The sequence below is a fragment of the Nicotiana tomentosiformis genome, chromosome 9 (genome assembly GCF_000390325.3).
Source record: "Nicotiana tomentosiformis chromosome 9, ASM39032v3, whole genome shotgun sequence".
In the NCBI taxonomy this organism is placed as follows: Eukaryota; Viridiplantae; Streptophyta; class Magnoliopsida; order Solanales; family Solanaceae; genus Nicotiana; species Nicotiana tomentosiformis.
In genome coordinates, this window is record NC_090820.1 from 11,154,973 (window position 1) to 11,226,259 (window position 71,287).

At 36.2% G+C, this 71,287-nt stretch overlaps 7 protein-coding genes, 1 long non-coding RNA gene and 1 other non-coding gene across 10 annotated transcripts; 7 read left to right on the forward strand and 2 right to left on the reverse strand.

The window, feature by feature from the left end:
* Nucleotides 1-9,375: 9,375 nt before the first annotated feature.
* Nucleotides 9,376-12,904, forward strand: LOC104092505 (probable caffeine synthase MTL3). 2 transcript variants are annotated; one of them, XM_009598118.4, is made up of 5 exons: nt 9,568-9,640; nt 9,830-9,847; nt 9,939-10,231; nt 10,928-11,188; nt 12,218-12,904. In XM_009598118.4, exons 3-5 carry the CDS (start codon nt 9,968-9,970, stop codon nt 12,611-12,613), a joined length of 921 nt encoding a protein of 306 aa, XP_009596413.1. In that variant the 5' UTR covers nt 9,568-9,640; nt 9,830-9,847; nt 9,939-9,967; the 3' UTR covers nt 12,614-12,904. The 2 variants fall into 2 exon arrangements, with proteins under 2 accessions (XP_009596411.1, XP_009596413.1); XM_009598116.4 differs by having other exon boundaries at nt 9,376-9,640; nt 9,830-10,231; nt 12,218-12,903.
* A 2,770-nt stretch (nt 12,905-15,674) lies between these two features.
* LOC104092506 (large ribosomal subunit protein uL13w) lies at nt 15,675-18,117 on the forward strand. The gene is made up of 4 exons (XM_009598119.4): nt 15,675-16,042; nt 17,121-17,237; nt 17,334-17,421; nt 17,817-18,117. Exons 1-4 carry the CDS (start codon nt 15,771-15,773, stop codon nt 17,958-17,960), a joined length of 621 nt encoding a protein of 206 aa, XP_009596414.1. The 5' UTR covers nt 15,675-15,770; the 3' UTR covers nt 17,961-18,117.
* Nucleotides 18,118-20,804: 2,687 nt separating this feature from the next.
* On the forward strand, nt 20,805-24,996 carry LOC104092507 (probable pectinesterase 29). Its single transcript, XM_009598120.4, has 5 exons — nt 20,805-21,169; nt 21,771-21,930; nt 22,012-22,224; nt 23,453-23,700; nt 24,693-24,996. The coding sequence occupies exons 1-5, from the start codon at nt 20,937-20,939 to the stop codon at nt 24,862-24,864; spliced, it is 1,026 nt and encodes a 341-aa protein (XP_009596415.1). The 5' UTR covers nt 20,805-20,936; the 3' UTR covers nt 24,865-24,996.
* Nucleotides 24,997-25,158: 162 nt separating this feature from the next.
* On the forward strand, nt 25,159-25,259 carry LOC117275852 (U6 spliceosomal RNA). The gene has a single exon (XR_004506072.1). It is a non-coding gene; the product is annotated as a U6 spliceosomal RNA (small nuclear RNA).
* Nucleotides 25,260-29,257: 3,998 nt separating this feature from the next.
* On the reverse strand, nt 29,258-30,434 carry LOC138898380 (uncharacterized). The gene is made up of 3 exons (XM_070184440.1): nt 29,849-30,434; nt 29,643-29,761; nt 29,258-29,557 (listed from the first exon to the last, which is right to left on the reverse strand). The coding sequence occupies exons 1-3, from the start codon at nt 30,432-30,434 to the stop codon at nt 29,258-29,260; spliced, it is 1,005 nt and encodes a 334-aa protein (XP_070040541.1).
* Nucleotides 30,435-30,787: 353 nt separating this feature from the next.
* On the reverse strand, nt 30,788-31,689 carry LOC138898381 (uncharacterized). The gene is made up of 2 exons (XM_070184441.1): nt 30,912-31,689; nt 30,788-30,801 (listed from the first exon to the last, which is right to left on the reverse strand). Exons 1-2 carry the CDS (start codon nt 31,687-31,689, stop codon nt 30,788-30,790), a joined length of 792 nt encoding a protein of 263 aa, XP_070040542.1.
* A 10,923-nt stretch (nt 31,690-42,612) lies between these two features.
* LOC138899496 (uncharacterized) lies at nt 42,613-47,538 on the forward strand. Its single transcript, XR_011411180.1, has 4 exons — nt 42,613-42,738; nt 44,024-44,146; nt 44,500-46,969; nt 47,216-47,538. It is a non-coding gene; the product is annotated as an uncharacterized lncRNA (long non-coding RNA).
* Nucleotides 47,539-47,754: 216 nt separating this feature from the next.
* Nucleotides 47,755-48,357, forward strand: LOC138898382 (F-box protein CPR1-like). Its single transcript, XM_070184442.1, has one exon. The coding sequence runs from the start codon at nt 47,755-47,757 to the stop codon at nt 48,355-48,357; it is 603 nt and encodes a 200-aa protein (XP_070040543.1).
* Nucleotides 48,358-51,611: 3,254 nt separating this feature from the next.
* Nucleotides 51,612-54,041, forward strand: LOC104087733 (F-box/kelch-repeat protein At3g23880-like). The gene is made up of 3 exons (XM_070184443.1): nt 51,612-51,698; nt 53,135-53,382; nt 53,480-54,041. The coding sequence occupies exons 1-3, from the start codon at nt 51,612-51,614 to the stop codon at nt 54,039-54,041; spliced, it is 897 nt and encodes a 298-aa protein (XP_070040544.1).
* The last annotated feature ends 17,246 nt before the right edge of the window (nt 54,042-71,287 follow it).

Genomic DNA, 71,287 nt, shown 5'->3' on the forward strand with positions numbered 1-71,287 from the left:
TTGAGACGTAAGGCGGAGAGTTTGGGCAGCTTAGCATATTTACCGGTAGGAGAGAGGCCTTTAGCCTTGGATGTTCAGGCCTTGGCCAACCAGTTTTTCAGGTTGGATATTTCCGAGCCGAGCCGAGTTTTGGCTTGTGTGGTTTCTCAGTCTTCTCTTTATGATCGTTTCAGAGAGTGTCAGTACGATGACCCTCATATGTTTGTCCTTAAGGATACAGTTCAGTACGGTGATGCCAAGGAAGTCACTATTGGAGATGACAGTGTATTACGGATACAGGACATGCTATATGCGCCTAATGTAGATGGTTTGCGTGAGTTGATTCTCTAAGAGGCTCATAGTTCGCGGTACTCCATTCATCCGGGTGCTGCAAAGATGTATTAGGACCTGAGACAACACTATTGGTGGAGGCGGATGAAGAAAGACATAGTGGAGTATGTAGCTCGGTGTCTCAATTGTCAGCAGGTAAAATATGAGCATCGGCGGCCAGGTGGATTACTTCAAAAGCTAGAAATTCCGGAGTGGAAATGGAAGTGAATCACTATGGATTTCGTTGTTGGACTTCCACGGACTCAACGGAAGTTTGATGCAGTTTGGGTGATTGTGGATAGGTTGACCAGGTCAGCTCATTTTGTTCTTGTGATGACTACCTACTCTTCTGAGCAGTTGGCTCGAATCTATACTTGCGAGATTGTCAGACTTCACGGCGTACCAGTATCTATCATCTCTGACCGGGATACACAGTTTACATCACGGTTCTGGAGGGCAGTACAATGTGAGTTGGGTACTCCGGTAGAGTTGAGTACAATATTTCACCCTCAGACGGATGGGCAGTCTGAGCGCACTATTTAGATACTGGAGGATATGCTTCGTGCATGTGCGATAGATTTTGGGGCTGCTTAGGACCAGTTCTTACCACTTGCAGAGTTTGCTTACAGCAACAGTTACCAGTCGAGCATTCAGATGGCCCCGTATGAAGCCTTGTATGGTAGGCAATGCCGATCTCCAGTGAGTTGGTTCGAACCGGGAGAGGCTAGGCTATTGGGTACAGACTTAGTTTAGGATGCCTTGAAAAAGGTTAAATTGATTCAGGATCGACTTCGTACAGCCCAATCTAGATAGAAGCGTTATGCGGATCGGAAGGTTCGTGATGTTGCATTCATGGTTATGAGCGGGTCCTGCTCCGAGTTTCACCTATGAAGGGTGTGATGAGATTCGAAAAGAAGGGCAAGTTGAGCCTTAGGTATATTGGGCCTTTTAAGATTCTTGAGAGAGTTGGAGAGGTGGCTTACAGACTTGCACTACCACCTAGTCTCTCTGCAGTTCATCCGGTATTCCATGTTTCTATGCTTCGAAAAATATCACAGCGATCCGTCTCATGTGTTAGACTTCAGTTCAGTTCAGTTGGACAAGGATCTATCTTATGTTGAGGAACCAGTTGGACAAGGATCTATTCGGTCGAGGAGGTGACTTGGGAGACCGAGCATGATATACGCAATTGTTATCCTCATCTTTTCACCACTCTAGGTATAATTCTAAACTCGTTCGAGGACGAACGTTTGCTTAAGAGGTGGAGAATGTAATGACCCAACCGATCATTTTGACTTTTAGAACCACGTTCCCCTAAATAAAACTCTCCGTATGTGCTTTTATAAATTATTACTTGTGGGGATGGTTGGATCGGTATTTGAAAGTGTTTGGGTTGAAATCGAAACTCTTGGTTCCTTAAGTTGGCCTTAAAATGCTAAGTTTGACTTCGGTCAACATTTTAAGAAAACGACCTCGGAATAGAATTTTGATTATTCCAACAGCTCCGTATGGTGATTTTGGATTTAGGAGCGTGTTCGGAATTTTATTTGGAAGTTTATAGTTAAATTAGACTTGAAATGGCTAAAATAGGAATTTAAGTTTGACCGGGGAGTTAACTTTTTGATATCGAGGTCGGAATCCAGTTTCAAAAATTTTCATAGCTCCGTTATGTCATTTATGACTTTCATGTAAAATTTGAGATCAATCGGACTTGATTTGATATGTTCCGGTATCGTTTGTAGAAATTGAAAGTTTCAAAATTCATTAGACTTGAATCTATGTGTGATTCGTGTTTTTAGTGTTGTTAGATGTGATTTGAGGACTCGACTAAGTTCGTATAATGTATTAAGACTTGTTGGTATATTTGGTTGAGGTCCCAAGGGACTCGGGTAAGTTTCGGATGCTTAACGGATCATTTTTGGACTTGGCTTGATAGCTGAAGTTCTGGTTTCTGCAGGTTCTGGTTTCCTTCTACGCGATCGCGTGAGAAGGTATGCGATCGCGTAGGGTTAATTGGGCAGCTAAAATTTTGTGCTATGCGATCACCTGGGCGAGTCCGCGATCGCGTAGGTTTGGCAAGCTGTGCTATGAGAACGCGTGGCTAAGACCGCGTTCTCGAAGAGGAAACGAGGCAGAAGCTGGGCCACGTGATTAATGCTTCGCGATCGCGTGAGAAGGCTCGCGATCGCGTAGGCTTACAGAGACTGTGCTTCGCGATCGCGTGAGAAGGCTCGCGATCGCATAGAGTTATTTTTGGGCAATAAAAACTTATGCTTCGCGATCGCGTGAGTTGATCCGCGATTGCGTAAAAGAAAAGGCCTAGGTTTTAACGATTTGGAGCTCGAATTGAGGCGATTTTTGGGAGATTTTCGGAGAAAACATCGGGGTAAGTTTTCTTAACTCAATCTTGGTTAGATTACCCGAATCCATCACTGTTTATAACAATTAATTGGTGATTTAAGTTGAAAAATTTTTAAAACCCTCTTGGATAGATTTGAGGATTTGAGGGTCGAATTGTTATCGGAATTTAGTCATTTTGGTATGGTTAGACTCATGGTTGAATGGGCGTTCATATTTCGTAACTTTCGCCGGATTCCGAGACGTGGCAATTTTTGAGTTAATTTCGGATTTTTATTGAAAAATATAGTATTTTCTTATAGAATTTATTCTATAATTTTTATTGGCTATGTCGAATTAATTATGACTAGATTCGAGTCATTCGGAGTTGAAAAATCGAGAAAAAGGCATACTACTTGGTTAAATTGGAGCAAGTCGAGGTAAGTGACTTGTCTAACCTTGTGTGGGAAAAATTTTTCCTAGGATTGGTATTGAAGTGATAAATTAAAATATGTTGAAAGTCGTATACACGGGGTGACGAGTGTGTAAATGGGCTAAATGTGAAAGATTATGTCTTTAAATTATGTAGATCGTTGTTGCATATTAGTTAAATAATTTTACCTTGTTATATTCTTCATCATTGATTTAAATGTTTATACTTTAAATTTGTTTGACCTTTTCTTACTAATTATTTTACCTATTTAGTTGAAACTTGATTTCTTTTATTCTGTGCATTATTTGAAGGGTGATTTTTTAAAAATTAAATATTATTAATATGAATTATTTGACATTTTAAATTTGGTATTGAAGCAACGTATTAAAATTTTGAAATATTATTTTGTTGAGTTATTTTATTCCTGAATATTTTGTGAGATTTTCGTGCTCATTGTGATGGAGCCGTGAGCTCTTTATTATGGAAAAATATTATTGTTGGATTATTTTGGCATGAGCCTTGAGCTCTTTATTATGGAAAAAATATTATTGTTGGATTATTTTGGCATGAGCCGTGAGCTCTTTATTATGAAAAAATATTGTTATTGATTTATTGTGGCAAATTGAAATATTGGGCACTTGAGGTGTAAATTGTGATATATTGTGATATTGATACGCATGCGATGGTATAAGGTCTGGGTATTGAAACGCATGCGGTGAGATAAGGGTGGCTTGATACACGTGGCTAGTAGAGAAAACTACTAGAAGTCATGCGGTGTGATAAGGATGGCTAAAAATGCGGGAAGCTATTTCGGAAAAAATATTTTCTTTAAATAAATTGTGAAGGCTCCCGCGGTGATATAAGGAAATGAGATATTGTGAATTTATTTATGATTTGGGACTACGAGGCGATACCTCGGGAGTGCCCTTGTTGATATTAATTTATGGTCGCAGTTACCTTTGCTTATTGTTGTGATTTTTCTTAAAGTTGAAAAGAATTCTGTTTTGTTTCCGCGAGGTATTAATTGCCATTATTTGGTGTAATTAAATGGTGACATACTACTTGACTCATTTTCATTATCATTTTATCTTATTATATTGTTAAATATTTTACCATGCCATTATTTATTTTTCCAATAGGGCCTGACCTGACCTCGTCATTACTCTACCGAGGTTAGGCTTGGCACTTATTGGGTACCGCTATGGTGTACTCATACTACGCTTCCGCACATCATTTTGTGCAGATCCAGGTACATCTTACCAGCCCAGACACCAGTGAGTTACCGGTGTACGGAGACTTCGAGGTATATCTGTTAGCATCCGCAGATTCCGGAGTGCCCTTCTATTATTATCATGTTGCTTCCTTATTTTCTTTAGACCTTGATATATATAGAGACATTGAGGATAAATTCTTAGAAGCTTATGACTTATTTCTACCAGGTTTTGGGAATTATAATTATTTGATTTGTAGTTTATTTATTTCAGATATCTATTATTATTCCGCATTGATAGGTTTACCTAGTCTTAGAGACTAGGTGCCGTCACGACCTCCTACGGAGGGAATTTGGGGTCGTGACAGGGGTGTATAAAGAAAACCGATAAATCGCACCAAACCGATAATCCGAGTCAACCCGAAAAAATAAAATCGGATGTAGTTTGGTTTAATTTGATTTGGTATTGAAAAATAAAACCCGAACATAATTGGTTTGGTTTGGCTTTAACTAAAAAAAAGTCAAACTGAAACCAAACCAACCCGATAGTATATTTATATAATTTTTAAAAATATTTTATACATACAAATATTTATTATAATGTAATTTATACATATTTCTTAAACTTTTTCACAGTTCTATCTTTTAACGTATTATTTCAAGTTTAAACTTAATATTCTTGAATGGTAAATAAATTTTAAAGCCCATAAATGTAGTAACTCAAACAAAGTTCAAATCAATACTAATGCTAACAAAAATAAATTCAATTCAATACTAGGAATGACGATAGTATTAAATAATTATATTAGTTTTATATTGGTTTATAACGAAAATGCATAACTTAGCTTGTCTTTTTCTTTAGTGCTTAGTTATGTATTTAATATTAGTACTTATTAGCTATACTTATTTTAGCATGACCTATATAGTATTCTTAGATTATGTTAATTTTCATTATGGCTTATTAATTAGCAATATTTATTTTATGTAATTTTATTATTTTATTTTTGTTATTGAATATTTTAGTATAATGCTATGACTTATCTCATATTATTTTGTGTAAATAAATTTTAAAGCCCATAAATGTAGTAACTCAAACAAAGTTCAAATCAATACCAATGCTAACAAAAACAAATTCAATTCAATACTAGGAATGACGATAGTATTAAATAATTATTTTAGTTTTATATTGGTTTATAACGAAAATGCATAACTTAGCTTGTCTTTTTCTTTAGTGCTTAGTTATGTATTTAATATTAGTACTTATTAGCTATACTTATTTTAGCATGACCTATATAGTATTCTTAGATTATGATAATTTTCATTATGGCTTATTAATTAGCAATATTTATTTTATGTAATTTTATTTTTTTATTTTTGTTATTGAATATTTTAGTATAATGCTATGACTTATCTCATATTATTTTGTTAGTTTCTTGGAAAATACATTATATAGTTGTATTTTACTAGGACTTAAGAAATATTTGGAGCACAAGTTACATATTTTATGCTATGAAGACTTTACCAAAAAAAATCCGAAAACCTGAAAAAACCCGAAAAACTCGAAAAAAATCGAGATTGAAAAACCCGACTTTGTTGGTTTGGTTTGGTTTATAAATTTAAAAATTCGACAGCATTGATTTGGTTTGATAATTAAAAAAATCGAGTCAACCCGACTTATGTACACCCCTACTGATGGTAGTGATATAATTAAAAACTGGAAAAAAATCAAATGGGAGAAGGACATTTATAAACTAGACTTCCTCGTGAAAATTCTAAAGCGATAGATAAAGGGCAGATCCCCTAAATCTCTAAATTATGTATAAACTAGTAAACTTCTCGCGCTTTGCGCGAATTTTTAAAACGTAAAATTCATCAAACAATCATTCTCTATATTTGAGGAAGAATATTTAAACTTATACAAAGGAATATTTGAAAAAAAATGAATTGGTTAATAGCTTCAGTACAGATTACTTAGCCTTGGTGATATAGGAAATATGAGCATTTCAACAAAGGGTGAGATTAATATAAATGTTCCATTCACATTAGATTCTTAAAGCGATTAAATATACGTAAACGAATGATATATTTTCTTCTGCATTTACGCATCTTAAAATCTCCATAAATGCACCTCCTTTCGTGATACAACCCACCATACTATAAATCGAGGCCAAAAAATCATTCAGCCTTCTTCAACAATTTGTCCATCAAAGATTCACTATCACTTTTTAAGTTAAAAACAAATTGAGAAGTAACTTAAAATCAAATAAGTAGCTTACGTGTGGGAGTGACATTAGGTGTATAGTCGAGGATCCTCCTCGAAGTAGTTTGTATAAGCCCAACAATATACATCCCCTCTATAATGTATTTAGGCGCACATTTCATTTTCCAAAAGTCCCTAGAATGTTAGGCAGGGAACACTTAACATAAATATTGAGTGATGCCATTTAAAGCTTTTAAAGTCCATCATTCCATTAAGATACATTGCACATCTTTATCCTAAAAAGCAAAGCCAATTCAGGCTGAGAAGGGCTTCCTCACACTTTATGCAATTAAGTTGGACCAATAAAGTCAAGTTAATGTTAAAATGATGGTAGAGAAAACTCATGAGATCTTCACTTGCAAAGATTAGATTTGTCATTTACACTGAATCCTGCTTATTGATCTTTAGCTCCTCCATAATCGACGCTAAAGACTGGAAATTGAGAGAGATAAACGTAATCCAATAAATGAATTAAACTCATTCGAAGAGCAAAACTGAAATCCGAAGTTTAAAAGAGCTTCATGCCATCGTGACTAATTAAAGAGGCGAGTGAGTAAATGTACCATTTTGCCAAATAGTTGAACAAATTTAAAGAACAGTTGAAACCAAAAAGCAAAATAGAGAGATCTGTGTTGCTCGCCGTTATTGATAAAGAACCGAAACTTGATCGTAAAGAGCAATATAATTGGTAAAACTTGAAGAGAAGGAATCAATGCAAACATTTGACAGTAAATGATTCAATTAATTAAATGAACCAAAAGAAGTTTTAGTGGCTGCAATAGAGCTTAACGTTGTCAAACATGAAGATTTAAAATGTTTATCAACCGGTAAATTAATTAAAGTCAAATTGTACAAGTAATATATGCAATAGTTCAAGATAAACTACAAGCTAAGAATCTCTATAATCCTAGGCAAAACATATCTTAACACAATTTCCAACATGTTCGTTTTGATTCCACAAAAAAAAAATATTTCTCTTAAAACGCATGTTACAATTTTTAGGTAAGGTTCAAGTGTAAATTCCGGTACCAATGATATTATGTACTCTAACCATGTTTCTGTAGATTCCGTGGGTAGAAGTGGAGAGTCCAAACATATCTGGAAGCCCAAAGTCACCAAAAGAGTCACCCCTTACTCTTTTTCCTCTCCATTGCTACGATGCGTGAGGGAGTCGATCTATAGAGAAACATAACGCATGCATCCCTTACTCTTTATCCTCTCAATTTCAGTGTTAGTATCTCCTTACGATGAAAACATCTTCTCTGTTTTGCTGGATTTATATGATATCCAGGCCAAAACCATGCATCAAATCATTTTCCTGGATATATCCAATAATCTTATGTTTGTAACAGAGAAGAAATAAAGATATAAGTGTGTGACAGAGAGATAGAATTTGTAGCATAGACAAATCATAGAGTTAAGAAAGAAGAAAAGTAGAAATGAGTCACAGAAAATAAGAAAACTGAGGATTCTTCATTGTATTCTTACGAACACGGCAATTGACGAAACGGAAGATATTAATTGCTTAGAACTTACTTGCCTTTGGAATTATATGCGTACCGTAACTGCTATCTTAATTGTCACGGAGAGGTGGGAGAAAGAATAGGAAAAGAGGTGACTTTTGGTTGTTTTTACAGAAGTGACTTTTGGATTCTAAAAAGCAAATAAATAAGGGGGAAAAAAAAAGATAGTCCAAAAAATTGACAAAAAAGATAATTGAGTTTGTAGGGCAAATAGAGATGCCACATCATCTTGTATTGTCCCTCTTTTATATATTTATATAGATTATGAGAACACGCTAAACACAATCTGAAAAGTAAATTGTATACTAGCTGGCTTCCTTTGTCTCTCTCTTTTCTTTTTTTAAATTTTTTGTAAAGGAGCCAATATTTGCTAAATTATAATTGAATATAAATTACATATACGATGAATTAAACCATGATATTTGGGACATATTAATATGCAAACGTTTTTTTACTTGTTTTTTTCCATCATTAAACATATAGTCTTTCATTAATATAAATAATAGCAACTTGTCAGCCGGAATAATAAAATATTCTTGAGTTGGTATTATTTCATGAAATCTTGATTCACGAGGGAAGTGCAGATGATGTTACAGTTCTTTAATTGAGTATTTTGTTCACACTAAGCTGACAAAAGTGGTGCTATAAATTTGTAACGAAATCAAAATTAATGTAAAAATTATCTCTGAGGTGTTTTTCCTTTCTATATTTTTTTTAAAAAAATCTTAATAATTGCTAAACTTTCATGATTATAACAAAAAACCAACCAGTCAATTGTAAGTTGCTTATACTTCTGTTACAAATTTATAATCGTCGATCCATTCTGGTATTATTGACATTGACCTTGGGTTCGGAGTTTGTATGGAGTAATATATAGTAGTAGCAAATTATGAACTTTCTTTTCTTTAATTTTCTGAAATAATTTTAATTTCATCAAATAAGTATTCTACCAACTTGGCAAATTCTAATGTTGGTAATCGTGAACGAGGCATAGTTTGAGGAGAATTTTTTGGTTTACCCTTCAAACTAGTAATACTATAATGACCTTAAAGTACTAATAACATTTAACATATATATTAGTAATATTCAAATCTTAAATTCCCACCGTCCATAGTCAGCTTACTTCTCTTTTTTTTTAATATATTTTTTATAATCATGTGGTATTAGAATCCACCGGGAATTAAACTTCTAATCTAAGTTCAGGCCGCGTAGAGTCCATTAAAGGGGAAAGCATCTGTTCTCCTCACTGAAGATTTTTTTAATTAGCATGATTTAAAGTTTAAACACGAGATCTCTTGATAAATGTAAAAGAATCTTATTTATCCGTGATATCAACTTACACGTGACCATGATTACTTAATTGATTACACATTCAAAGTTATATATATATATAGAGAGAGAGAGTGTGATAGTCTCTTATGCCCTTACTATTCTAATTAACTTCTAGTTCCTAAATTCCAACAAAATTAGATCATTTGGCAGGGCTAGGAGAAATGGAAGTTGAGCAAGTTCTTCATATGAATAGAGGGGAAGATCAAACTAGCTATTCAAACAACTCCTTACTTCAAGTTAGTCTCTATCTCCCTCTTTCTCTCTCTAGCATTTTACTTTGTGTAATAAAATACTTTCCCCCCGCCTAAAATAATCACGGGAATCATAATTAATATGATCTTATTATATATATATATTATAATTTTTTTTTCATATGTCTACATTGCCAGTACTAATATTGATTTTCTTGGATTCTTGATTTTCAGAAGCTGGTTATTCTCAAGGTGAGAGCCATTCTTGAAAAAGTCATACAAAGAATTTGTCATTTAGGGTTTCCAGAATGTATAACTTTAGCTGAGTTGGGATGTTCTTCAGGGCCAAATGCAATATTACCAATAGCTGAAATGGCAGAGATTGTTGACAAATTAAGCCAAGAATTGAATATTCAAAAGCCTCTTAATATTCAAGTTTTTTTGAATGATCTTGTTGGCAATGATTTCAACACTGTTTTCAAACTCCTGCCTAGTTTTTATAAACAGATCCAAAGAAAGAGGGGATTAGCTTCATGTTTCATTGGAGCTATGCCTGGTTCATTTTATAGCAGGCTTTTCCCTCAACATTCTGTTCATTTGGTGCATTCTTCTTATAGTCTACATTGGCTATCTCAGGTTGGTCATTTCCCTTTTCTTGAATAATTGGTTAAAGGATATATTATGCACTGATAGAGTAAAGATTTTTTATGCCATCGGTGCAATTTAATCATAAAATTTAGTTGTCTTATCTTTCGGGGTTTATAACCTATTTGGTCAAGTTTTTTTGGGTTGTCAAAAGTCTTTTTTCCCAAAGTTAAGGTGTTAGCCAAGATTTTTAGAAAAAAAAAAAAGGTTTTGATTAGAAGGCGGAGCAGTTTTTGATAGCTTCTTCCTAAAAGTATTTTTTTGAACAACATTTTGAGAAAAATATATTTTGAAGCATTTTTTAAGAGCTTGTTCAAACACTAATTGTTGTACAAACGTGTTTTTCAAATTAATTAGCCAAACACAAATTGCTTCTCACCAAAAATACTTCTGAAAAAAGTACTTTTGAGAAAAAACACTTCTCAAAATAAGCTAATTTTAGAAGCTTGGGCAAAAAGTTATAAGTGAATTATAGATATTTCTTACACTATCACTGCAATTTAATCATAGAGATCTTTTATACTATATTGTAATTTAATCAATATATTTTAAGTACCTGTCTTATATTTCATATAATTACCAATTTTACTTTTTTATGGACGATTACATATCATTATCATCATTTAGGTAAGCCAATAGTATAAATTTTGATTATATAAAAGTTAAACTTCTAACTAATGTTTTTAGGTTCCAAAAGGGTTGGTGACTGAATCTGGTTTTCCACTGAACAAAGGCAACATTTACATAGCAAAAACCAGTCCTCCTAGTGTTCATGAAGCTTACTTGACTCAATTTCAAAAGGATTTTACTAATTTTCTTAGTATGCGCACTGAAGAGATGGTAAGTTGTGGGAGTTTAGTTCTTACTTTCATCTGTAAAAGTGATGAAAATGATGGTTGTGATTTCTGGGAATTGCTTGGAATCACTTTGAATGACATGGTCATTGAGGTATCACTTTCTAATTCTTCCTAAGTTACATTTTGATTCCATTTATATGTACTTTTTTCGGTCTATATTATCTGTCATTTAAGGTTTTGGTGCATTGTTTCAAAGTGCAGTTGTCTTGTTTATAAGAGCTTTTGTCCAATCTTCTCTTTACAAAAACAAACCCCCCGTTTGACCAAGCTTTTATTCGGCCAAAAGTGCTTTTTTTGCCCAAAAATTGCGGTGTTTGGGCCAAACTTTTAGAAGGAAAAAAATATTTTTGATGAGAAGCAAAAGCAGATTTTGAGAAAAATGTAGATTCTCTCCAAAAAGCACTTTTCTAAGAAGCACTTTTGAGAAAAATACACTTATAAATAATTTTCAAAAGTTTGGCCAAACACTAATTACTGCTCAAAAGTGCATTTCAAATTAATTAGCCAAACGCATACCGATTCTCACCAAAAGTACTTTTTTGAAAAGTATTTTTGAAAAAAACACTTCTCAAAATAAGCTAATTTTAGAATATTAACCAAACATGCTATTAATCTCATACGTGAGATCTGAGGAGGGTAGTGTGTACACAGTCTCACCCCTACCCTATAAAGGCAGAGAAGTTGTTTTCGATACGTTGTCGCTTTAAATCTTCTCTTTATCTATCATTAAATATCTCGTTTAGTTTATACTACTGTAATGGAGTAGTAAATGCAAACTTGATAAAAACGTAATAAATTAAAAGAGAAAATAGTATCTTTTAAGATTGATTTAAAAAAATATAGCATAATGAGGTATAAAATGGTGCTTATTTTGAACATAATTGGTTGCTCACAACTTGAATTTTATTATCGCAAACTAAAGACCAGCTTCCGTCTTACAATTCTTTACACTCAATTTTTTTTTCTTTCGCACTCACTCTAGAAAATAAAGTTAGTGATGATTTAGTTTAACATAAAAATGTGACTTATTTAATAAATTACGGACCGGCTGAAAGACTGTTCTCAACTTCTTGACATCGGATCATCTCAGATGTTCATGATTTTTTTTTTATTGACACAGGGGTTGGTTGAAGAAGCCAAGTTAGACAAGTTCAATCTTCCACTATATGCACCTTCTACAAAAGAACTAAAACAAATTATTGAGAAGGAAGGCTCTTTCAAACTATTGCACCTTGAGACATTTAAACTCAAGTGGGATTCAAACATGGCTAGTGATAGTGAGAAAGAAGCAATATTATTTGATGAGAAGAGTAAGGCCAAATATATAGCTGGAAATATGAGAGCAGTTCAAGAATCCATATTAGTAGAACATTTTGGAGAAGAAATTATGGATGATTTGTTTAAAAGATATGGCAAGAAAGCAATAGAGTACATGAAGAATGGGAAAGGCAATATTAACAATGTGGTTATGTCTCTCGTCAAACGAAATGAGAAAGAGAAAGTTGTTCCCGTGTGACCTATAAGTTATGGGTTCGAGTCGTAAAAGCATCCATTAATGTTTGTATTAGGGTATACTTTCTACATCACAACTTTTGAGGTGAGCCCCTTTTCCCGACGCTAACAAAACAAAAAATAGAGAACCTTTCAAAAAGGAGTGCTTTACCTCCTTAATAGATTTATCCGGCACGAATTAATTGGTTAATAATAATAGAGAAATTGAGAAATTGTTTAAATATTCACTTTTTATTTCCAGTAAAGCAGTTGTCGAGCTTGATGTATTATTTGTTATGAGTACACAATAAATTAAAGATTTGTGGAAATTGCATTTATAATTAGTTTCATGGTTCCTCTGCTCTGGAACCAACCCTCCCCCATTTCTCCATAATGCAGCCATTTTTTGCCACAATGTGGCTCCAATGCTCCCTCATTTATGCCCCAAAAATGGGGATGAATAGTGTTACTCCAAATTTAGAGTGACACTATTCATCTCCTCCATTACTATTCATCCTTATTTTATTATTATTTTTATTATTTAACTCTTTTAATTTATCTCTTTATATATACTAATTATGTTTATGTAATATCTTTATAATATTAATTTTTACATCTTAATTTTGGCGTATAATTTTGATAAATTAATTTTCGTGCATTTATTATTTTTATATAAAACTGTAAGTTAATTTTATTATAAGTTATAATTGTACAAAAAATATATAATAATCTCAAAAAATAAACGGTGCAAATATAAAATATTAGATGTTGCTTAAATTAAAAGGTGCGAATATAAAATAACTGCATGTATTATATACTGCACAACATGATAATCGAGGATGAGCGTGATCTTAATGCACCAATTCAAGATGATTGGGAATGTCCACCTCCAACGGTAGAAATGGTAGTAGATGAAAATCACCGATTTGAGCAATTTTTAGCTCGACACAAAAATATTAAGGATAAAGATGCTCATTTTGCACTTCGTAATGCATTAATAGATCACTTATGGGAGCATACTAGAGGTGAAAGTTGAATATTTATGTAATATTTAATCCGAAGTTTACCATAATGTAATATGTATTTAATTATCTTATATCTCAATGATTTCACTTTTATTTGAATTATCCATTAATATATATATAATCTATAATATTTGCTTACAAATTATATTATTTAAAAATTTATAGTATAAAATAATTTTATATTAAATTATATGGGATTAATATGTTAAAAATAAAAAAGATAGAATTTCTTTAATAGAAATAAGAAAATAAAATTTGAATAAAAAATAATAATATAATATTGAAGAGAGAGAAGAATATAAAATGGAATATTTTTTTTGGAATAAAAAAGATAGTAATGGTTAGAGTAACTTTACTCCATTTTGGAGGAGAAAATGGAGGCAAGGGTTGGAGATGGGCTAAGTATGTCTTTTCAAACATTTGCTACATGGAGAAAGACTTGGGTTTGGGGCCTACAAAACTAGATTCAGCTAACCACAACTGGGTTAGTTTGACCACATGGGTTGCAATTTGCGAGGGGTATTATCACTTTTAGTATGCGCCAGAAACTATTTACATATGGTAGCCAAAAAAATGTATAACATTTGTATAATTTTTGTATATAACATATAAAATGTATATATATACAACAAATATACAAATTGTATACAATTTTTTCGGCTATTATTTTTACAGCGGCTATACAATGTCATTTTTTCATTTGCCAATGAACAAAACAGCCCATTAATATTTGGGCCTCCTGTTAATCATGCAGACGAGATGGCAATATTTGTTTAGAAATGACACTATTTAGTCACTTTAAAGGGCTGCTATTTAAGAATTAACTACTGTGTCATGAATTTCAATTTTCTAGTTCAATTTTCAGGATACAAGTGTCCTAAATTATCTTGAAATTAAGGTTTTTAGTGCAAATTTTCAGGACAAAATAAATAATGGCTAATCCGTAAATAGCCCTAAGAATGGCTGTTTGTGTACTTCTTCACATACCCATATATCAACAAACACCACGATTTCGAGAATTAAAGAACCTTTCTCAGTTAGGAACTTCACAAGTACTTAATATATTATTTGAAAAATGTCCTACAATACTTTTGACATTTCTAAATATGTAAAATTCGTTTTGATAAAAAATATTTAATGAATCAATGTTCGATTATTCAGAAAATCATATGATTTGATCATACTACTCCAAAGACTTAATTCGCAGATTGATCGCTCCACTTTATATCCATGACCTTTCAAGTTTCAATCAATAGGTAAGAGTTAATGGTAAATATTTACTTCGATTTAGTGTTTACATCAAAATAAACAAATTCATTTTAGTGCTTATAATTTAAAGTGAATGAATGTATGAAAAGTATATATATTTTGCATTCTTTAACTTGATGTATTGCATGCAGATAAATCTTTTGGCAAGAATTAGGCCCCACAATACATATTTTTTAAACCATAAACCTGCTCCTAGACACTAAAAAGAAGTAGTAATAGCGTGGGCTAGCTACTTTTTAACTTCTATAATTAAAAAATATTCACTGTTATGGAATTTCAAATTTTACCGGTGAAATCCCATGATAATGTCCTGAAATGTTATTTCTAGAATTTGAAACTCCATAACAGTGGCTATTTTTTAATTATAAGAGTTAAAAAAGTAGCTACAACAATAATAATAAAATTCAGTGTGATTCCACAAGTGTGGTCTGGAGAGGGTAAAGTGTACGTATACCTTACCCTTACCTTGTGTGAATTAGAAATGTTGTTTCTGATAGATTCTCGGCTCAAATAAAATATTTTTAAAATAGGTTTAAGAAATACAAGAGTAAAATACTATGATAAAAATATACAAGAAGAGAAAAGTATTGGTAGCAAAAATAGTAAGATAACCAAATCAAAAGAAATAACGGTGGTAATAAAAAACGTGGCTATTATTTGAATTCTTATCCCTACCGTTTAAGTCCAAAATAGGACATCTACTGGGCCAAGGTCAGAAAGCCCACACTCACCCAAAGCCCATTTACGTCCGCTTTTACCATCATATAAATAAAACTAAATGACAGTCTCTTCAAACCCTAGCAGCAGCACTGTGTAGCAGACGTTAAGAGCTCTAGAGAGAGAAAGTGTGTGTGTGAGAGAGAGAGAGAGAGAGAGAGAGGGGAAAAAATGGTGTCAGGATCTGGGATTTCAGCGAGGAGGATAGTGGTGGACGCGCGCCACCACATGCTCGGAAGGCTATCCTCAATTTTAGCCAAAGAATTGCTCAATGGACAAAAAGTAGTAGTTGTTAGGTGTGAAGAAATTTGCTTAAGCGGTGGACTCGTTAGGCAGAAAATGAAGTACCTTAGGTTCTTACGTAAGAGGATGAACACTAAACCTTCTCATGGTCCTATTCACTTTCGTGCTCCTTCTAAAATCCTCTGGCGTACTATTCGTGGGTATGTTTTTATTTATTGCAAATGTTGTCCTTTTTAATTATTTTTGTATTAAAATTGTATTGGTAATTTGTTTGGAGCTGGATTTAAGAGGTAGATCTCCTATTTTTAGTTAGTGGGTATAATGTATCTTATGTATATATATTATGTATATATGGCTCTCGCTGTAGAGATAATTATGCTATTGTAATGGGAGATTTCATTTTATGATGAAGGCGTAGGTGAAATACTGAAGTGTTTAATTTTGGTTTTAGATATATTTTTTATGAATGGGTTAGTATTTGATTGCTCTTATTGCGGTAGGCTTGACAGCGAACGTAAAAGTTGCTGATACGTGATGAATTCTCATAATGAAATGAGCTGAACTTAAAGAAATTAGGACTCATATTGTCGACCCCAACTTGTTTGGGACTTGGGCATAGTTGATGTTGTTGTGTTAGTATTTGATCATGTGGTGTTTAAATGAAAATTAAGTATGTGTGATCTAGTTTTGAAGTTGTATATGTTCCATGGACAGATGTAGACCAGCTCATACATTGTAGTGAAAATTTAGTGGATATTTATCCTGTATGCAAAATGTCTGCCTTAATGCTCTTTGATTTTAGTTAGTGTTGCAATAATTGGAAAGAAAGATGTTAAAACTGGTACTCTAATAAATGATCTTCCATCTTCAAGGATTTTATCAGCATCCTTGTCTAAAGCATAGTGTTTATTAGGAGTATTTTTAGTTTGGTTAATGACTTGTGTTTAGATAAACTTAGTTTTAAAGAACACATTTTTTCCCTTGAGAGGATAGATTATTTTGTATTCAGAAGAAATTGACTATAATAGGGATTTGATACAGAGGATTCAGAATGATGACCCCTATAGGTTTGTGATTAGGTTATAGTTGATTAATTGATGTTCTGCATATGCAACCCGCTCACTCAATCGAAAATACCTTTCTTTCTATCTCCTTTTGTTTGATGAATAGCACAGCTGCTATTAGTGCCTTTAGAACTGCTAGTTGTTTAGGCAAGTATTGCTAACTCCTGCTACTTTTACAGTTGTCAATGTTAATGTCTTGTTTATTTTACATTAGGATGATTCCCCACAAAACTAAGCGTGGAGCCGCTGCACTTGCCCGTTTGAAGGTTTACGAGGGTGTTCCACCTCCGTATGACAAGATCAAGAGGATGGTCATTCCTGATGCTCTCAAGTGAGTGGCAGGACAACACACATAATTTATTTTGTTCTAGTAATTGTATTCTTTTTAATTTTTTTATCTGAAGCTTTTACTCTTCTTCTTGACTAGGGTATTGAGGCTCCAGGCTGGACATAAATACTGCCTCTTGGGAAAGCTTTCGTCCGAGGTTGGATGGAACCATTACGACACTATCAAGGTATATTTCTTGTCATTGACCATAATTTGATTTCTCTGTTGCTGTGGTGTTACTTTACATTTGGAATCAATGGAGCAACATTAGCAGTTGCTTGCTGTTTCTTGTTAAATAATGTTCTTGACTTCATTTTTATGTTCTTTAGACCAATATGAAATGTAATTCTCAGCTCCAAGCAGCAGCTAGCGTTTCTTTTATTTCTGCTTAGCGCTTGTTTCATGTAACTATGAGCCCCGGCTCCTCTTTCTTCACTTTTTTTTGGTTGAAAATCTTTCATATCTGGTAGTTTGTAAATAGAATTGAAGTCTAAGTTCTCTGTTTTGATATCGAACTCTCTTTCTGGTGCGATTACCATATTATTCACATTGATCATTATACCTTTTCCTTGTTTACTGTAGGAACTTGAGAACAAGAGGAAGGAAAGAGCTCAAGTAGCATATGAGAGGAGAAAGCAGTTAGCAAAACTAAGGGTTAAGGCCGAGAAAGCTGCTGAGGAGAAACTCGGTCCTCAACTCGCCATTATTGCTCCAATCAAGTACTGAAGTCTAAATATAGTTGTTTGAAGTACAATTTTGCTGGAGATTGATGTTTTGGCTTAATTTGTTCCTTCTTAGGATACTGTTTTCAGTTTTAACAATATTTTTCATTGAGCAGACTTGTGTGTTACGTTTATTATCATATATTTTGCTACTTAAGATACGGCAAGTCTTTCTGAAAGAACGCGAACACATTTGAATCGATATAATTAGTGAAATGATAGTTAAATAAAGATAACTAATACTGAGAATGCATTGGTATCTTTCACCCTGACAAGTTTAATAAAATTAATCTCAGAATATATTTTATCTATTTTGTCTTATACGTAGTTTGTGAGTGAACTGTTACAGTATTATTAATATTTACAAGAAAGTACTCTTAGTATTTTTTTCAATAAATAGTTCATCATCAATACTGCTGAAACACATTTGAGAAATATGAAAATAGCTACTATGTGAAACAAAAAAAAAAGGAAAAAGAAAAACAAACAGGTAGAAGTGTGAACTCCTACAACTAAACTTCAGAGTTACGATTTTTTCAACGGTGAAATTATTTGAGAAGTATCATATGAAAGTTTAGAGTTTGGTTTCTTTCTATTTATTTATTTTATTTATTATTTTCAATTGTCATTTTGCTTTATGGACTCTTACCTTTTCTTTAGAGATGTATATTTGAGAATTGAATTGATGTTTACTGTTAAACTGTTCCCAGTAAAATTGCAATTATGAAAATTCTAAAACAAATTGCGTAAATTTATTATTATTTTTTTCATATCTTCGCATATGTTTTTGGACTAATTGTTACAACATTCTGAAAATTATTTTGACAAAAACTTTAAGAGAAGCTGAAATTTTAGTTAATACTTAGCTCCCGTTTGACCATAGATTTTGGCTTCATTTTTTAAAAAGAAGATTTAAAACATTGTTTGTTTATGAAATATGATCATGTTTTAGAAAATAAAATTTTAATTTTCACTCACAAAACTTAACTTTTCCTCAAATAAAATGAATGTCCAATTATAACTTCAACTTTAAAAAATTATTTTTTAACAACTTCAAAAATTATTTTTTCAAGTTTTAATCAAATATATGTCCAAAGCTTAATGTTGCAATCATTAAGCTCTCAAAGGAAGCTTTTGCATTTTTTTTTATGTTTGTACTCTCTCTGTCTCATATTATCAATCGTGATTACTAAAAATAGTTGTCTCAAATTATTTGTCATTTTAGAAGTTCAAGACAAAATTAATAATTTTTTTTCTTTTTTACCCTCAGTAATAACTATTCTTGAAGACTACAAACACCTCAATTAACTTTGTTCAAATACCAATATAAGTCAATCTTGTTTTCTTAAACGCTTTATCAAGTTTTACACAAATGCAATCAATAATAATGGAGATGACACATAAATTGAGAAAAAAATTAATGAAAAAAGATTAAATATTAAGACATGAATAAAGGTAAAGTAGTCAAAATTGTATTCTAACTAATTTTTCTTAAGGGGCGTGTACAAAAGAATCATGACAAGAAGGAGGGAGTGCCAATTAGTAGCCATATTTAGGCAAATTATTTGCCAAAAATATAACTTGCCGTAAAGTTCACCAGCCGTCACCCTCATTTAAGCTAGAAAATAGTGGTTATTGGTTAATAATCAATGTACTAACCTCGCCCTTCTTTTTGCTTAAAATTATTATTAAATGCATTTATTAACATTTACTACTATTCAATAGTGAAACCAACCAACAATTACCTGCCGTCCTGCCCTTTGCTTTTCCCAAGCCATCTGGTAAGATTTTTTTCCCTTTTTGACCATATAATTTATTTCTAAAATAAAAAGAGAACATTAATGGCTGGAGGGACGGACAATTCTAAGCTAAAACTCTTTATTTTATGTTGAGAAAGGTATATTTTTAGCCACTCTCAAAGAAAAACTCAATAATATGTGTATTATATACAAAAAATATATACATAATTTATATATTTTTCTGCTAGCAAATACAATTAGCTTCGGCCGACTGATTATTTATATGTTTTGCCCTTTTATGTTCTCGTCGGAAGAGAATGACTTTTGGCTAATTCTGATTTCTGTATTTAAAAAAAATGAACAAATTTCCAACTGTGAGGGCGACATATTAAAATCTTGATCGAAAACCTTTGAGCCTATATAAAAATTTTTGGGAAATATTGTTTGGAAAATGCAGTGATATCAAACGAACTTTCAATCTAAAGAGGAATATGGGTAGTAAAGAATATTAACTTTCGTACGCATTCGTATTGTACCATATATAGGATGAAGATTTCTCTGAGACAATAAATTTAATGTGAGAATATATTTTTACTTGTTTTATTATCTTCTACTATTTACCACAAAAAACTTATAATAGATTCTTTTTTTTTGGGGGGGGGGGGGGGAGTGACTTTAGAGAAATACTTTTTCTCTATTATTTAATAAAATATATTTTTCTTCTCGTTTTCTTTTATCTTGTTCTCGCTTGTTGCTATTATTTTTTATTATTATCTTTTCTCGTGCTATGAGTCTATTAAAAACAAACTCTTTACATATCCATTGTAAGGATAAGATTTGGGTACTTAATACCCTTCCCTAACCACGAGGGAATTATACTGAGTTTGTTGTTGTTGTAAATTATTTAACAAAAATAAAACTAATTAGATGGGAGAGATTGAGAGTTAATTAAGTTAGTAATAATTATTACTCCACTATCCACTACCTAATTAGAGTAAGTAGCAACGACTTTTCTTTTACCCCACCTCTTTAATTCTTGACTTTTCATTCTCTTAAAAAAACACAAAACCTTTTCTCATGAACTTCAGTTCATTTCAAGGTGTCTTTTCTTTTACCCCGCTTTCTCTTTTGACTTTCCATTGTCTAAAATCTCATAACCTTTTCTCTTCAACTTCAATTCATCAAACCATATATATATTCAACGTTCTTTCTTTATTCTTCTTACAAATAAACTTCAAAAAATGGCCGTATATTTCTTTGCAGGTATAGCACTTTTGTTTTTGTTCAATGGATTAACAAATGGAAGAGTATTGCAATGGCCATCAATTGGAACGAATTTTTTTGGATTTATTCCAACAATTTATGTAGATCAATCTGGTTTTGCCCATTTTGAAACAATTCAATCTGCAATTGATTCTATTCCTTCCAACAATTCTTATTGGATTTGCATCTTCATCAATTCTGGCTTGTACAAGTACACTTCTTCACACTCTTCTCTTCATTTTTATATATGTATATTTGCATAATCTGTAGTGAATCCAAGATTTAGAGTCAGTAGATTCTGCTCTTATACGAGGACGAATATAGCCTTTCGGCTACATGTTCAACTGAACCCAAACTTTCGATACAAAGTATGTTTTATATGTAAAAATCAACTAAAATCTCGACAAGTATTAAATTTGAACCTATAATTTTAAAAGCACTGAATTCAATACTAAAAATCTTAAAAGATAAGCCCATTAAATTTAAATCCCAGATTCGCCTATGCTCTTATACGTGCACAATGAAATCTATCAAGATTTTGCACATATAATATGAAGTGTTATTATTGTTGTTGTAGTTGTTCTTCTGATCTTTTGTTTTGAGTGCTTTATTGTTCTACATAAATCATACATGTATATGAATATATGTGTATTTACCACAAAAATAAAAAGATATATGTTTACTTATTTTCTTGGAGTTCTCACTTTGTATGTAGATATTTTTTTTGACGACGAAATTCGTGTAAAAGTTATTACTATTTTTTTATTTATAAATTCGTGTTAGAGACTAATTTCTGCATTTACTATATGAAGGGAACAGGTGACAATCCCAGTTGATAAACCATTTATTTATTTAAAAGGTGCAGACGTGAAAACAACTGTTGTTATATGGGGTGCTCATGATTCACTTGTTACAAGCCCAACATTTTCCTCTTTTGCTGACAATATCATAGTGGAAAATCTTAATTTTACCGTAAGAATTAAAATCCTATGACCCTTTTAAGATTTCTTTTCTAGTTTATATAATTTTGATGTTTATTTTTGTTTGGAGTAGAATTCTTACAATTACCCACCAGAGAATAATGGAAATCAGATGAAACCGGCATTAGCAGCGATGATTTCTGGGGATAAATCTGCATTTTATGGTTGTGCTTTCTCTGGTTTACAAGATACATTGTTGGATGATAATGGCAGACATTATTTTAAGCTTTGTACCATTGAAGGTGCCATGGATTTCATTTTTGGTACTGGTCAATCCATTTACGAGGTATGACTTTTGTAATTTATTTAAACGTCAAATATTTTAAAATAAATTTTTATTATTAAAACGACTAATATTTGGGATCGGAGGAAGTATTAAACTAAGTGTATTCATGAGAAAGCTAATAAGAAGCAAGTTTGTTAGAAATATATTGATGTGTTCGTTAATTCCTACTCCCTTCGGTCCATAATAAGTGATCTTTTTATCTTTGGAACACTCATTAAAAAAATACGAACTCCTAAAAAAAAGAAGAATATATTTACTAAATTAACCTTAATTAGTTGTTATATTGACACATTAGAATATGTAAATAAGGACAAATTTTGGAAAAATAAAAATAATTCTTCCTTAATTATGTAAATGGACACTTATTTTGGACCAAAATAAAAAGGTAAAATGATCACTTATTATGGACCAGGGGGAGTAATTAATTTAGAATTTTTCTTTAGATATGTATGAACACACGCTTGTTAACATTTTTGTCCATTTTATTAATGGAGTGGAGACAATTTTAAAGTCAAATTTCCCATACATACAAACAAAGATGGAAGCAAAAACAAAGTTTTCAGGTTAGTCTTTACCTTTAATTGGATAATTAATGAACTAAAATCCATAAATAGGCCTTGGATACCTTTAACTTTTCAGTAAGGAGGGTAATACAGAGTTTCACATTAGATCTTGTCTTGGTCTACGCTTGATTTTTAGTATACTCTTGATTTTTTAGCCAGTTAATTAGATTTAAATTAACTAGCTCAATTGTTGAATATGAGAGCTGAGACAAGTCTCAATATATCAAAGACGATTCTTTAGATAGTTAATTAAATTTAAATTTGTTAGGGTCCCTGAAATTATGTGTATATCTCACACCAAGGTAAATTGTTAAACCTTTCCCCAGTTACCGCGACTACACAATACTTTTGTGGATTATGGTCTATGATAGTAGAGAAGTTGACAGATAAGTCACCTTTACATAATCGTACATGAGATTTTCACATCGTATGTCTTTGGTAATTTAAATGACATGCAAGGGCGGAGCTAGGTGGGCGGAAGGAGTTTAGTCGAGCCTCCTTCGTCGAAAATTACACTGTATATATAAAGTCAACTTTTTTCGTGTATATATACTAGATGTTGAATACCTTTAACTTCTTCGCTTGTTTACTTTTTTTATCATTTTAAATTTCCTTAAAATTCTGCTTCCGCCACTGATAATGTTATATGACAATTTTTGTAATAGGATTGTACAATATTGGTGAATGCTGGATCAATAACAGAAGATTATGCAGGATACATAACAGCACAAGGAAGATTAGATCCAAATGATGCAAATGGATTTGTGTTTAAGAATTGCAAAGTAATTGGGACAGGCAAAGCATTTTTAGGAAGGGCATGGAGAGGTTATGCTAGGGTCCTTTTTTATAAGACTGACCTCTCCAATATTATTGTTCCTCAAGGTTGGGATGCTTGGAATTTCAAAGGCCACGAGTAAGTCTTATTTTTACAATCTTCTTATATATATTACATGTCTTTTAATGTTTTTGTACGTCCACTACGAAAAAATTAGAATTAGATATGAACTTCATCGCTAATCTGTTACTAAATTACTCGTAGCTAATAATTTTTTTTTTATAATCTGTCGTTAATCCACTGCTAAATAAGACTAGTGACAAATTTATCTGTTTAGCTACATTTATTTTTAGTAGTGGTCCCTTAAAGAAGTTATATATTAGTAGTCTTAATCAATGGCGGATCCAGAATTTTCACCAAGGAGATAATTAGATATATCGAAAAGTTAACGGGAGTCCACGTACAGTAAATCTACATAAAATAAAAAAATCTATCTAGCGATATAGTGTAATTTTCCGACAAAGGGGTGTCACTTGGTTCAATGTGGCTCCGCCACTGGTCTTGATAATAATGATTTTATATTTGTTTAAACTACTGCCCTTTATCTTACCGTTAAACCTTTCACTTAATTAGCGCTCAACTAATTGGAACGGTAAGACTAGATTAAGATGAGGGTTCTTTACATAAATAGGCGGCCATATTCATTATTTACTTTTTCTACCAATATACATAAATTATATATTGATTACATATAATTATACACGTATAGTATATACGTTATACATATATTATACCTTCGCTGGCTATTTTTAGTTTATACATTGGGTGGACGATTATTTGGGTGAATTCTTCTTAAGTATAAAAATTACAAACAACAACAAGAACAACAAGAACAACAACAACAACAGTGAAATTTCATACGTGGGGTCTGGAGAGGATCCCTACCCTGGAAAAGTAGAGACTGTTTCCGAAAGATCTTCGGCATTAAAAGTACAAAGAGATGGCTTTTAATCTTTTGAATAGTTTGAAACAAATACTGTCTGCCAAATTTACTATTATTAATAAAAGACAATATCTTAAAAGAAAATTTGGCAACACTTTTATTTAACTAATAGTTTTTGTTTGTTTAGGGACCAATTGACCTTCTCAGAAGAAGACTGCGATGGAGATGGAGCAGACACTTCAAAGAGAGTTAGATGGGAAAAGAAATTAAGCAAAAATATGGTGGAATCATTAACAGATTTGTCTTTTATTGATACTGATAATTGGATTAACGGACAACCTTTTATATTGTTAAATTAGACATTAGTCACAGTACTTAAAAGTGTTTTTCTTTCTTGTTTTTCTTTCCTTTCTTTTGTATGTCCTTTTACTCCATTAATTACATGTACTTTAGTATCCAAGAACATGAATATGAAACCTAATGTTATTTTACTATCAGCAATTTTTCAGTATATTTTAAATTCTTGGCGTAGAATATAATATTGGATATTAAGTTATGTTTTATATTTAATATTTGCCCATTATGTTCATGAACTTCCTATGCAATTGATGTTTACGAGAGTAACATTTGGTTTATTAAAGACAAAAATATAAGTCTCTTCGGGGACATCCAATAATATTGAAACAATACAGAGAAGATTAGTATGACCCTTGCGCAAGAATGACACACAAATCAAGAAATGATCCAAAATGTTTTTTTATAAAAAAGGACAATAATAAAAGGAAATATTTTATCATTTTAAATTTTTTCCCCTCTACTCTTATGTGATGGGAAGCAAAACAACAAGAGGAACTAAATTTTCATAATCTTAGTACCACAAAATATTTGGTCTTCTTTTAAATTTTATTTATTAATTAGGAAGAATTTCAGGAAAGATAATTGCAAATCTGACTGCGATATCATTCTTATAAAATACCTTTTTAATGAAGAATAGACATGTTACCAAATGTGTTCTCCATAAGTTGATAATAAAACCAACCAATTTAAGTAAAACATTTCATTAATTAAATCGGTATAGGTGAGCCTTGAGCTACTTTGACTAATGACGAAGGTATTTTTGGGCCCAAAAAAAAATGAAAGATAAAGTTATCATATTTTTAAAAGTTCAAGAGTAAAATTAAATCATTTATCCTTTTTAATAAACTACCTCTAAATTAAAAAATCCAGTAAGTATGGGGGGTGAATAAATTTTTTCTCAGTTGCATAGGGGTCCTTCAATTTTCCGATGAATTTTTTTGATTTTTTATGTAGATGAAAAAAGGGGATTGCACGCATTTAACTTCAAGCAAATTAGAGGGGAAATACCACAAATGCTTGCATTATTTAAAACATCTAAGTATAGCATAAAATACAACCATGATCAGAATATAAATTTTATATATAAGAATGTAAGTTTAATAAAACAAATCATTAGTGTTGGTAGTCCATTTTTTCTTCTAATACACTTTTACAAACAAAAGAGCTGCTCCTCATGACCAATCACGGTATTTTTCGTAAATAGTTTGACCACTATTATCTTCATAACCCAAATAGATACCATCATCTTTCACATTATATATGCATCTTTTAGTACCTTTTGGAATAAAATTACTTCCATCATGAATGCAGTGTTTCAAATCGTTAAATACATCGAATACAGTTTCTTTAAAACCCCACCAAAAGTGACAAAAATATAAAGTACGAGACCATGCGCAAAATTCCCATTTGTAGTCTGTTCTCAAGGCAGGGTAAGCATGCCCAAAGTCGTCATTTCTAGATGCACAGTGAAGTTGTAGTTCGGGAGAATTGTCAGGAAGATTATTAAGAATGTGCACCTGACGTTCATATTTAAACAACCCGCAACCTCCTTGAATGTGATAGGGCATGAAGATAAATAACAAGAAGATGATTTTCACTGAGGAGTGAACCATGTTAAGAAAATAATTAGGATGATTTTGAATTATGAAATTCCTTTGTTTCCTTCCAAGTGTTTTTGATGGTATATATAGGATAAATATGCTGAGACTTGTTATGTTATGGAAAGCAAAACAATTAGAGAAAATATTTTTTTTTTTGGTCATAATTAATCTTATTACCACAAAAAAATTGGTCATTTGTTTAGTCTATTTAGGAAGATTTTCTCTGAAAGGTAATTACAAATCTGAATGGGACATCCTTATAGAATACTTGTTAATAAACAATAGATATTTTACCAAATATTTTCTGCATAAGATGATAATAAAGTCAACCAGATTAAGTAAAACATTCATTAATTTAATTTTAGTGGAAAGTTGTTTAATATATATTACTCTTTATAACTCTTATCTTGGGGACTCTAGAAAAATCATAATTGATACCAACAACAAGTTAGTAAGTCTACAAACTAACAAAGTCAGAATATATCTTTCTAACCATTTGTTACAAAAAGTTATGGTGGATACACTATAGGATGTCTCGAAAGAGTTTGGAAATTTTTGTTGCACAAAACTAACTTTGGAAGCTTATATCTCGCAATCTATAAGGAATTGGGAGGTGGGCAACAAATAAAAGTTATAGCCCTTGGTGTCTAATTTTCAGAAAGTTAAACCATTTGCAATTTGAAGTTTTGTACAAAATGATATGACCATTATACTAGAGGCTGTCTTGAAGAGCTCGACACTTGTTCTTCGCGATCGCGAAAGGCAAATTTTGGGCTGGAAATTTTTGTGCTTCGCGATCGTGAAGCATTTTCCGCGATCGCGAAGAGTAAATGACTGGACAGAAGATAAAATTGTGGATTTTGGTTTCTTTCTTCATTTTCGGATTTTGGAGCTCGGATTGGGCGACTTTGGAGAGGAAATTTCCCACACAACTTGGGTTAAGTGTTCTTGACTCCCTTGTGATTACATTCCATGAATTTATCTTCGTTTTTGGCGTTAGATTATTGATTTTGCAAGAGAAATCAGAGAAATTTCTATAATTTCATAAAATAAAATTTTGAGATTTGAACACCGATTCGGAGTCGGATTTGAGTGAAATTAGTATGGTTGAACTTGTAATTGGATGGGTTATCGGATTTTGTGAGTTTCGCCGGATTTCTAGACATGGTCCCCACAAGTAATTTTTGAGCTAAATTTCGGATTTTGTTGGAAAATTAGTATTTTCTTATGGAATTAATTCCAATAAATTTTATTGACTGAATCGAATTAATTGTGGCTAGATTTGAGGTATTTTGAGGCCAATTCACAAGGCAAAGCCATAGCGGAGTAAAACATTATACGGTTTGAGGTAAGTAACACTTATAAACTTGGTTCTAAGGGTATGAATCCCCGAATTTGGTATGATATAAATTGTTTGGAGATGACACACATGATAGGTGACGAGTATGTGGACGTGCACCATATAAATTGTGTCTTGAATAAATCTTGTGCAGTTGTAAGATTAATGAATCATGTTATTATATGAACATTCTCCACATGTTAGAGAAATTGAGCTGAGGCTCCTATTAAAGATCATGTTTAGGCTACATACCAATATTTTGGGACCCATGGGGTCGTGTTGCTGTTGAATTAATTGTTCAAAAATATACATTTCACACTCAGCAATATTTGTCTATTGTGAGGATACTTATGGGATTGAGCTGTGCGACGCAGCAGGCCATAATGACTTTATACATTATTATTATATGGATCGGGGCTACTCGCCTACAGCAGGCCTTATAGGCTTTACTATTTTATGGATTGGGGCTGCCAGCCTGCAGCAGGCCTTATAGGCTTTACTATTTTATGGATCGGGACTGCCCGCCTGCAACATGCCTTATAGGCTTTATTATTATACGGATCGGGACTGCCCGCCTGCAGTAGGCCATATTGGCTTTATATCACGCTTGGGCTGAATGAGCCCCTCCGGAGTATGTACACACCCCTAGTGAACATAGATGATTATATATATTCGGGATGGATTTCCCAATGCATGGACTTGCCTTACTTATTTATATTGTAATGAATTTACTTGGACATGGATCTTGTCCGTATCATTTACAATTGAGGATAAATTACCCCAGGGCTATATTGGCCTTATACGGTACTGAGTGACTGATTGTAAGTCGATGTGTATATATATACGGGTTGGAACACCCCTGGGCTGGATTGGCCATAAACAATACCGAGTGACTGAATAATTGGTGACCAGTATTTACTTGAGGTCTTTCTACTGAGATGTCGTATTCCTCATATCATGCAGTATTGATCTATTTCACTTGTACTGCATTTAACTGTTGAACTTGAAAACACGCCTACATTGTTGTACCATTATTTATACTGGACTGTACCTGTGGAGCTCGTTACTACTTTCAGCCCAGAGGTTAGTCTTGTTACTTATTAAGTTAGTTGTACTCAGTGTTTTGGATAGCGTGCGGCGACAAATAGCGACGAGGGTCCGCTTCACTGAGGCGAGAGGCGTGCAGCGAAGCGCTCGCCTTTTTGATATGAAGCGACAATTTATACAAAAATATAAAATATTATATATATTAATAAATATATCAATTCAAAAGTTAAACTCAACATATAGTCATAGTAGATTCATAAACTAAAGTCTAAAGTGTAAAACACGCAACATCTATTCTTCTTCAAGATTTTCAAATTCTAGAACTTCATGAATGTTAGCATTATATTGGCTATCATCTTCTTCATCCTCGGAGTCTTCATCATTTAGGGACCGGCTTGAACTTGCTACTCATTTTCCCTTGTAATTTGAACTTGAAGAACTCCCTCTAAGACCATAGATATTCTCCTCAACACCAGCCGCCATAGAAACAGTACCCCAATCAAGATCATCCCCTACATATACTTGTTCTTCTTCATGATTTTTTAGGGCTCCAGTTAACCATTCATTTGTCTCGTCAATGTTATCCAACAAAATTGGATCAATGGTATCGCGAGCTTCATAACGTCGCCTCAATGTTCTATTGTATTTAATATATACTAGATCATTAAGACGCGATAACTCAAGCCTATTCCTTTTCTTGGAGTGAATCTGCGCATAAATTGTTTAGATTAATTAATAGATACTAATAATAATACAATATAGAATATTTTAATATAATAAGTCTGTTTCTTACATGCTCAAATACGCTCCAATTTCTCTCGCATCCGGATGCACTACAAGTTAGGCTTAGTATTTTGATGGCAAACTTTTGTAAGTTTGGAGTTTGATGTCCAAATTGCATCCACCATTCAACTATAGAAAAATATTTTAAAAGTTAATAAGTATAAATCAAATAAATTAAATTAAAGCTATAAGGATATCTATATTAAAGTTAGTTACCTGGCGACCTTATTTCTCTGGCTCTAATGGCCGCCTGTAAACTAAAAAGGCCATCTGCTTGTGAGTACCTACCAAACTCCTCCCCTATTTGATATACCATCGCTGAATCAGGGACCAACTTCTCAAGACATTGATGGTATCCAACCCAAACCTCTGAATCCAAAGTGTCATCTCTAGTGTTCTTGTAAAATAATCCTGGGTTCAGAAGATGGCCTGCTGCATGCAAAGGTCGATGGAATTGATTCGACCACCTGCTATCAATAATCTCAAAAACTTTCTCATATTTCCTAACATCTCCCTCAAATGACGCTTCAATAGTCTCTTTGGCTCTATCCATAGCTTCATAAAGATAGCCCATTGGTGGTTTTCTCTCCCCATCCACCATACGAAGCACCCTAATCAAAGGACCACCAACTTTAAGAGCTCGAACAACATCATTCCAAAATGATGGAGAAATAAGAACTTTGGCAACTTCTTTCCCCGCAACTTCCTTTGCATATCTATTATCTTTCCATTCATTTGAAAGAACTATCTTTCTCAAGTTTTTCTTTTGCAAGTAAAAACTATGCAAAGTTAAGAAAGCCATTGCAAATCTAGTCTTGGCCGGTCTCACCAAATTTCTTTCATTTGTGAATTTCCTCATCAAATTCAACAACAACGACCTCTGACTGATGTAAGAATATATCTTGACGGCCTTAGTGAAAACTATAAAAGTAACAATAACAATTTTATAGTTAATACTTAATAGGACATAAGTATAAAACTATAAATAAAGTTAAAGCTTTAAAGAAAACTATATTAAAGTTACCTGAAGCATATGGGTTTTCCTTGAATATGTCACCAAACATCAAGTTGATACAATGGGCAGCACATGGAGTCCAATAAATGTGTGGATACATAGCTTCCATCATCTTACCCGCACTAACATTCTTACTAGCATTATTGGTAACAACCTGTACAACATTTTCCTTTCCAATTTTATCAATAGTCTTTCTAAACAAGTTGTACATTTTGCTTCCATCCGTAGAAGAGTTGCTAGCATCGTAAGATTCAAGAAAAACACTCCCTTTTGGAGAGTTCACCAACACATTTATGATCATTTTCCCATTCCGCGTTGTCCATTTATCCATCATAATGGAACATCCAAACTTGTTCCATTCCACTTTATGCTCCTCAATAATTTTGTCTATCTTCTTCACCTCTTTTTTAAGATGAGTTACTCTAACTTCATGATAGCTAGGAGGCTTCATTCCTGGGCCATATTGTCCTACGGCCTCAATGAATTTATCAAAAGTTTTGTAGTTAACACAGTTGAAAGGAAGCCCTGCATCGTACATCCATGCTGCAAAGGCACTTACGGCGCGATCTCTCAAAATCTTCTTGGCTTCTAAACCTGAACTAGAATCATCTTTTCCCTTTTCTTGTTGTTTTGCTGAGAAATAAAGATTGAGAGGACCTTTTGTCACAGTACGTGTCGTGGATGACCCACTAGAACTATTAGAAGATATCTTTTGAGTTTTTTGGAGGGGAGGTCCCATTTGATCATCTTCATCCATTTCATCATCTTCATCAATTAGATTCACCGATGCTTCAAAATTCATTTGAGTTTTTGTAACATTTTTCTTATCAACAAATGCTTTTACTTCCTCCCTAACCTCGGGCGGACAAAGAGGACATTGTACTACATTTTTAAATCCACCTATCAAATGTTGCTTGTGACGAGTTATTCCACCATGATATGTTTTTTCACAAAATACACATTTAATTGCGGATCTTGATGAGCCTTTTATAGCATAATTCCAAGCTATATCATTTCGTTTATTACTATCGGATGACGCCATTTCAATGCTGTTATATAGAAAAAAAATTATCATGTCAGTATGTAATTAATTCTATTCTATAAGACTATAAGTTTATAATTGAAAAAACATAGCAAAAAAAAAAAAAACAGAGCCTAAAAAGAGACTACTGCAACTGCCTCTGCTGTCGAAAAACAAACCCAAAAAAAAAAATAAGAGAAGAAGAAAGAGGAAGGGAAGAAAGAAAGAAAGAGCCCCTGCTCTGCTCTGCTCGAAAAACAGAGCACCAAAAATAAGACAAGAAGAAGAAGAAGAAGGAAGGAAGAAAGATGGAGTTGATCGCTGAACTGAAGAAAGAAGAAGAAGAAAAAGAAAAAGAAAAATCGAAGTGTTGATTGTCGAAGTTGAAGAAGAAGAGAAGAAGAAGAAGAAGAAGAAGAAAGGAGAAGAAGGAGATCGCTGAAGAAAGAAGAAAGAAGAAAGAAGAAGAAAAAGAAAAAGAAAAAAGAAGATGACAGCAATGGTCGAATCCAAGTGTCGACTGTCATCGAAGAAGAAGAAGAAGAAGAAGAAGAAGAAGAAGAAGAAGAAGAAGAAGAAGAAAGGAGAAGAAAGTAACATACCTGGTTTACTGTGCTGATGTTTGATTATGGAGAAGATGAATCCCAAGCCCTAATCTTTGAAGTTGCTTAGTTGTATTCGCTGAAGGAGAAGCAGTTAAAACCCAAGCCCTAATATTTACAGGCTTACACTGTCGCTGCCTTTTTCTTCTTTTTCTCCAAATAGCGTCGCTACGCTATGCCTCTCGCATCGCAGCGCCTCGCGCTACACAGGCAGAGGCATACGCTTTTTCAGAATCGCACCGCAACAGCCCAAAATAGCACTACTGCCTCGCGCCGCGTCGCCACACGCTATTAGCGATGTAGCGCTCACTATTTACAACACTGGTTGTACTCATACTACACTCTGCACCTCGTGTGCAGATCCAGGTGCTCCCGGATACAACGACTACTAGATTTCGAAGTTAATTCTGTTGGGAACTATCAAGGTAGTTGCTTGACGTCCGCAGACTCGATTTCTTTCCTGTTTAATTATTGTATTATTTTATATTTTCAGACAATGCTTTTTATCCGTCAGACTTTGTATTCATATTAGATACTTATGTACTTAGTGACACCGATTTTGGGAGTGTTATAATTGTATTTGAGAGATTTCTTCCGCTGGAATTTAATTATTATATTTCAAATTTAAAAGATATGTGGTTTAATGAGATTTTTGGCTTGCCTAGTATTGAGATAGGTGCCATCACGACGGGTGAGATTTTGGGTCGTGACAAGTTGGTATCAAAGCTTTAGGTGACATAGGTCTCACGAGTCATGAGCAGGTTTAGTAGAGTCTTGCGGATCGGTACATAGACGTGTGTACTTATCTTTGAGAGGCTGCTGAACCCTTAGGAAAATTTCCCTTCTTGTATCCTATAGTGCAGAATTGATTCAGATGAAACATAACTCTTTGATTTCTTTCCACGCATCCGTGTGCGCATGTGAGCATTCGGTATTAGTTGTGCATCACCGGCTTGTGATTTCATGTACGAGATTCGTGATATGTATTATGTGTTTTGGTGATAGGCTAATCTGGAGGACTTGAGGCCAGGGTTATACCGTAACTTAAGCTCGGTAGCTTCAGTTATATGAATTTGTACATTTGGACTCATATGTCCGGTAGTGTCCCTATGAGTGGAATTTATGGCTTGATGAGAGGTTGAATGGATATATGTTAAGTATGATATGTTCAGATGGGTTGAATGAGACGAATAAAGTTTACTTGTGACTCAAGAGTCTGCTATTGGGTACTTGATACATGTTTTGATATGACATACAGTCTTGAGTTGTAAGTGCGTTGAGGGATCTTCCATGTTGTTTAATTGTGGAGCGAAGTAGATTTTCATGTCGTGTTGATGAGTTCAAACTCAGAAAGATTAAGTGATTTCATAGTAATTGTGGCTGCGAAAGGGTATAACAAGATGCCAATTTGAGACTAAGCAGGTGGGTTATCTCTTGCGGAGTAATCTATGTAAGTGTGTTCCTTATGATGTGAATAGAAAGTTTCTTTTCTGCCAGCAGGGCGTATGTGTTGAAACTTGAATTTGAATCTGGTTGAGAAAGTTGACTTGAGTGTTAAGAGAATGAATACGAGATTGGCGGATGATTGAGGTATTTTATGGTTGGTGTGTCTTGAACTAGAGAAGAATTTTCGTTGAATTGACTAAGGTATTAAGGCGGTAATAAAGTATGGGTATTATGAGTTATTGGGAGCCTACTATTGACAATTCAATTCATGGTTATGTGTCAATTTTTTTTGTTTTGGTCTGAAGTATACCTGGGAATCAGTGATGACTTGCAGAGGTGGAGTTCGAGAATGACTCGAGTAAGGAAATTTCTGGATACGGGTTATATTGCGCTTTATAAGTATATGGAAATCGTGGGATGAGTGAGTTCTTATTTGTGAATGATGTAGTGCGCACAGAGTATGAATTTGATAGGTGGTATTAAAGTAAAGTTACTTCTTTGAGTGTTGTTGTGCTAATGGGGCATGCGTCTTTTGGCCCATTTGGGCGGTGTAATGTGGATTTGAACAAAGGGGGTGACTCTCGAGAAAGTTTTAATGGATTCGAGATTAATATGTAACAATTGAGAATTTTTGGCGGATTTGTTTATGGCTAAAATATGAGATTTAAGTTGGATGGTGTCGAGACTTGTGGCATTTTTGTATATCATTATGGATTTTATATTTCGGTATCAGGAAGGTGAATGAAACGGTCTTAGACTCAAATAAGGTATTTTCAGAGTGGGTGTTTCGGTTGTGGTATTTATAGGGGTAATTATGACGTGGTGAGACTCTACAAATGTTTTGGTGGCAATATTCTTGGGTTTTGGTGACCTACGTGGTTTGGTCGAGTTAGAGGAATTTAGTTCTAATAGTTTGGTTATGTGCAGATGGATTTCAAAGTGTTCTTGATGGTTTCTACCATGGTTTGAATCGGATATTTTCTACTGGTGTGGGAAACGTGTTGTGTATTGTGATTTTCTCCTAGAAGGAAGCAAGAGGAAGGTTTCTAACTAACCGGGTATGTAATTTGCTGGTGACTCAGAGTTGATAATGGGATTCTTGTGCTTATCACATGATGGCATAATAGATGTGGTGTGTTGTGCGGGATTAAGATTTACATGTACAAGGTGACAGTTCAGTCTTGAAGAGAAGGTAACGAATGTTGGACAGCATGGTCAGTTTCAGATATTTTGATGAATGTTATAACTGCTCGGTATTTCCTGAGAAGGGTGCGCATTTCAGAAGGCACATTGTGTTTTGACTTACGGATGTTCATCGGTATTGCAGTACTCACCTGATTGATAGACTGCTGATATTCAAATTATTGCTATGTGTCACGAAAGAATTATGAAAGTATTCCTCATGGGATTATCGTGAATGGAAGATTTGTTAGTCATTTTACTACTGGAGTTGGGGTCAGTTACGGTGATTCATGTGTTCGATGAATTTGGAGAGTGGGAGTTCTCAAAAGTATATTGTTTCGGGGTTGCGACCTATTTGAGGTGACTATTTTATTTATAAATCGGTGAAGGCACTAGTTGCATTAATTATTTGTGATAGCTATGCGCTATGAGTGCGCATATATGTGAGGTTTGAGCCCATGTGCGGGCATTAGAGAAAGTATTTATACTCCAAAGAATGTTTAGGCTATAATATGCCTAGATTTGACTGTTAAGAGTAAAGTTATAACATTTTCTGTATTCGTACCTTTGTTGAGAACTATCTGGGCTATACTTGAGGTTACAAAGAAGATGATTCCCTAAATAAACGGGGTAGTTACTAATTCTGCGTAAAATTGCCGATTTGAAGTGTGATAGCAGACTTTGCACATGCTTACACTATGGTGTGCTATTTATACAGTCTAGGAGCATGAGAATCATATTTCATTATCATATACAAGTGTAGTTGTTTAATTGCTCCTGTATGATATGCTGGGACTGGAGGCTTGTGACCATGCCAGGCAATTCATATTATTGGCACGTGAGTTGTCCATGCCGTGTGTGGGAATTTTATTTCTATGATAATTTATCTGATTCATTAATTTTCTTCCTCTACAATTATGCACATGCGCCTACGGTTATCTTCTTCACGAAATTTGAGGAGTTGGTTGTAACATTGTGGTTGTGATGGTGCTTGTTGAACTTGCAATATGGTTCTTTTCCTTGAGACATCTCCTATAATTGGGTACACGGATTGCGCAGTGGTGGCTGGAGTTATATTGATGTGGCGTGTCTGTGGGATAGTTGTGTTTAATAGTATAAGGTTATTGGACCTAGAATGGGTACTATCAGGCTTGATTATAGTATATTTGAGAGGGTTATGGTTTTGGTTGGGGCGAGAGAGCTCCATGGCTAGTTGATCTGATGAGTGGTTATGCGTTTTTGATTGTTTCTTTCATCATTAGCAGCGTACGAAGGTTTTTGAATGAGGTTCTGTTGAATGCAAGGTTTTATACTAGTACTTGGTTGGTTTTGAGTAGTTATTATGATCAGAAATGGTGTTACGAGTATGCGAGTTGTGTAGTATGTTATGCGATTGTATCTAGGATTATAGTTATGGCTGGGTACAGCTTGTTCTGGCTTGTACAGTGGGTAGATGTGAGATTTGGGTCTTGAAAAGAATTCTGGATGTTAGAAATTTGGCTCCAAGGTTTTTGGGCTAGGTTAACTAATGATTTTTCTTATTATGTTGTGTGGTCAGGCCTATATAGAATAGGGTGGCATGATGATCACCCTGAGTACGTGCGTGGTAAGATAGAATAGTGATTTGATGGCTTGGAAACAATTCTTGGCACGTTCGAGGACGAACATATGTTTAAGTGGGGGAGAATGTAACGACCCGGTCGGTTGTTTTGAGTATTACAACCCCGTTCCCCTATTTAGTGCTTAATTTACGCTTTACAGTTGTTTTAAGACTTACCGGGTTAGTTGGTTCGGCCCCGGAGGGAATTCAGAGTGAAATGAGACACTTAGTCTCATAATTGAAAATTTTAAGTTAGAAAATTTGACTGGATGTGGACTTATGTGTAAAAGATCTCGGATTTGAATTTTGATGATTCTAATAGCTCTGTATGGTTATTTTGGACTTAGGAGCGTGTCCAAAAAATTATTTGGAGGTTGGTAGAGGAATCAGGCTTGTAATGGCGAAAGTTAAATTTTTGGGAAGTTTGACCGGGGGGTTGAGTTTTTTATATCGGGATCGAAATCCGATTCTAAACATTTTAATAGGTCTGTTATGTCATTTATGACTTGTGCGCAAAATTTGAGGTCAATCGAACTTGATTTGATAGGTTCCGGCATCGTTTGTGGAAACTTGAAATTTTAGAGTTCATTAAGCTCGAATTGGGGCATGATTCGTGGTTTTAGCATTATTTGATGTGATTTGAGGCTTCGACTAAGTTCGTATGATGTTTTAGAACTTGTTGGTATATTTGGTTGAGGTCCCAAGGGGCTCAGGTGAATTTCGGGGTGGTTTCAGACTATTTCTAGGCCATTCTTAGTTGCTGGTTTTTGGCCACAGAGGTATGCATCGCGATCGCGGCCAAATGGTCGCGATCACGAAGAGCAATTTTGTTGTTTGGGCACTGTGAATCGCGATCGTGGAAGACTTTTCGCGATCACGTAGAGGAAAGTCCTGCTGCACTGGCCCAACTTTGGAAGCTTATATCTCGCAATCTATAAAGAATTTGGAGATGATCCAAAAATGATAGTTGTAGCTCTTTGTGTCTAGTTTTGAAAAATGTAAACCGTTTGTCATTTGGATTTGTATACAAAAGGTTATGGTGGATAAACTATAGGCTATCTGGGAAGCATTTGGAAATCTCTGTTACACATGGCTAACTTTGGGAGCTTATATCTCGCAATCTATAAAGAATTGGGAAGTGAGTAACAAATGAAAGTTATAGACCTTGGTGTCTAGTTTTCATAAAGTTAAACCATTTGCAATTTGGAGGTGTGTACAAAAGGATATGACTATTATACTAAAGGCTGTCTGGAAGAGCTAGGCACTTGTTCTTCGCGATAGCGAAAGGCAAATTTTGGGCTGGAAAATTTTGTGCTTCGCGATCGCGAAGAGTAAATGACTGGACAGAAGATAAAATCGTGAGTTTGGTTTCTTTCTTCATTTTTGAAATTTGGAGCTCGGATTGGGCGACTTTGGAGAGGAAATTTTCTACACAACTTGGGGTAAGTGTTATTGATTCCCTTGTGATTACATTCCATGAATGTATCTTCGTTTTTTGGCGTTAGATAATTTTTTTTCAAGAGAAATCGGAGGTTAGATTATTAATTTTTCAAGAGAAATCAGAGGAATTTCTACAATTTTATAAAATAAAATTTTGAGATTTGAACACCGATTCGGAGTCGGATTTGAGTGAAATTAGTATGGTAGAACTTTTAATTGGATGGGTTGTTGGATTTTGTAAGTTTCGCCGGATTCCGAGACGTGGGCCCCTCGGACGATGTTTTAGCTAAATTTCGGATTTTATTTGAAAATTAGTATTTTCTTATGGAATTAATTCCAATAAATTTTATTGACTGAATCGAATTAATTGTGGCTAGATTCGAGGCATCCGGAGACCAATTCACAAGGCAAAAGCATAGCGGAGTAAAGAATTACACGGTTTGAAGTAAGTAATACTTCTAAACTTGGTTCTGAGGGTATGAATCCCCGAATTTGGTATGATATAAATTGTTTGGAGGTGACACACATGATAGGTGACGAGCATGTGGATGTGCACCATATAAATTGTGTCTTGAATAAATCCTGTGCAGTTGTAAGATTAATGAATCATGTTATTATATGAATATTCTCCACGTGTTAGAGAAATTGAGCTGAGGCTCCTATTAAAGATCATGTTTAGGCTACATGCCAATATTTTGGGACCCATGGGGTCGTGTTGCTACTGAATTAATTATTCAAAAATATACATTTCACCCTCAGTAATATTTGTCCATTGTGAGGATGTTTATGGGATTGAGCTGCGCGACGCAGCATACCATAATGGCTTTATAAATTATTATTATATGGATCGGGATTGCCCGCCTGCAGCATGCCTTATAGGCTTTACTATTTTATGGATCGGGGTTGCCAGCATGCAGCAGGCCTTATAGGCTTTACTATTTTATGGATTGGGGCTGCTAGCCTGCAGCAGGCCTTATAGGCTTTACTATTTTATGGATCGGGGCTGCCCGCCTGCAGCAGGCATAATAGGCTTTACTATTTTATGGATCGGGGCTGCCCGCCTGCAGCAGGCTTTATAGGCTTTATTATTATACGTATCGGGACTGCCCGCATGCAGTATGCCATATTGACTTTATATCACGCTTGAGCTGAAGGAGCCCCTCTGGAGTCTGTACACACCCTCAGTGAGCGTAGATGATTATATATATTCAGGATGGATTTTCCACGGCATGGACTTGCCTTAATTATTTATATTATAATGAATTTATTTGGACATGGATCTTGTCCGTATCATTAATATTTGGGGATAAATTACCCAGGGCTGGATTGGCCTTATACGGTACTAAGTGACTAAATGTCAGTCGATGTTTATATATATACGGGTTGGAACACCCCTGGGCTGGATTGGCCATAAACAGTTCCGAGTGACCGAATAATTGGTGACTAGTATTTACTTGAGGTCTTTCTACTAAGATGTCATATTCCTCATATCATGTAGTATTGATCTCTTTCACTTGTACTGAGTTTAACTGTTGAACTTGAAAGTATGCCTACATTGTTGTACCATTATTTATACTGGACTGTACCTATGGAGCTCGTTACTACTTTGAGCCCAGAGGTTAGTCTTGTTACTTATTGAGTTAGTTGTACTCATACTACACTCTGCACCTCGTGTGTAGATCCAGGTGCTCCCGGATATGGCAGCTGCTAGATTTCGAAGTTAATTATGTTGGGAACTATCAAGGTAGTTTCTTGACGTTCGCAGACTCGATTCCTTTCCTGTGTAATTATTGTACTCTTCTATATTTTCAGATAGTGATTTTTATCCGCCAAACTTTTTATTCATATTAGATATTCATGTACTCAGTGACACCGAGTTTTGGGAGTGTTATAATTTTATTTATGAGATTTCTTCCGCTGAAATTTAATTATTATGTTTCAAATTTAAAAGATATGTGGTTTAATGAGATTTTTGGCTTTCCTAGTATTGAGATAGGCACCATTACGACAAGTGAGATTTTGGGTCATGACACATCTATTAAGAGAAGATGAAAATGATCACTTAGCCTCCTAAAACCATCTTTCAAAATCTTCTGCTCTTCCTCGGTTTCTTTGTCTTGTGATTTGTCTTTAACTATACTTATATCTGTTTTGAAAGATCACGTCGATGGATATAAATTATTCATGTAATTTCATATATAAAAAAATAAGTTTTCAAAATAAAATCTGAATAATGATATCCTATCCTCGCATATTTTGTAACAAATTTTTAGGAAGAAGAAATTATGAAAAATAAGGAAAAATGCTAAAAGACAAGAGAATGAAGTAAAGCCACAGTTGCACACATCATCTTCATATTCGCAAATGTGGAATATACATATGGGCTTATGGAAAGAGATAATTAGAGATGAAAATGAGCATAGATGTATGTGTGGAATCTATATACGCAAAGGTCACATTTGCATACATCGAACCTACATTTGCAAGTCTAACTTATAAAGTCAATAATGGAAGCAAAAGAGCTATAGATGCATATGTGAAATTTATATACGCAAAGGTCACATTGGCATACATGGAACCTACATTTGCAAGTCTAACTCATGAAGTCAAGAAGGGAAGCAAAAGAGTCATAGATGCATGTGTGGAATCTATATTTGCAAAGGTCACATTTGCATATATGGAACCTACATTTGCAAGTCTAACTCATGAAGTCAAGAGTGAAGCCCATAGTTGCATATATGGAATCTACGTACACAAAGGTCACTTCGCATACATGGATTTCACATTCGCAAAAGTGGAACATGACAAAACTACCCAACACTCAACTCCATACAACATAGTCGGTCTAACCACCACTCTATAGAACTTGCCCTTAACTACGGGTGGCATATTCTTATCACACAAAACCCCTGATGCGAGCCTCAATCTCATCCACCCCGCTCCAATACGATGAGTAACATCCTCGTCAATCTCCCCATTGCCTTGAATAATAGACCCAAGATATTCGAAACTGTCTCTTCTAGGGATAACCTGAGTACCAATCCTCACTTCCACTTCTTCTTCATGCATCCCCTCACTGAACTTGCACTCCAGGTACTCAGTTTTCGACCTACTCAACTTGAAACCTTTAGACTCCGCCTCGCATCTCGTCAATCAGGACTATGTCATCAGCAAATAGCAGACACCATGGCACCTCCCCCTGTATGTTACGCGTCAGCGTATCTAAAGTTAAAGCAAACAAAAATGGGCTAAGAGACGATCCTTGATATAACCCCATCTCCACTGGATAATGATCCGAGTCTTCCCGCAGTCCTCACCCGAGTCTTCGCTCCCTTTTACATGTCCTTAATTGTCCTAATGTACGCCAATGGGACACCACTAGCCTCCAAACATCTCCATAGGACCTCTCGCGGGACTTTATCATAGGCCTTCTCTAGGTCGATGAATACCAAATGCACGTCTTTCTTCCTCTCCCTGTACTGCTCCACCAATCTCCTCACAAGGTGAATGACTTCTGTCGTCGACCGTCCCGGCATAAATCCAAACTGGTTCTCGAAAATAGTAACACTATATCGCACCCTCATCTCCACCACACTCTCTCATACTTTCATAGTATGACTCAACAACTTGATATCCCTATAGTTGTTACAATCCTAGATATCACCTTTGTTTTTATACAGCGGGATCATCAAACTCTGCCGCTAATCTTCGGGCATCTTCTTCGTCCTGAAAATGACATTAAATAGAAGAAGTTGCACAAAACCTTGTCCTCGTTAAAACCCTCTTCTGAACTTGTAAAAGCTAAAACCCTAATGGAAACTGAGGGAGACGAAGCCAACAATCGACACTCAAAATGCAGCAAACCCACAATTTATGCTCAATTTCAATCAACTTCAATGCAAGATTCAATCTTTAACAGAGTACCTATTCTGCCAACAGAACTCATTAGTGAAATCTTGTTAATGCTTCCAGTGAAGTCCCTCTTGAAATTCAGGCGTGTTTCAAAATGTTGGCTTGCTTTAATCTCTAGCTCTGAATTTGTTAAAACCCATCTTAGTATATCTGCTAATAATAAGGACTACACCAACCATAGGCTCGTTTTGAAATTGGATAAACCTAATAACTATCTTAAGGACTGTTCTCTTAGCTCTTTACTTTATGAGAATAAGCATGTGGAGGCGTCCGACTTGGATTATACCATGAAAATCCACTTTTAGATTCAGGACAACTTTTGGATTGTGGGTTCTGTCAATTGGTTGATTTGTCTTAGGAATGGGCCAGAAACTTTTCTTGTGTGGAATCCATCAACTAGAAAGTTTAGGGAAGTTACTGCTTTTATAGATGCATTGAACTTGGGTTGCTACATTTATAGTTTTGGATATGATGAGCTTTATGATGATTATAAGGTAGTGCATTATTTCTATATTGTCGGTGGTGGCTATCCTTTTGATGTTAAGGTCAAAATATGTTGGATAGTAGATATATTTCTTTTGTACATAATGAGATTTATTTTATTATTGGATTGTATATTTGTGTAATTCAACCTTTGTATTAATAGGTAGCTCAATAACACGTTCTTTGTATTCTGGTCCAAGGCCCAATTATAAAGATTCGGACCAACTATCTTTTATATAAATAGAAGAGCTCTAATTCTGGAAGCTTCGGATGCTCAATTTCACAATTGCACTGGATATTTTTTTTCCCTCTTTATCTCAGATTCTCTCTCTTCTCACTAACAACTAATCGATAACGATGATCTTAACATAGTATCAGAGCGGTGTATCCGGGTAATTCTGAGAGGTAATCTTCTTCACTATATGAACATCTCATCGACACTTGTTTTTTTTGGAGAAACGTTGTTCGTGTTGTGTTCATCGTAATTTTAACGGAGTTCGGTATTTCTCCGACAATCTATTTCAATTCCTTCTATTTTTCGCAGGTACTCTAACTTTGCTTCAGGTTTTTGTTGAATATTGCTTCACTTTTGCTATATTGTTGGTGAATTACGAAAATCCTAAATTTACTCTTAGTCATGGGTTCATTGGTTTCTGATAAGTCAGTTTCGAGTTCTCCTGGTTGTTCTGGTTCTAATAACTCATCGGATGATACGATTGATCAAAATCATCCTCTTTAAATTCATCCATCGAACAATTTGAGGCTTTCACAGGTAGGTATTGTTTTCGATGGGATTGGGTATAGCGATTGGTGTAGGAATATATTTCTTGCTCTCTCTGTGAAGAACAAATTGTACTTCATTCAACCCGATTGTGTTAGACCTCCTCCAAATTCCATTATTTTCGTCAATGGGATAGGTGTAGTAACATTATGATTTCATGGATTCACAATCTTCTCACTCCAGTAATTCATAAGAGTATTCTGTATTGTCAACTTGCCAAGGATGTGTGGATGGAATTAGAAGATAGATATGGACAACCGAGTGGAATTATGGTTTATCAAGTTAAGAAAGCGCTTGCTTCTATTTCTCAGGGTTCTATGAACATTCCTGAATATTATGCAAGGATGAAGAGTGTTTGGGATGAACTCAGTACTTTGACTATTTATTATAATTCTCATTGCACTTGTGGGGGTGGTAAGCTAGATATTCAAAAACGTGAAGAGGACAAAAAATTGTACCAATTTTTAATGGGCCTGAACGAAGGTTATGCTAATGTTAGAAGCAATCTACTTATGATGAGTCATTTCCCTACGATCAATAAGGCCTATTCTCATATGGCGACTGATGAACGACAGAGAGAAATTCAGCCTTCTCCTTCTCAATTGAGCTCAGAATCTGCTTCCTTCTCAGCGAGGTCTCAAAGATCTTTTCAAAAGCCTTTTCAGAAGAATTTCCAGCCTAAAACCAGCTTTGATCCAAGGAGGCCTAGTGTTGTCTGTAGTTATTGCAATAATCCTGGTCATACAGTGGAGAGATACTATAGGAAGCATGGTTTTCCCCCAAATTTCCAGTTCACTAGGAATAAATGAAGGACTGCTGCTAATGTTCAAACTAAATTGGATCCTCCTAAGCAATTTGCTCATGCTGAGCCTAAGCCATTCACTGAGACACCACCTACCAATATTGCAGATACTTCAACTATCCCAGGGTTGACAATTGAGCAGTGTAGCTAGCTCCTCACTCTACTTCAACAATATCATGTGTCTGATCCTAACTCTACTTCCCACCTTACTACTTATGCCAATTTTGTAGGTATCCTTAGTTTCTTTTCTAGTAATAGACCTAAGTGTTCAGTTAATACTTGCTTGTTGTGTAAGGTTGATAAGAACTCTTGGATATTGGACTCTGGGGCCACTGACCACATGACCTCTCATAGTAGTCTACTTCACAACATTAAGTCTTTGCCTATTCCTTACTTAGTAACTCTGCCTAATGGTTACAAAGTCAAAGTAACTTGTGTGGGAGACTTAACCTTGTCAAATAACACTACTATGTCTCATGTTCGTTTAGTTCCTAGCTTTCAATACAACTTGATATATGTGCACAAGTTGGTTTCACAATTAAAGTGTCTGCTCATTTTTAGCTCTTTTGCTTGTTTTATACAGGACCTTTCTATGAAGAGGCCTCTAAAGTTTGGTAAATCCTAGCATGGACTTTGAATCTTGCAACTGCCCTATTTCAATTCATCATGTTCATCCACTATTGTTAGCCATCCTTATGCCTTTATTTTCTCTCATAGTTCTACTTTACCTGATTTTGGTAAGAACAATGTTGAGTGTTCTGTCACTTCTGTTCCATTTGCAAATATTCCTCAAATGAATAATATGAACACTCTTTGGCATAGTAGATTGAGACATATACCTTTTGTTCATTTAAAGTCTATTCCTTCTATTTTTTCTATGCTTTCTGGTAAACAAGACTTTGTTTGTAATATTTGTCCAATGGCAAGGCAAACCAGACTTTCTTTCCTAGATAGTACAATTCACACAAACACTCCTTTCCAATTGATACATGTTGACACTTGGGGCCCCTATAATGTTCCCACACATGATGGGTGCAAGTACTTCCTAACAATTGAGTATGATTTTACTAGGACAACTTGGACTCATTTATTAAAGACTAAGTCAAATGTTTTTCCTATTTTAAAAACTTTCATTGCCATGGTAAATACACGGTTTAATTTCAAAGTTTTGACTGTTAGGTATGATAATGCTTTAGAATTAGGTTCCAGTCCTTCCACCTCTTCTTTCTTTACTGAGCAAGGCATTATTCACCACACTTCTTGTCCATATACTCCCCAACAAAATGGGGTAGTAGAGAGAAAATATAGGCATCTGCTTGAGACCTCAAGGATACTTCTTTTTCATTCTAGAGTGCTTACAAAGTATTGGGTGGATTGTGTGCTAACTGCCACCTACTTGATTAATAGGTTTTCTTCTAAACTACTTCACAATAAATCCCCATTTGAGTTGCTTTTTGGTAAAACCCCAACGTATTCTCATTAAGGGTGTTTGGTTGCCTTTGCTATGCCTCTAAACCTCCTGTTCATAGGGATAAGTTCAATAGCAGGTGCATACCTATAGTATTCATGGGTTACCCTTTTGGGAAGAAAGGATACAAACTTCTTATCCTTGAAAATGGAGTGTTTTTCATTTCTAGGGATGTTATATTTCATGAATCAGTGTTTTCTTTTGCTGTCAATTTTTCTGTTGGTTCTTCTTCCACTTCTTCTCCTACAAATTTTGTTTATGACTCTATTGTTCCTCCTTCTCCTTATCCTTATTCTTCTACTTCACCATTGCCTTCTCCCATTCATGTTCCTCATGAACCTTCTTCTCCAGTATCAGCATCTCCTTCTAATAAATCAGCCAATGTTACCTGTTCTCCTTCCTCTTCTACCATGACCTCTGACCCTCCTTCTTCTGTCAATTCACATCCTGTCCTTACTCCAATTTTTCCTGTTTCACCTTCTGAGGGTTTGAGAAAATCCACCAGAACCCATGTTGCTCCTTCTTACCTTAATGATTATATTTGTTCTTCTGTTTATGCATATTTTCTTCAAGGCCATGTGTCCACTTCTTCCCATAATTAGCCTAAGACACAAACAATACTTTCTAAGCCTTACACCTATTCCCAGGCTGCTTTGGTGCCTGAGTGGCAAGAGGAAATAAGGAAAGAATTTGAGGCTCTTGAAGGCAATCATATATGGTATGTAGTTCCTCTCCTTCTTGGCAAGAAGGCCATTGGGAGTAAGTGGGTATATAAGATTAAAATTAGAGTTGATGGTTCTATATAAAGATATAAGGCTAGACTAGTAGTCAGAGGTGATACTCAGACTGCTGAGGTAGATTACAATGAAACTTTCTCCCCTGTGGTCAAAATGACCACTGTCAAATGTCTCATTGCCTTAGCTGTTATGAAATAATGGCCACTATTTTAGTTAGATGTAAATAATGCCTTCCTCTATGGGGATTTGGATGAGGAAGTCTATATGAAGTTTCCTCATGGGTTCACTGTGGAATCCTCTACTAGTTCCGGGCAGCCTTTTGCTTGCAAACTCCAAAAGTCCCTTTATGGGCTCAAACAAGCCTCAAGACAATAGTATGCTAAACTTTCAAGTGCACTGTATGCAAAAAGGTTTATTCATTCTTTTAATGACTACAGTCTATTCACAAAGAGATGAGGGGAGTCTATAGTTATTTTGGCAGTGCATGTAAATGACATAACTCTAACAAGTAATGATGCGTCAGAAATTTCTTCTTTAAAGTACTATCTCGATGAATAGTTTAAGATAAAGGATTTGGGAACCTTGCACTACTTTTTGGACATTGAGGTATCTCTTACTCCTGCTGGTTTGTTGTTAAATCAAAGAAAGTTTACTTTAGAGATCTTGGCTGAATATAAGTGTTCTGAGGTATCTCCATTGGTCTCTCCTCTTGATCGTACTTTGAAATTATAAGTTGCTGATGGTGACTTGCTTCCAAATCCAAAACTGTATTGAAGCCTTATTGGTAAGTTTAATTTCTTTACTCATACCAGGCCTGACCTGAGTTTTGCTGTCCAAAATCTCAGTCAGTTTCTCCAATCTCCCCGAGTTTCTCATTATTTTGCTGCTTTACATCTGCTGCGCTATGTCAAAGGGACATATGATTATGGTATTCTTTTTAATTATTCTTCATACTCTTCTTTACATGGCTATTGTGACAGTAATTTGGATGCTTGCCCAGATTCTCACAAATCAATGACTAGCTTCTTTGTGTTCTTTGATGGGAGTCCTGTCTCATGGAAGTCTAAGAAACAATATGTTATTTCTCTTAGTAGTGCTGAAGCGGAATATAATGTATTGAGTAAACTAGTTACAGAATTAACATGGTTCACTCGCCTGTTGGCAGATTTGGGTGTTGTTGGTGTGACTCCTGTTTCTGTATTCTGTGACAACCAATCAGCTCTGCATATTGCTCGTAATCCTGTATTTCACGAGCGCATAAAGCATATCGAGGTTGATTGTCACTTCGTTAGGGGTAAATTATCAGAAGATCTCATTGCCTTATTCCCTGTTAGCAGCGCCAATCAATTGGCTGATATCTTGACCAAGCCCCTCACTGGGTTGGTGCATCATGGCTTTCTCTCCAAGTTGAAGGTGCTTCTCCCTTCAACTTGCGTGCGGGTCCCATTTGTTGGATAGTAAAGATATTTCTTTTGTACATAGTCAGATTTATTTTATTATTGGATTGTATATTTGTGTAGTTCAGCCTTTGTATTAATAGGTAGCCCAATAACCCATTCTTTGTATTTTGGCCCAAGGCCCAATTGTAAAGATTCGGACTAACTATATTTTATAAAATAGAAGAGTTTTAAGTATGGAAGCTTTGGATGCTCAACTTCATAATTGCATAGGATATTTTCTTTCCCCCTTTCTCTCAGATTCTCTCTCTTCTCACTCGCAGCTAATCGATCACGATGATCTTAATAATATATTTAGTTTAAAAAGTGATTCTTGGAGAGAAATTGATGGTTTCATGTGCGGGGTAATACACTATGGTTTGTCTAAGATGGTGAATGGGAAGCTTCATTGGGTCACTAGTGATGGGGACATCCTTTCTATTGATTTGGCTGATGAGAAATGTGAAAAGTTGGCACTGCTATCTTTGAAGCTTGGAGTGTTTGGTAGTGATCTTTTCATGTTTCGTAAGTATCAAAGAACCAACATAGATGTGTGGCTTATGAAGGAATATGGGATCAAAGAGTCTTGGACAAAAATGTATACTATCAAATTACCTGATGAGAGTTCTAACTATGTGCAAATTTCACTCTTTTACGAGTCAAATAAAGGTGAAATGTTGCTTGCTTTTGTCTGCGGGAAGATTCATGATATACAACCAAAAGGATGGCTTTTATCAGATATCAAAAGATCGCTGAGTATAATTCCTTATTTCTTGCGGAAATCTACATCGAAAGCCTAGTTTGTCCAATTTTAGAAAACGAACCATGGACACAGCAACATCATCTGCAAAGTGAATGACAATTATGTAGCTAATGACTTGTAAGTCAGTTCATGTGTAAAAGGACATGTTTTAACCATATTTCTTGTGATTGTGTTAGTTATTTTTTGCAGTATTTTCATGAGACAAAATTATTTTGCAAGAACAGTTGTTTCGGCTTCAGTCGAAATGGTTATGGATGTTGTTTCTCTTCTTGACCTGTGTTTTAAGACAGAAGTTGTGCCTCTAGATTTAGTATAAATAAGGAGCACTAGGGACCAAGGGCGGATTTAGGGGCGTAAGGGTGTTCACCCGAACCCCCTTAGCCGAATTTGATCTTTACCTTTATATATTATATTTTAAATTTCCTTCACACAGGTCAAAAATATGGTTTATTGGTCAAGGGGATTCAAAACCATTATGAGGTCATTGGTTCTCTATAAATATTTTAACTTATTCCTTTTTTGAACCCTATTAGCAGAAGTCCCGCCTTCGCCACTACTAGGGACATGGAAATCGTGGCAGGTGAATGAGCCACTGCTATGGCGATCAGCTGATCTTTGGGGGCTGCTTCACTAATCTTCTTTTAGCGAAAAACTTAGTAGGAAAAAAGAGAAAACTCAGGAATTATCGAAAAAGGGTTAAGTTCTGAGATAACATCTAGTATTGGTGTTTCCCATTGGTGCTAATAAATAACTGAATTTCTTATGGATTATTTTTGGTGCTTTGACTGCTTTCATTGTTGCTAATAGCTAATTGTATATTTTCTTTGGGAGTATGTTTTCATTCTTTTTCTTATTTGGTCAATCAATAGGTTGAATCTTTTCACTTTGGCAGTATATACATAAGCAAGAGCACATATTAGAAGAAAATATTTTAGGAAGTGAATTTAGCTACCATGATCACGAGAGTGTAGTGGCCGATAGGATTACCTAGGGGTGGCAAATGTAGAGAATGAGAGGGTAACTTCGGCTTGGACTATTTTGGGCCACCAAGTGTATGAGGAGTGGGCTTTCTGCACCTACAATCCAGCCCATTAATTAGATATTATATTAGACATTTCCATTTAGCAATCTACGAGTTGTCTCTAGAAGAAGGACACGCGTCACCCTTTGTAAGGGTTTGTTAGATTATTCCGTCCTTAGCTGGTTAAATAGGAGAGTCAGTGTCTGTAATAGTTGTCAATGATTATGCTATTTTAATTCTTAGTTTAATATTTTCTTCTTTCTCGTTATTGTTTCATTGAGCTCACCAACTCAACCACGACAGCAAACGGGTGGGTTGGGTCGAATATGAGTGGGTAAAAAATAAGTAATTTAAAAATGGATAAATTATCCGATCTGACCCGTATTTGAGAAGGATAAAAAAAAAAGGGTTATTCGGCGGATAATATGTATATCTATATTATCCATGACTTCTTAAATATGATCACTTTTGAGAGAATTCCTAATTTCCCAAACTTGAGGAACCCCCAATTTGAGGCTTTATAAATGTAAAAGTTAAACACATTAGTTATCCATTTTCTAAATGGATAATATGGTTCTTATCCATATTCGACCCGTTTTTAAAAAGTTCATTATCCAAACCATTTTAAATCGATAATATGGGTGAATAACTATTTTTTTAACCATTTTACCACCACTAGTTATACACTTATATGTAAAGCTTCTCGCTCTAAATCAACTTAATATCCATGTTTTTCGTTGCATAATATGTTGCACATGGATCATCATAGTATTCTTGTGACTTATTCTTAACTACACCTACACCTCTTAGATAATTTAGAGGGTGTTTGGCTAAGCTTATAAGTTAGTCAAACTAGCTTATAAGCACTTTTCGGCTTATCTACGCGTTTGGTAAAGTTAAAAGTGTTTATAAGCCAAGTGCGTTTAAGCCAAAAGCCATAAGCTGGTCACCCCCAACTTATGATTTTTTAGCTTATAAGCACTTTAAGTTTGACCAAGATTTTTACTATTTTATCCCTAAAATATTCATTTTCAAAACAAAACTCCTACATCGATACTCACTATCTCACGTATTTTTTCAACCTAAACCCCACGTCTCTTCAAGTCTGCAATTCTCATTGACTATTTGAGGTAAGCAAATTCTTTATTCCTTTGCATATTTGTATCTATGTGATTTGGTATTAATCTTTGAATTGTATGTAATAAACGAGGACATATCAATTTTTTGGTATATTGGTTTCAAAGTGTTGTGGTGATGAAGACAGTGTTTGTCTTCAAATATATTATCCTATTTAGGTTTATTTTTTTACTGGGAAACTTTTGTCAATTTATTAATTATTATAACTTATGATTATATGCTTATCATAAGATAAATTATATTTATCATAAAAATTATCTTATTTAATTACAGCTGTATTTAAAATAAAATGATAAATATAATATTTTGTATTTGAATCGATCTGGAATCTAAAATTTTGAAGAAATTACGCCCTTATAAGTGTAAACATTTCTAAGGTTATTCAAGTCATTTTAACAAAAAAAGAGCTTATCAACACTTTTTTATCAAATACTGCAGCAGTTTATTATCAATTTCAGCATTTGTATCCAAACTCTTAACAATTTATTTATTAAATCAATTTCAGCACTTAAAAATACTTTTCAGCACCTAATGCTTATTAGCTAATTCAAATCAGCTAATCCAAACGGGCTCTTAAACTTAGTTCATTTTCTAAGCTAAGTTTTGAATGAAAACACCTCTTAAATGTCTTAACTGCAGTTGGTAGGTCTTTTTTCATTAAACAAGAGACACTAATGGAAGTTTGAATGGAACTTTTCTAAAAAATTGAAGTCACCAAGTTTTTACAGGACCTTTTGAAATACAACCATTAGTTACATCCAGAAACACCATAGAACCGTCACCCGTGGAATTAGACACAATTTTCGTTGGCTTCTCAACATCTTGAAAAGAAGTATTATAGTATTTAATCTGCATCGATGCACGTCCAACTTTTCTTTTAGAGATCGTAAATCTCACCACATTGTGTCAAATTGTTTGAGGTGTATGTAATCTCACAATGTTCTTCCCAATAGTGTGATTGGGACTCATGTGTATCATACTCTGTGTCAGCAAGGCCGACAACAACACAGAGTGAGAGGCGGAGCCAAGATTTGTATCTTATGAGTTCGAGATTGTAATGTTTTTAAGTTATTGAGTTCTAAATTAATAAGTTGTACATATTCAATAAGAGTATGTAATCTTGGACTAAGTCAATGGCAGCAAATACTTCAGCTTCTTTGGCAGAAAACAGAGAGAACAGGACTTGGGACATCAGTTTCAGAAGGACAGAGCTACCAAAGGTAGTAGGTACCCGTGGATATAGTTGAGACGAGGACAAGCTGACCCGGACATCGGAGGCGGACCTAGGTTGTGAAAAGAGTATCATCGGCTTCCAAAAAGTTCGACAAAAATTTCATATATACAAATATATATTTAAAAATAAAATAATGATATGTTAGATGTAGCACCTATCTAACACCCCTAGTTTAAATATGAAAGTTGCAGAAAAATCTTTACTACGCCCAAGTATGCATATTACAGCATTGAGGTTACAGTTCTTTTTGGACAAATATTGAGGTTGACTTTTCAACTACTTTTGAATCTCAAATTTTTAGTTAACTTTCGAAGCTTGCCACTAAAGAAACCAGCTTTCAGATTGCAATTGGGTAGCTAAGCTTGAAAATGCGTTCTGTTTTTTCTTTTATTGTCTTATAGAGAATTATGAATTCTTTGCAACTGGTTAATTTTGCCAAGGTCATATTTATGATGAAATTGTTTATCTCAATACTTCTCTCATTCTCAATTATATACTACTCCCTCCGTTTTTAAAAATAAAATAAAATGAACCTTTTACTATTTTGAGAGTCAAATAAGTTTTTGTCTGACCATATTTTTTATAATTTTTTTAAATATTTTGAATTATTAATTATTGTGACTTATAGTACTTTTTACGTACTCCCTACTCTCCTCAAACCCATTTGTGAGATCACACTAGGTACTTAGTTGTTGTTGTAAAATTTATTTTAACTAACGTAAAAAATCTATGTCTGAGTTCACACCAAAAATTAGTAAGTTTGATCCTCTTACTTTGAAAAAGTTTGACAATTTTGAGTTAAATTCCATGTTTCATGTGTATCTTTTTTTAATGTAATACTTTGTTACGAGGATGATGTTTGAGTCAGCTTGGCTGTACCGGATAACTTTGCTTAGGTAGATAAAGAAATTATCTAATGTTTTTGTCATTATTGAAATTTGAATCTAAGAGCATATGATTCTTTCTTTCACCTTATTTTTCACTAGACTAAACTCTTATTGGATGCATTTTCTCTTAACTTAATTAGTAACTATTAAGTATTATCTTCAATTTTCATTTTATTTTAGTCTATTAAAGAAAGAAAACAAAATACCGAACCAACAAAATAGAAAAGGTGTATGTTTTCTCACTAGTTAGTATTATTTTGAATATCCATTTTAATTTGATTTATTAAAGAAGAGAAAACGAAGTAGCTAAAAGAAATTAATAAAACACGAAAGAAAGAGAAATAAATGGAGTGAGGCATCGATTCAAGAAACTAACTAAAGTTCGCTGCCCAAAAGAAATAGTAAGTACTATCTAGGTTTATTTTACCTTCTAGGAGTAGAAGAATTCTCAAAGCTTCGTGTGAAACCCCTCTTGCGATTCACGTGTGTTTCAAAATCTTGGCTTGCTATAATTTCTGGTCATGAATTTATAAAGGCTCATCTTAACTTATCAGCTAATAACAAGGACAGCACTCACCATAGGCTCATATTGAATTTTGGTCGATATCTTAAACAATGGTCTCTTAAGTCTTTACTTTATGAGTCTGTTACTGAAGCATCTACGTTGTATTATCCCATGAAAATCCACAAAAGATCGTTTAGGATTGTGGGTTCTGTCAATGGATTGATTTGTCTTTCCAATAGGGTAAACGATTTATTTGTATGGAATCCATCAATTAGAAAGTACAAGAAATTGGCTGATTTTAGAACTAATTCGAGGGATATTAACCGTTGCGTATATGGTTTTGGATATGATGCGTTTCGTGATGATTATAAGTAGTTCGTCTGATGTTGAGGTCAAAATATATAGTCTAAAGAGTGATTCTTGGAGAAGCATCCATTCTCTTCCACAAAGGGTGAGATTATCTGGTTTGAGTTGGTTTGTTAATGGGAAGCTTCATTGGGATAATAATACTGATCGTTTTTTTGGTAACGGTTGTAATATAATTTATATTGATTTGGCTGATGAAAAATGGGGAAAGATGGAGCAGCCATCCTATGGAGAAGGAGATACTGATTTGTGGCTCGGATTGTTGGGTAATGATCTTTCTGTCAATAGAAATGATAAGAGAAAACACGTATCTGTTTGGGTTATGAAGGAATATGGGGTTAACGAATCTTGGTCAAAGATGTTTACTATCAATTATGCTGATTATCCATATTCGTATGTTCTTCCCCTTTTCATGTTAAATAAAGGTGAAGTTGTGGTTGCTTTTGAGAAAACTTTCATGATATATAATACAAACAATGACTCGCTCAGTCCCACGACTATTAACTTTGATGGCTGGTGGTATAAGGAAATCTACGTTGAAAGCCTAGTTTCTCCTTTTCCTACGGAATAGACTAACGATATATCCAACAAAAACCCAAGCGACTAATGTTTTAACTTGTAAGAGTTAACTCTGTACATTTTTCTCTAGTGATTAAATTCTATCTGTTATTTCAACTTTAGACAATGCATATGTAAAGGACAATTTTAGAACCATATTGCTTGAGATCTTGTTTACTCATTCTCCCTTTATACACTACTTTTGTGTAGCAATAATTTTGTCTACATGCCCGAAGTTATTCTTAAAAGAAGCAACTTAGTTCACAGCTTTAAGCAAAAATCTATACTGAAATTATAATTTGGCCTTTACATATGCATTTTCACCAACTCTAATTCTCTGATAATTTCCAGTCATTTAACCATCAACTTGTAAGAGTTTTGCTGTGAAGTCACCAACACTTTGGTCTAGTGGTAAGAGCATGTCGCATGATTATGGTAAGAGTTCGAACTCTGTTGTAGACAAGCTTGGCAGCCTATTATCCATAAAATTTTGAACAGTTCGCCAGCTTGTCCTCGGAGATTTCTCGGTTATTCATCATCAGAAGAAAAGTTCTGCTGTTAACTTTTTCCAATTTTGCACTCTAGTCCTTCTTCTTTGTTTTTTTATTTTCAATTTTTTATTTTTAACATATGAAATAGAATATTGAATATGCATGAGACATCTTCAAGCTCTATCTTTTCATAGAGGTCTTTTCATAGTTTATCCTTTCTATTCGGTACTATTTTGCATGAAACAATTAATTGTGTAAAAAAATTAACTATTAGGTGTTAGAATTTTTTATGGACTTGCACATATATCGTATTAAGAATAATCGTATGTTGGTTGCTATTATTTAAAAGGTTGACCCAAATTAAAAGTGATCTGCTAAGATTTTAAAGTTAAATGGGTCTATCAGATACCTTGTAAAGTATGGGGTCTTATGTGTAGATACCCGGATATAGTTTCTAATTTGATGATGAGCTAAATTAGAAATACATAAACTTGTGCACCTATTAATAGGGTTATGGTCCCCAAATCAGACGTGAGTTTTCTTTCTAGCATCCCATAGGGGATTACGGCTTATGTCTTGGTTTGGAAGACTACTAACCGCAAGACAACGAGTTTCATCTATTTCCATGGCTTCAGTTACGCTTCCGCATCTAGTATTTGTTGGAAATAACCCCCTACAGAAATAATATTCACGGTAATAATAACGAAATAATAACGTAGTATTGAGATACGGTAATTAACAGGAATAACAAGAACAACAAGGATACAAAGATTTTTAACGTGAAAAACCCTTCTGAATAAGGGAAGCAAACCACGGGCCCGAGAGGAGCAAAATAAATTTACTATAATGAGGAATTTTGCACCAAATATTCCTGAGTAAAATACTGGACCACTATACACTCAAAAGAAATAACCCTATTTTAAGATTCCTATCTTACTACAATATCGCTCACACACTCTATTTTTCCTACACAGTCTATTTCTCACAACGCCTGAGAAATACTCTCTGCAACTATTGTGTTGCTTCTCTTTCTGTGTGATGTAAAATGAGAAACATATAGCTTTTTTTTATAGGACAAATGACCTACTTCTTCAACCAATCAAAAAGAAGTATTGGTTGAAAATTTGCAATGCAAATGTTTTCCTCACGCCCACCAATTTGGCAACCAAGTCCAATTTGACAACCAAGTCCAATTTGGCAATTTGGACTTTTTCATGGACCCTACAATCTCCCCCTCTAGACCCATTCACATAAAGGAGGTAACACTGAACTTTTAGCTTGAGTGCATGCCGACAAGTTCTTTGCACAATTCGAACTTGTCTCTTGGTACCACTTTGGTCAGCATATCTGGGGGATTCTCACTTGTAGAAATTTCAAGACTTTTAGAGATTCATTCTCTACCATTTCTCGAGTCCAGTGATATCTCACGTCGATGTGTTTGGTCCTTGCATGGTACATGGAGTTTTTGCTAAGGTCTATTGCACTTTGACTGTCACAATAGACGACATGCTCATTCTGATGCAATCCAAGCTCTTGAAGGAACCGTTTCAACCATATCATCTCTTTGCTAGCTTCAATAGCGACAATATACTCTGGTTCAGTTGTAGAGAGTGTGACACACTTCTGCAACTTCGACTGCCATGATATAGCTCCCCCTGAAAATGTGAATTGGTATCCTGTAATAGATTTACAATTATCAAGATCACCTGCCATATCAGCATCCATGTAGTCCTTCAAGACTGGATCTGATCTTCGAAAACACAAGCATTCATCTGAGGTTCATTTTAGATACCTAAGTATCCACTTCACAACTTCCTACTATTATATTCCGGGATTATCAAGAAACCTGCTAACAATACCGACAACATGAACAATATCAAGTCTGGTACATACCATTGCATACATCAGGCTCCTGACGGCAGAGGAATATGGAACTTTAGCCATACTTTCTTTATCTTCCTTTGTTGTAGGACACATTGCCTTGTTCAACTTCATATGACCAGCAAGAGGCGTGCTAACTGGAGTCTTTGTGTACATTTGACTTCTCATGAATGAGTCAAACTTCTTGTACCACTGCCTAGGCGCTTGTTCCAGCCCATAAAAACTCTTTTTCAACTTGCACACCATGTGTTTCTTTTCCTTTACTTCAAAACCTTCTGGCTGCTCCATATAGATCTATTCTTCCAAATCTCTATGTAGAAACATAGTTTTCACATCCAACTGTTCCATTTCAAGATTTAGGCTAGCTGCCAAGCTCAAGATTGTTCGAATATAAGTCATTTTGACAACATGTGAGAAAATTTCATCAAAATCAATACCTTTCTCTATTCGAAACCTTTTACCACCAATCGAGCTTTGTGTCTGACCAACTTGCCGTTTCCATCTTTCTTGAGCTTAAAGACCCACTTGCACTTGAGTGGTCTTTTGCATTTTTTGGAGTTCATCCAATTCGTACGTATCATTCTTCTGTAGAGAATTCATCTCTTCCTGCATGGCATCCATCCACTGGATTTGTTCTGGATGAGATAACACCTCCTTGAAATTATCTGGCTCCCCCTCATCTCACGAGGATATACTCTGAAGAAAGATACCTTGTGGACTCTACCTTCTCTCTTTCAGATCTTCTCAAAGGTTGTTGTCCTTCTTCTTCTTCTTATTGTTGCTCTCCTTCTTCCTCTTGTGGACTAGGGTGCTCCCCCTGCTCAACAACCTCTTCCTCTACGCCTTCCGTGTGCTATTCTTCACATGTGGAATGATTACGTACATGTATAGTAGGAGTAGTAACAAAGTTAGTAACTGTACCATTATTATTTTTGGTCTTTGTTGATTGATCACTATCAATCCCGACCACATCTTCTCTGAAGATCACATCTCTGCTTTTGATGATCTTTTTCCTTTTTAGGTCCCACAATAACTGAACTCTTCATCTCCATAACCGATGAAGATGCAGGGAATAACTTTGTCATCCAGCTTCGTTCTCTGCTCCTTCGGCACATGTGCAAAAGCTTTACATACAAATACTTTCATATGGTAGTAGGACACCTCTTTGTTGGTACAAACTTTCTCTGGAATGTCAAGCTCCAATGGAACTGATGGACCTCTGTTAATCAAGTAACAAGCTGTGCGAGCTATGTAATGACCCAACCCATCGTTTTGAGCTCTAGCACGTTATTCGGCAGTTTGAGGCCTTGAGTAGCTTCACTTCGGGTATTATGACTTGTACGTGTGGTCGAAATTAAAATTCGGGAAGTTCGAAATTGATTTGGAAAGAAAATTCTAATTTTAGAAGCTTTAAGTTGGAGGAGTTGGCTCAGGGTTGATTTTTGAGTAAACAACCTCGGGATTGGGATTTGAATGTTCTAACAGGTTCGTATGATGATTTTGGACTTAGGCGTATGCCCCGAGCGAGTTTTGGATGACCCGGGAGCATCTCGACGCTTATTTTGGAAGTTGGCATTTTTGGAAGAATTTTTTAAATTTGGGTTGAAGTGCATTTCAATGTTATTGATGTCCATTTGGGATTCCAAGTCTGGGAATAGCTCCGTATGGTGATTCTGGTATTGGGAGCGCGTCCGGATGTGGATTTGGAGGTCCGTAGGTCATTTGGCAAAAGTTGGAATTTGAAGGTTTTTGGAAGTTTGACCGGGAGTGGACCTTTTGATATCGGGGTCGGATTCAGATTTCGGAAGTTGGAGTAGGTCCGTAATGTCAATTATGACGTATGTGCAAAATTTGAGGTCAATCGGACGTGATTTGATAGGTTTCGACATTATCACGACCCAAAATCCTAACCCGTCGTGATGGCGCCTATCTCGATACTAGGCAAGCCGACAACCTCAATAAACCAAGATTTCTTTTAAGTTTGAAAATATAATATTTAAACACAATCCACAAGTCTCGCAAATACCGATACAAACACTCCCAAAACCTGGTGTCACTTAGTCCATGATTATCTATACATTACATGCCTGAAAAAACGTGGTATACAATAATCTGAGACTAAATACAATAAACAAAAGGTTAGGGAATGAGAGGCAAGGTCTGTGAAGTATGGCAGCTACATCTGAATCTCCAGAAATCGACTGTGTGAAAGAATCAACACCCATTGTATTCGGGATCACCTGGATCTGCACACGAAGTGCAGGGTGTAGTATGAGTATAACCAACTCAGTAAGTTACAATAATAAATAAAGAACTGAAATACAATACTTTCCAATATAAAAGAGTAGGCATGCTCTCAAGTTCAACATTTAAGATTTCACTAAAATTTCATATCAAGTTTGACTGAAACAGAAAATAATGTTTTTCCGAAATTTCCAAAAAATAGTGATATATGACAGCTGAAATGCAACAAATAATGAAATCAATGCATCCTCTCAGAGTAACAGTCCCTCAGTCCTCCCATTCACTCTAACCTCACAGTCACACTTTCCTCACAGTCGCTCAGTCCTCACAGTCACTCATCACTCGGCACGAGCTTCTCAGCTAAGTCCAAATACAATACTTTCCAATATAAAAAAGTAGGCATGCTCTCAAGTTCAATATTTAAGATTTCACTGAAATTTCATATCAAGTTTGACTGAAACAGAAAATAACATTTCCCCAAAATTTCCAAAAAACAATAGTGATATATGACAGCTGAAATGCAACAAATAATGAAATCAATGCATCTTCTCAGAATAACAGTCCCTCAGTCCTCCCATTCATTCTAACCTCACAGTCACTCTTTCCTCACAGTCACTCATTCCTCGGCACTCGACACTCGCACTCGACTCTTGCACTCAGTAGGTACTTGCGCTCACTGGGGGTGTGTACAGACTCCGGAGAGGATCCTTTAGCCCAAGCACTATATCAAGCCAATCATTGCATATAACAATGAAACATACTGCGGCGCGTAGCTCGATCCCATAAATATCCTCACAATTAGGCCCTCGGCCTCACTCAGTCATCAACCTCTCTAGTCTCTCGGGCTCAAGATGTCACGCAAATTAGCCCAAAAATGATAATATGATGTATTAATAAATAGCAACAGAGACTAAGATATGATATGAAATGAATGAACATGACTGAGTGTAAAATTACAATTTGAACATATAATTCAACCACAGAAATGACCCCAGTGGGTACTAATAATAACAACATATGTCTAAGCATGATTTTTAATACGAGTTTCGGCTTAATTTTCCCTAACACGTAGAGAATGTACGGATATCAACAAATAATTCAACTACAAAGTCCCATGGAATTTGACCAAGTCATAATTTCTACGGTGCATGCCCACACGCCCGTCACCCAGCATGTGTGTCACCTCAAAACCAATCATATAACACATAATCTGGGGTTTCATACCCTCAGGACCAAATTTAAAATTGTTACTTACTTCAAACCGTGTAATTCTATATTCTGCAATGTCTTTTCCTCGTGAATTGGCCTCCAAATGCCTCGAATCTATCCATAAATAATTCGATTCAGTCAATAAAATTTATTGGAATTAATTCCATAAGAAAATATTAATTTTCCAACAAAATCCGAAATTTATTTCAAAAATCGCCCGTGGGGCCCACGTCTCGGAACCTGATAAAAGTTACAAAATCCGGAAGCCCATTCATCCACGAGTCTAACCATACCAATTTTACCAAAATATGACCTCAACTTGACATCCAAATCTTCAAATCTAATTTTCAAATCCCTAAGTTAAAATCCCCGATTTACACCTCAAAAACATGTAATCTAGTCCGATTATTCGATGATAATTCAATATTATGGAGTAGAAATCATCACAAGTGACTTACCTCAAGATTTCCTATGAAAACCATGCTCAAAATCGTCCAGCCTAAGCTTGAAATGCCCAAAAATGGCAAAAGCTCAGAACCCCTCTGTTTTTGTACTGCCCAGGGGTTTCCGCTTCTGCGGGATTTTGTGCGCATCTGCGGACACGCTTCTGCGAAGCTGCCTCACCAAGCGCCCTTGCGCTTATGTGATCAAACGTCCGCAGGTGCGGGGCCGCTTCTGCGGCTACCTACCGCTTCTGCGATCGAAGCCCCAGCCACTCCTGGACGCATCTGCAATGGAAGGCTCGCTTCTGCGAGATCGCACCTGCGATGGAAATTCCGCAGGTGCGATTACATCAGATGGAGAAAACCTTCAGATTTTTTTCTAAGTCTGAATTCGATCCGTTAATCATCCGAAACGCACCTGAGGCCCTCGGGACCTCAACCAAATATACCAACAAGTCCTAAAATACCATACAAACTTAGTCAAACCCTCAAATACCTCAAATAATGCTAAAATCACGAATCATACCCCAATTCAAGCCTAATGAACTTTGAAATTTCAAGTTTTCCACAAACGACGCCGAAACCTATCAAATCAAGTTCGATTGACCTCAAACTTTACACACAAGTCATAAATGACATAACAGACCTATTAAATTTTTCAGAATCGGATTACGACCCCGATATCAAAAAGTCAACCTCCTAGTTAAATTTCCCAAAAAATTGATTTTGCCATTTCACGCTTAATTCCACTACGGACCTCCAAATAATTTTCCGGACACGCTCCTAAGTCCAAAATCAACTTACGGAGCTATTGGAATCATCAGAATTCGAATCCGAGGTTGTTTACACACAAGTCAATATCTGTTCAACTTTTTCAACTTAAGTTTCCAATAATGAGACTAAGTGTCTCATTTCACTCCGAAATCCTTCCGGACCTGAACCAACTAACACGGTAAGTCATAAAATAATTATAAAGCATAACTTGCGCAGTAAATGGGGAAACAGGGTTATAATACTCAAAATGATCGGCCGGGTCATTACATTATCCCCCTCTTAAACAAACGTTCGTCCTCGAATGGGTTTAGAATCATACCTGGAGTCTCAAATAGGTGTGGATATTTTCTCCGCATCTCCTACTCAATCTCCCAAGTAGATTCTCTGACTGGTTGGCCTCTCCACTATACCTTCACTGGTGCTATATTCTTTGACCTCAACTTTCGAACCTGCCGGTCTAAAATAGCCATCGGCTCCACATCATAAGTCAAATTACCGACCAACTGTACTGTACTGTAATACAGAATATGAGACGGATCCCCGACATACTTTCGGAGCATGGATACATGGAACACTGGATGAACACCTGATAGACTCGGTGGCAAAGCAAGTTCATAAGCCACCTCTCCAATCTTCTTAAGTATCTCAAAAAACCCAATATATCGAGGGCTCAACTTGCCCTTCTTCCTGAACCTCAACACACCCTTCATGGGTGAAATATTGAACAAAACCTTCTCCCCAACCATGTAAGCAACATCACGGACCTTCCGATCAACATAACTCTTCTGTCTAGACTGTGCCGTGCGAAGCCGCTCCTGAATCAATTTAACTTTCTCCAAAGCATCCTGAACCAAATCAGTACCCAATAGTCTAGTCTCACCCGGCTCAAACCAACCCACCGGAGACCGACACTGTCTCCCATATAAAGCCTCATACGAATCCATCTGAATGCTCGACTGGTAGCTGTTATTATAAGCAAACTCTGCGAGTGGCAGAAATTTATTCCAAGAACCTCCAAAATCAATGACACAAGTGCGTGGCATATCCTCCAATAATTAAATAGTGCGCTCTGACTGTCCGTCCGTCTGAGGGTGAGATGATGTACTTAGTTGAACCTGTGTACCTAATTCTCGCTGTACTACTCTCCAAAGCTGTGATGTAAACTGCGTGCCCCGATTTGAAATGATAGACATTGGCACACCGTGTAGGCGAACAATCTTGTGGATATAAATTTCAGTCAACCGTTCTGAAGAATAAGTAGTACCAACTGGAATAGAATGCGCGGACTTGGTCAATCGATCCACAATTACCCAAACATCATCAAACTTCCTCAAATTCCGTTGAAGTCTAACTACGAAATCCATGGTAATACGCTCCCATTTCCACTTCGGAATTTCAAGGGTCTGAAGAAATCCTCCCGGTCTCTGATGCTCGTACTTTACCAGTTGAAAATTTAAACACCGGGCTACAAACCCAACTATATCTTTCTTCATTCTCCTCCACCAATAATGTTGCCTCAAATCCTGATACATCTTCGTGGCACCTGGATGAATGGAGTACCGCGAACTGTGAGCTTCCTGGAGAATCAACTCACGCAAACCATCTACATTAGGCATACATAGTCTGCCCTGCATCCGTAATACACCGTCATCTACAATAGTGACTTTCTTGGAATCATCGTGCTGAACCGTGTCCTTAAGGACAAGCAGATGGGTATCATCATACTGGCGCTCTCTGATGCAATCATATAAAGAATACCGAGAAACCACACAAGCCAAAACTCGATTCGGCTCGGAAACATCCAATCTAACAAACTGGTTGGCCAAGGCCTGGACATCCAAGGCTAAAAGCCTCTCTGCTACAGGTTAATATGCTAAGCTGCCCAAACTCTCCGCTTTATGACTCAAGGCATCGGCCACCACATTGGCCTTTCTGGGATGATAGAGAATTATGATATCATAATCCTTAAGCAACTCCAACCACCTTCGCTGCCGCAAATTAAGATCCATCTATTTAAACAAATGTTGTAGACTCCGATGATTAGTGTAAATCTCACAATGGACCCCGTACAAATAATGCCGCCAATTTTTCAAGGCATGAACAATAGCTGCTAACTCAAGGTCGTGGACCAAATAATTCTTCTCATGTACCTTTAACTGTCAGGACGCATAGGCAATCACCCTACCATCTTGCATAAGCACTAGGCCGAGACCAATACGCAATGCGTCGCAAAACACAGTATAAGACCCTGGATCTATAGGCAACACCAATACCGGAGCTGTATTCAAAGCTGTCTTGAGCTTCTGAAAGCACTCTTCACACTCATCCAACTACCTGAACGGGGAACCTTTTTGGGTTAATTTAGTCATAGGCGCCGCAATAGACGAGAAACCCTCTATGAAGCGACGATAATAACTAGCCAAACCGAGAAAATTCTGAATCTCAGTAACTGAAGATGGCCTAGGCCAACTCTGAACTGCCTCTATTTTCTTCGGATCCACCTTAATCCATTCACTGGACACTATGTGTCCCAAGAATGCCACTGAACTAATCCAGAATTCACATTTAAAGAATCTGGCATATAGTTTATCCTCTCTCAGCCTCTGTAATACAATACCCAAGTGTTGTGCATGCTCCTGCTGGCTACGTGAGTACACTAGGATATCATCAATAAATACCACGACAAATGAGTCAAGATACGATTGAAATACGCTATTCATCAGGTGCATAAATGTTGCTGGGGCATTGGTTAGCCCAAATGACATCACAAGAAATTCATAGCGACCATAACGAGTCCTGAATGTCGTCTTTAGAATATCTGAATCTCGAATTTTTAACTGGTGATACCCAGATCTCAAATCAATTTTGGAGAATACCCTCGCTCCCTGAAGCTGGTCAAATAAGTCATCAATACACGGAAAAGGATATTTATTCTTGATTGTAACTTTGTTCAATTGCATGTAATCAATGCACATCCGCATAGTACCATCTTTCTTTTTCACAAACAGAATCGGTGCACCCCAAGGCGACACACTAGGCCTAATAAACCCCTTATCAAGAAGTTCCTGAAGTTGCTTTTTCAATTCCTTTAACTCAGCTGGTGCCATACGATACGGAGGAATAAAAATGGGCCGAGTGCCCTGCACCAAGTCAATACCAAAATCAATATCCCTATCGGGTGACATACCTGGCAGGTCTGCAGGAAATACATCTAGAAAGACTCGCACGACCGGTACTGAATCAATAGTAGGAATATCTGCATCAATATCTCTCACAAAGGCCAAATATGACAAACACCTCTTCTCAACCATACGTTCGACTTTCAAATAAGAAATTACCATGCTAGGAACATGATCTAGAGAACCTCTCCATTCGACCTTCGGCAACCCCAATATCACCAACGTCACAGATTTTGCATTACAGTCAAGAATAGCATGACATGGAGACAACCAATCCATACACAGGATTACATCGAAATCAACCATATTGAGAAGTGAGATCAATTCTATTCTCCAGCCCCCCAATGATTACCACACAAGATCGATATACACGGTCCATAATAATAGTATCGCCCATCGGCGTAGATACACGAACATGTGAAACTAAGGACTCACGGGGCATATCCAGATAATGAGTAAAGTACGATGATACATACGAATAAGTAGAACCAGGGTCAAATAATATAGAAGCTTCCCAGTGCCACACTGAGACAATACTTGTGATCACTTCATCTGAGGCAACGACGACTAGCCTGGCAGGAAAAGCATAGAATCGGGCCTGACCGCCACCTAATCGGCCTCCCCCTCTTGGGCGACCCCTAGCTGACTGACCCCTACCCTGAGCTGGCTGGGCGGGTGGTGAAGTAACTGGTGCTAAAGTCATAGTCTGACTTCTCTGCTACACTGGACCTCCCGGGCAATGAGGACATTGTCTCAAAATATACCTAAATTCCCTGCACTCGAAGCAGCTCCCCGGTATTTGTGATGGTGCTGACTGAATTAGACCTCAAGAACCAGAATAACTGCTAGAAGCACCCAGTGCAAATTAACCCTGAACTGAAGGAGCACATGATGAACTCTGGGCTGGCAGGGCACTGAGAGATTACTGAGCCTAATGATAACTATACGAACCCTGGCTGGATGATGCACTAAGGTGAACTAGACGACCCGTCTGAGCGTGTCTGTAAGGATAACCCCTACCACAGTAAAACTGACCCCCAAAAGGAACACCGCTGAAATCACCTGGACCACGAGGCCTCTTAGCCTCCCCCTCTCTATGCTCTTGGCTACAGACCATCTCTATCTGCTGATCAATATCAACTACCTCATCAAAAGTAGCACCAGATACTCTCTCCCGAGTCATAAGTAATCGTAGCTAATAGGTGAGGCCATCAATGAACCTCCTTATCCTCTCCCTATTAGTGGGAACCAACCAAACTGCGTGATGAGTCAACCCAAAAAATCTCATCTCGTACTGCGTCACAGACATACCATCCTGACGTAACTACTCAAACTGTCTACGCAACTCCTCTCTGCGAGACTACGGCACACACTTCTCCAAAGATAGAACGGAGAATTCCTGCCATGTAAGTGGTGCTGCACCGACCGGCCTGCGCCTCTCATAAGACTCCCACCATTTGAAGGCAGCCCCAGAAAACTGAAAAGTAGTGAATGAGACCCCACTGGTCTCCAGAATACCCATTGTCCGAAGCATACACTGGCAGTTATCCAGAAAACCCTAAGCATCCTCTGACTCATCACCGCTAAATGATGGAGGTCGAAGCCTCCCAAATCTCTCAAGTCTCCTCTGCTCATTATCTACCATAACGGGAACTACACAGCTGCAGCTGGCTGGGCTGGTAGTGCCCCCGATATATGAAGTACCTATACTTCCTGATCTGGAGTACGGGCTATAGGGGTATGAGTACCTCCCCCGGCTTGAGAAGTGGTAGGTGCGGCCTGAGTCGAAACCACTTGAGCAAGACCAGTACAAACTGTCAATATCTGGGCCAAAGTCTCTTGAAGGCCTGGAATCTCAATGGACACAGCTGGTGCCTGAGCTGGTCCTGTCGGCTCAGCTATATCTGGAATCTGCTCCTGAGCTGGAGCAACTAGTGGTAATGCATGTGCAGGTCCAACTGTGGTACGATCTACACCTCGACCTCTACCTCGGCTCTGGCCTCTACTGCGACCCCGGCCTCTCGTGGCCCTAGCTGGTGGCTGACCATCCTATCTGGTAGTATGTGTTCTCACCATCTGTGAGAGAATAGAATAACAGAAATTTAGTTTCCAAAATCAACAAATTCGCACGACATAGTACAAGAAATTGAATTTTTCCTAAGGGTTCGGCAGCCTCTCAAAGATAAGTACAGACGTCTCCGTACCGATCCGCAATACTCTACTAAACCTGCTCATGACTCGTGAGACCTATGTAACCTAGGCTCTGATACCAAATTGTCACGACACAACACCCACTATATCCGGGATCACCTGGATCTGCACACGAAGTGCAGGGTGTAGTATGAGTACAACCAACTAAGTAAGTAACAATAATAAATAAATAATTGAAAGTAGTGACGAGCTTCTAAGCTAAGTCTAAATACAATATGTCATGCCCCAACCTCGGGGAGCGCGACCGGTGAAAGTATTAATGTAGAGGCAAACACCAAGGTCGAGCTCGGGTACTATTTCTATGGATGTAGGTGGTTCCAGCCCGACTCATTCATAATCCAAAAAAGGGACGTTAGTACTATCGAATAGTACTAGTATGTAAGGCAAACACCAATCTTTGTAGAATGAACAGTGAAACAAAGAGAAGTCAGTCATAATAATCAATAAGTACTTCATAGACATACAAGAAACACCAAGTAAGGATCACATAGTTTCTAGTTCAATTCTTCCATTTGTTTTAGTTAATAATCTTTAGTGCCAAAGCCACAACTCATAATGCCACCATGTTTTTACACGAAGTACGGTCTTGGCCCGACCGGCTAAGCCATCTCAAGTGAGACATATCCATATCCACATTGTAAATCAATGATTCCAACAAAAATGCCACCATGTGTACAACATGACATCCGATCTTGGCCTGATCGGCTAAACCATCTCACTTGAGACATAACCTCTTTCAATTGTTCACTCAATTCACAACTCTTTCCCATCTTTCGTTACATGTAACAAACAACCTCATTTATTAAGTAGTTCTTGGCACTTGGGAATATTTTACAATTCAAGTCTTTCCCTTTGTATTCGTTCAAATAACATCATCATTCATGTTGATAAGTACCATCACATAAGTCATTTCACACATAAGGGAAGGAGCTTGAAAAATCATGATTTCGTTCTCAAATAGCATGATGACATGGTAACCATTTAAAACAATTAGGGAACATGAATCTTTCGATCCAACACACTAAGGAAAACAATTCTAGTATGATCAAGTTGGAACTTACACCAATTATTCGGACACCAGGAGTTCGATTCTAAGAAGAAAAGAGTTAGCCATACATACCTCAATTGCGCTTCTTTAGACTCTACAATTATCTAGAACCCTTAGCAACCTCAATCTATTTTTGCAATATACAAATTGAACCCAAAATTAGGAAAATGTTCATAGTTCTAGTTCACTTTTTATTTTCCCACACACTTTATCACATGCATGCCAGATGAACCACTCTCATACCCATGAAGTATTACCTTAGTACCCCATTATAGCTATGTTTGAAATTATGAGCTGGGGTGATGAAATCTTACCTTTTTGGATGAAGAATTTGGTGCTGTACTTGAGTATTTCCAAGCTTTGAGTGATGGTTGAAGATTAATTGATGAACCCTCTCTCTCTCACTAGAAATATGAGAAATGAGCTTCAAAATAGAGTGGGTGTTTTAACGAAATGGGGGTCGGGTTATAAATTAAGAAAATGGGTGCGCCGACATAGGTCTGCGGTTGCATATGCAACCGTATAATGGTTATGCGGTCCGCAAAGTGACCGCCAAAATGTCCCTCAGGGGCCTGAACTTACTGCCCAGGTATGCGACCAGTATGCGGTCCGCATACTCATTCTGCGGTCGCATAATGCACTGCAGAACTCCCTCCGCAAAAACTCAAGAGGGATTATGCGATCGATATGCGGTCCGCATAGTGGTTATGCGATCGGATAATTAACCACAAAGTTGACTTCAAATTGGCCAACGTACTGCTTCACTCTGTGGCCATTATGCGGTCCGCAGAGTGATTATGTGGCCGCATAATGGGCCACAGAAATGCGTCCTTCTGCGAGACATTTTCCTCTAAGTCCGTGGGGTACTGTTCAATCCAAAAAGTCCGAACCGTGGATCGCAAGCTCGCCGCGAAGAATTTCTACTATAATGACACAAGAATCTATCTTGGCACCACGAAACCCCGAGTTTTTGGTTAAAATTTTTTTTTTACGGGTCCTTACATCCTCCCCCACTTAAGATCATTCGTCCTCGAATGAGGATCAAGGTTTGCTTAACACAGTTTCAGTAGTACCACGTAACATCAGCTCTAGATTTGCCTAACTTCCTAACTTTCTAAGAATTTCGCCAGAGTTTCCTTTGTATTTAGGCCTATCCACCTGTTAGAGAGCCTCCGAAACACACCTTAGAAACATATATAGAACTAAATGACATAACAGAATGCAAAATAACACCAACCGAAGCCTCATGGGGGGACATATAACTAGAAAGTAGTGTCTTTATATTAGCCGAACAAGTGATACAAAATTTTGGAGGGGGGACAACTTTATAGAGCTATTACATGGCCATTCAAATAAATGAGGGTACTTATTTTTCATTTCATTATCGGCTTCCCAAGTAGCTTCTTCGACTTGCTGGTTTTGCCATAATACCTTTACGGATGCAATTTCTTTGTTCCTCAACTTTCGGACCTGTCTATCAAGAATAGCAATCGGAATCTCTTTGTATGACAGTTCTTCACTAATCTCGATGGTCTCAACCGGCACGATAGCAGACAGATCTCCAACTACCTTCTTCAACATAGATACATGGAATACTGGGTGCACTAATGACATCTCAGGTGGTAGATCAAGCTTGTATGCCACCTGACCTATCCTTTGAGTAATTCTATACCAACAAGTCCTAAAATACTATACGAACTTAGTCGAATCCTCAAACAACATCAAACAATGCTAAAATCACAAATCATGCCCAAGCCAACCAAACCACGTCCGATTGACCCCAAAGTTTGCACACAACTCATATTCAACATTAGGGACCTACTCCAACTTTCGGAATCGGAATCCGACCCCGATATCAAAAGTCCACTACCAGTCAAAATCTCCAAAAATTTGACTTTCGCCATTTCAAGCCTAAATAAGCTATGGACCTCCAAAACACAATCCGGACACGCCTCTAAACCCAAAATCACCTAACAAAGCTAACGGAACTGACAGAATTCCATTCTGGAGTCGTCTTCACATAGTTCTGATTACGGTCCAAATACTAAGGCTTAAACCTCCATTTAGGGACTAAGTGTCCCAAAACACTCCGAAACCAAAACAAAACCTTTCGGCAAGTCACAATAGTAGAAATAGATATGGGAGAAGCAGTAAATAGGGTATCGGGGCAATTACTATCAAAATGACCGGCCGGGTTGTTACATCCTCCCCCTCTTAAAATAATCCTTCGTCCTCGAACGAGCATAGAGACATACCTGAAGTGGTGAAAAGATGAGGATAACGACTGATCATATTCTGCTCGGTCTCCCAAGTCACCTCCTCGACCGGTTGTACCCTCCACTGAACCTTCACATAAACAATGTTCTTTGAACTTAGCTTTCTGATCTGCCTGTCTAAAATAGCCACTGGCTCCTCAACATAAGATAGATCCTTGTCCAACTGGACTGAGCCAAAATCTAACACATGAGACGGATCGCCGTGATACTTCCGGAGCATAGAATTATGGAATACCGGATGAACTCCTGCTAGACTGGGAGGCAAGGCAAGCTCATAAGCAACCTCCCCAACTCGCCGCAACACCTAAAATGGACCAATGAACCTTGGGCTCAGCTTGCCCTTCTTTTTAAACCTCATAATGCCCTTCATAGGTGAAACCTGGAGCAAGACTCGCTCTCCAACCATGAATGCCATATCGCGAACCTTCCGATCTGCATAACTCTTCTGTCTGGACTGGGCTGTGTGAAGTCTGTCCTGAATCACTTTAACCTTTTCCAAGGCATCCTGAACCAACTCCGTACCCAATAATCTGGCCTCGCCGGGCTTGAACCAACCCAATGGGGACCGACATTGCCTACCATACATAGCCTCATACAGTGTCATATAAATGCTGGACTGATAACTGTTGTTGTAAGCAAACTCTGCAAGTGGCAAGAACTGGTCCCAAACACCCCCAAAATCTATCACACACACACTGAGCATATCCTCTAATATCTAAATAATGTGCTTGGACTGACCGTCCATCTTAGGGTGAAATGATGTGCTCAACTCAACCCGAGTACCCAACTTATGCTGTTTGCAAAGTCCAAAATGACAAGAAATTGCGAAGCCTTTCGGTTTTAACCACTGCCCAGGTATTTTTGCACCTGCAGAGCCTGGGCTCGCACCTGCGGGTGCGCTTTGCAGAAAATGTGTGCATCTACGCAAATCACTTACCCCCTTATGCAACCGCACCTGCGATAAAGGGCCGCATATGCGCGTGCGCGCTTGCGAAAATTCATTGCGAACATGCGGTCCCAACTCAGGCTGCCCAACATCCGCTTCTACGCCAATTTTCTCGCACCTGTGGGCAGCCTTGCGCAGGTGCGATTACAGCAGAACTATCACCAGAAAAATCTTCCAAGTCCAAAAATGATTCGATAACCATCCGTAACTCACTCGAGACCCCCCAACCAAACATACCTACAAGTCCTAAAATATCATACGAACTTAGCCGAATCCTCAAACCACATCAAACAATGCTAAAATCACAAATCATCCTCTGATTCAAACTTAAAGAACTTAAAACTTCCAAATTCGACAGCCGATGCCAAAACTAACCAAACCACGTCTGATTGACCCCAAATTTTGCACACAAGTCATATTCAATATTACGGACTTACTCCAACTTTCGGAATCAGAATCCGACCCTGATATCAAAAGTCCACTACCGATCAAAATCTCCAAAAATTCGATTTTCGCCATTTCAAGCCTAAATAAGCTACATACCTCCAAAATATAAT

Coding starts and splice junctions, on each gene's coding strand:
- LOC138898382 (XM_070184442.1), top strand. CDS start 47,755: ATGGAAGCTTTGGATGCTCAACTTCATAATTGCATAGGATATTTTCTT.
- LOC104092505 (XM_009598116.4), top strand. CDS start 9,566: ATGGAAGTTGAGCAAGTTCTTCATATGAATAGAGGGGAAGATCAAACT. Junction 9,641..9,829: donor CAAACAACTCCTTACTTCAA/GTTAGTCTCTAT, acceptor CTTGATTTTCAG/AAGCTGGTTATTCTCAAGGT. Junction 11,189..12,217: donor TGAATGACATGGTCATTGAG/GTATCACTTTCT, acceptor TTATTGACACAG/GGGTTGGTTGAAGAAGCCAA.
- LOC138898381 (XM_070184441.1), bottom strand. CDS start 31,689: ATGGCGTCATCCGATAGTAATAAACGAAATGATATAGCTTGGAATTAT.
- LOC104092506 (XM_009598119.4), top strand. CDS start 15,771: ATGGTGTCAGGATCTGGGATTTCAGCGAGGAGGATAGTGGTGGACGCG. Junction 16,043..17,120: donor CTCTGGCGTACTATTCGTGG/GTATGTTTTTAT, acceptor ATTTTACATTAG/GATGATTCCCCACAAAACTA. Junction 17,238..17,333: donor GTCATTCCTGATGCTCTCAA/GTGAGTGGCAGG, acceptor CTTCTTGACTAG/GGTATTGAGGCTCCAGGCTG.
- LOC104087733 (XM_070184443.1), top strand. CDS start 51,612: ATGGCAGCAAATACTTCAGCTTCTTTGGCAGAAAACAGAGAGAACAGG. Junction 51,699..53,134: donor GAAGGACAGAGCTACCAAAG/GTAGTAGGTACC, acceptor GAATTTATAAAG/GCTCATCTTAACTTATCAGC. Junction 53,383..53,479: donor TGGAATCCATCAATTAGAAA/GTACAAGAAATT, acceptor GATTATAAGTAG/TTCGTCTGATGTTGAGGTCA.
- LOC138898380 (XM_070184440.1), bottom strand. CDS start 30,434: ATGGCTTTCTTAACTTTGCATAGTTTTTACTTGCAAAAGAAAAACTTG. Junction 29,762..29,848: donor CAGAGAAATAAGGTCGCCAG/GTAACTAACTTT, acceptor ATTTTTCTATAG/TTGAATGGTGGATGCAATTT. Junction 29,558..29,642: donor ATTGGAGCGTATTTGAGCAT/GTAAGAAACAGA, acceptor ATTTATGCGCAG/ATTCACTCCAAGAAAAGGAA.
- LOC104092507 (XM_009598120.4), top strand. CDS start 20,937: ATGGCCGTATATTTCTTTGCAGGTATAGCACTTTTGTTTTTGTTCAAT. Junction 21,170..21,770: donor ATCAATTCTGGCTTGTACAA/GTACACTTCTTC, acceptor TACTATATGAAG/GGAACAGGTGACAATCCCAG. Junction 22,225..23,452: donor CTGGTCAATCCATTTACGAG/GTATGACTTTTG, acceptor TTTTTGTAATAG/GATTGTACAATATTGGTGAA.